This window comes from Mustelus asterias, chromosome 18, assembly GCF_964213995.1.
Source record: "Mustelus asterias chromosome 18, sMusAst1.hap1.1, whole genome shotgun sequence".
Lineage (NCBI taxonomy): Eukaryota > Metazoa > Chordata > Chondrichthyes > Carcharhiniformes > Triakidae > Mustelus > Mustelus asterias.
Genome location: NC_135818.1, coordinates 48,686,951 through 48,759,039, shown reverse-complemented (window position 1 = coordinate 48,759,039; position 72,089 = coordinate 48,686,951). Strand labels below are relative to the sequence as shown.

Below are 72,089 nucleotides of genomic sequence, written 5' to 3'. Positions count from 1 at the left end.
ATCTCAAAGGGACAAAAGCGTTTCCACACAGGGCAGATTAAAGAGCCTAATTGTATTCGATTATGTACCATTCCATAAAGTAGTATGGTCCACAGGATAATAAAGATATTTACTGGATTTAACAAAATTGTGAGAAACTATATAATTAGAAGTGAGAAGGAGTCTACGGAAAGAATCCAGACTGATGATTAGAGCCGGCACAAAGAGAATTTGTTTTCCTGAATGCAAGCTAACAATGACCCAACAATTAGGTTGATCTTTTTCACTGTTTGATCAGACCAACAAAGTCTTAACATAGCTTAACTTATGGAAATGATCCTTTTTCCTCCATATGCCGTCGAAATGTTCCACGAGTCATAGTCATGGCGATATACAGCACGGAAACAGGCCCTTAGGCCCAACTCATCCATGCCGACAAGGTTTCCTAAACTGAACTAGTCCCATTTGCCTGTGTTTGGCCCATATCCCTCCAAACCTTTCCCATCCATTGTACCTGTCCAAAAGTATTTTAAGTGTTGTAATTGTGCCCACTTCTACCATCTCCTCTAGCATCTCATTCCATACACGCACCACCCTCTGTGTGAAAAAGCTACCTCTCAAGCCCCAGTTAAATCTTTCCCTCTCACTTCAAACTTATTCCCACTAGTTTTGGACTCCCCTACCCTGGGGAAAAGACCTTGGCTATTCACTTATCCTTGCCCCTCATGATCTTATAAACCTCCATAACGTCACCCCTCATCCTCATACACTCCAGGGGAAAAAACCCCCCGACCTATCCAGTCTCTCCTTATAATTCAAACCTTCCAGTCTCAGTAACAACCTTGTAAATCTTTTTTGCACCCTTTCCGGTTTCATCACATCCTTCCTAGAGCAGAGCAACCGGAATTATAAATCAAAAGAGAAAATGCTGGAAAATCCCAGCAGGTCTGGCAGCATCTGTAAGAATGTCAGCTCTTTTCTCTACTTACAGATGTTGCTGAGGTTTTCCAGCATTTTCTCTTTTGGTTTCAGATTCCAGCATCCACAGTAATTTGCTTTTAACCAGAATTATATGCAGTACTCCAAAGGTGGCCTTACCAGTGTCTTGTACTCAATGCTCTGACCAATGAAGGCAAGTGTGCCAAACACCTTCTTCACCACCCTGTCAACCTGTGATGCCACTTTCAAGGAAGTGCAACCTGCAACCCTAAGTCTCACTGTTCACCAACGCCTCCCAGGGCCCTACCATTAATTGTGTAAGACCTACCCTGGTTTGTCTTACCAAAATGTCACAGGGCTGTCCTTCCAAAATGAAAGCACCATGGCAAAACTTTGTGTCAATGATCATATATTAACATGTCAGCGTGTGTGTGGACACCATCCAGAACAAAGCAGTCCACTTGACTGGCATCTAATCCACCATATTAGACATTCCACCACCATGCCTTCAGTGTGTCTCTTTTACAAAATAAATAGTAGCAACTTGCCAAAGCTCATTTCAGTAGCACTTTCCAAACACATGATCTCGAGTCTAGAAAAACAATGACAGCAGGCATACGGGGACATTGCTACCCGCAAATTCCTTTCCAAGTCACACATTATCCTGATTTGGAATCTATAACCATTCCTTCACCCTGATCTTTCCTTCCTAACACCCCCCCACCCCACCCCCCTTCTTTACAGCACCGTGGGGTGTAACTACACCTCATGGAATGCAAGGGCTCAAGAAGGTGTCTCACCGCTTTCTCAAAGGTCATTAGGATTGGATAATCATTGCTGGCATTGACAGAAATGTCCACAGGCCGTGAATGAATCAAAAATATATTAAATAGCAGAAAATTGGCCGATCCTTTCTGCTGTAGAAATAAGCACAGAAAGAGCTGGAAATGCTCAACAGGTCAGGCATCATCTGTGGAAAGGGAAACAAAGTTAATGGGTGGAATTTTACCAGTTCGCCTCGCCCATTGATGGGCAGAGCGAGCCAGTAAAATCGCGTGATAGCCAGGAAGTCAGAATCATGCCCAATTTCTCGGCTCTCGCGATCTTACAAGAGCCAGATTTCCAGCATGGTCAGATAAAAATGAGTGAGAGGCGAAATAAATTATGTTAATTTATTGTAATGTTAATTCAAATGTCTTTAGCGAGCCTGGTGCTGAATCGTCCATACTCACTGCCTTTATGGCCTCACCGGGAGAGGTTCTCTCCGGCGAGGAAAAACATCTGCCCCCCATGAACATGGAGCAGTCATGTTGGCCTTGCCAGTAGAACTGCAGCTGACTGAAGACTCCAAGGAAGGCCCCTTCAGCAGTACCAGCCTGGTAGTGCCAGCCTGGCACCTTGACACTGCCAGCCTGGCACCTTCGTAATGCCCACTGGGTACTTATGCACTGGGTACTGCATGGGGTGGGGCCTATGGGGCGGGGCCTGAAGAGGCGGCCTGATCGGGGAGGGAGGGAGGCCCACTGCGCACTCTGTGTGTGGTCCAATCGGGGGGAGGGGGGACCCACTGCCTCCCTGCAGGCAATCGGTAGGGTGGTAGGGAGGGGGTCCCACTCTGCATCGCAATAATTGGGGGCGGGGGGGAGGCGGGATCAGTTTAGGCAGTGGGAGTGCGGCAGGGGCTGCATTTCAGGCAGTGTGGGACTTGTGATCAGCCGTGGGCCCCCACAATTGCGGAGGGGGAGAGTTTGTTGAGGTTGCCTGCAGCAGCAGGGGCCTGACAGCTCTCTGTCTGTCAGACCTCTGCTGCTGCTATTGCGCATGTGCAAAATCAGAGGTCTGCACATACGCAATATCTCCCTCTGCAGTTGCCATTGTGCATGTGCAAACACAGAAGTCTGCGCATGCATAATAGCACCTTCTGCAGGTTGGCTGATGAATTAAGCCCAGCCCACTGCCTGAAGCAGCTAGCAACTGTGCAGATGATTTTTCCAAGCGCTATGTACACAAGATTGGGCTTGAAAATCTGCCCAAAAAATGCATCTGCAACTTTGCCATTTTCATGCCAGCTGGACACAATCATTCTCGCAACATTCCGCCCAGTGTTTTAAATAAACAGCCTTTCATCAGAACTGGGACAAGTAAGATATCTAATAAGTTTTAAGCAGGTGAAATGAGGGAGGGTGGAAAAAGAACAAAAGGGAAGATCTGTGATAGAAAAACAGATAGACGAACGGGAGGGGAAGGGTCATAATTTCTGCCCCTGTTTTCAATGGGAAGGAAGGCTGGAGAATGCAACAGGAGTCCCAAAATGGATTTTGTGCCGGTGGGATTTTCCGTTGGTTGTAATGGGGTTCCTGTCATGGAAATTCGGGAATCCCATCAGCATTCACGAAGTGGGCCTCCCTGCTGTATCATCCCCCGACGCAGAGAATTCCCGCTCCACCTGCCTTCCCATCCACTGATGTAACATCACATCGGCGGGGTTTACAACAGGTCTTGATAAATGGGGATCTAGTTAACAGGAACTGCCAAGGGCAGACAGTTAAGTACTGCCCTGACACTGTCCCCAGGCACTATCCTCAGCACTGTCTCTGGCATTTTTCCCTGGCACTGCCAGGGTGGCTTCCATTGGGGAGCCTTGGGATTGTGAAGTTCCCTAGTGTTCATGATGAGGTTCCCTGGTGGGAGGTTCTTTTCCCGGGGGGGGGGGGGGGGGGAGCAGTGTTCTCCTGGTGAGGGGGATCCCATTTCTGTGGGGTGGAGGTCCACTGGCCGGGGGGCGGGGGGGGAAGTGGAATGGGGAAGGTTCCATGTAGATGGTGGGGGGGGGGTTCCTTTTTAAATTTTTTTGGTGGGAGCCGCCCTGATTTGTCAGGTACCGAGGTTGCTGGCGGGGTGGATTCATTCAGAATCTGCCCCACCAGCGTGATGTCATAGGACCCGCCCTTTCTGTTTTTCATGTTTGAAAAGGTGGCGGGAAAACACTACGAGGCGGCTTGCAGGCTGCTCTCTGCCTTTCCCGCCCGAGACAACACAGAAACAAAATCCAAAATCTCTGCCCTAAACATCAAAAGACCAACCAAATCATTACCTTTTCTCCTGTGCATTACTTCACAATAAGCTGCACCCACCATTTGATCTGCCCATGCATCCAAATGCACCTTCCTGAAGTCTTGTCCTCTGTATCTCAGCTCTGTCTCAGTAACCTGTAATGACTCAAGAGAATTGAATCATCTCCCTGAGTATTTCTTATCTCTTTCCACATGGATTCTGTTTTAATGCAACCCCCTAGGACCTCCTTGTGCTGTGATCGAATCCTTCATTAGCACAGCCACTCCCCGCATCTTTTTCCACTTCATTGACATGTTTCCTTTCCCATTGTATATAAACTCTGCTATAGCTAAATTCTCATATCCCTCCTTTATTATTCATGCTTCAAATGCACACATTTTGTTATAAATGCCTAATGTATCTGCATACATTCCACTCAATCCTAAATCCAGTTTTCCTGCCCTTCTGCCACATTATCATACTTTCCCCAACCTTGTGCCATATCGTTTAAATTCCCCCTTGTTGCTCTGTTCATCTTTTTGAAAGGATGTTGATGCCTTTTAAGTTCAAGTGAAGGTCAACCCTTTGTTATAGAAAGAAATCATAGAAATCATAGAAACCCGACAGTACAGAAAGAGGCCATTCGGCCCATCGAGTCTGCACTGACTACAATCCCACCCAGGCCCTACCCCCATATCCCTACATATTTATCCACTAATTCCACTAACCTACACATCTCAGGACACTAAGGGCAATTTTTTTTTAGCATGGCCAATCAACCTAACCCGCACATCTTTGAACTGTGGGAGGAAACCGGAGCACCCGGAGGAAACCCATGCAGACACGAGGAGAATGTGCAAACTCCACACAGACAGTGACCCAAGCCGGGAATCGAACCCAGGTCCCTGGAGCTGTGAAGCAGCAGTGCTAACCACTGTGCTACCGTGCCACCCCCTTATGGTTTTCCCTCACTCTGAAACTCACTCCAAAAATGGGACCTCTTCCTTTATGTACAAGCCCCACAGATAAAGACATAAAATGGATGCAGTGCATTTGAGGAGCAACATCCGGCACCCTAAGGATATCTATAAGATATCTGATCCAATGTTGCTGTCAGCCATCTTCAGGTGTTCCTGAAGTACAAAGTAAATGAGCAGGCTAATACAATCTGATAATCTCAATAGGTGAGTGGACCAAAATTAATTAAAAGGGACAAAATGTACCAGCAGTTCATGCAAACAGTGTAAATGAGGCCAGAGGTCCAAGTAAGGGCCAACCTCAGTTGGGACCTGTAATTAGTCTTTGAGGTAGAAGGCCCTTCACCAAAAATCCCTTTATTTACAATTCCAACAGCAGTACACAGAGTGCTATCAGTCAGCAGGCTACCTTCAGGAGTGCCAGAGGAACTGACACTCCCAGTTAAGTACAAGGAAAAGACTCCCTGATTGGCCCATCAACTGACTCCTTAATCAGGGAGTTCATATTCCAAAAGGCCAACCTCAATGGCCTGATTGAAGTCATTACAGGACCCACCCACAGCTTATGCCTGTAAATGAGCCGAAAGTAATCCCCATGTCACTATTGGACAATTCCACTGACTAAGATGTTCCCTGCATGGTCAGTCCATCTTCTGCACTGCAAAGGATCACCCACCTTTCTCTGCACTATCCTTGATTTGATTTGATTTGATTTGACTTATTATTGTCGCATGTATTAACATACAGAGAAAAGTATTGTTACTTGCGCACTATACAGACAAAGCATACCATTCATAGAGAAGGAAAGGAGAGAGTGTAGAATGTAATGTTACAGTCATAGCTAGGGTGTAGACAAAGATCAACATAATGCAACTTAATGCAACTTAATCCTGAACTATCCAGCCCAACTCATGAATGACCACATTCTGAAGAGTATAATCCAGACTCTTCTTTGATGTTGTGACAAATTATCTCCAAACACAGAAATCCCCTGCTGCAAAGATTCAACTTTCTTCCACTTCATACAAAGCGACTATTTCTCAATGCACAAAGGATCTACGATCGTTTTCTCATCTTGCCCACTTCCGGTGCAAATCTTGCTGGGGTTCCTGGGTTTCTTGGGCAGTAGCATGGCCTGCAAGTTGGGTAAGACCTTGCCCTGGGCTATGGTGACCCCCCCCCACCCCCCCCACCCCCCCAACCCCCCTACCCCCCCCAACCCCCCCCCCCCCACCCACCCCCCACTGAGAGAGAATTTAGCATGGCCAATACACCTAACCAGCACGTCTTTCAGACTGTGGGTGGAAACCAGAGCAGCCCCATGCAGACACAGGGAGAATGTGCAGACTCCGCACAGACAGTGACCCAAGCTGGGAATTGGACCCAGGTCCCTAGCGCTGTGAGGCAGCAGAGCTAACCAGTGTGCTGCCCTAACTCAAACAAATAAGCAGCTGCTGTATTGAGCAACGAACATGAAGTAAATTAAAATAATTTTAAAATTAATATGCTTACATTTCAATTACTTCCAGTGAGACTAAACTCCATAATCTTCTCATATGAATTAATATTTTTTAAGATGAAGTCAGGGTTACCCTATCTCTTTATAAACTCAGAAATGCTTTTAAATTGCAAAGAAATAATATCGCAGGAAATGTTTCTGGACTGATTGCTTTTAAAGACATTTAGAGACACTAAAAAATGTTTTAAAATAATGATGATTTTAGTAAGACAATTAGAACAGTTCTCATACTTGTTGTTAGGATGGTCTGAAATAAAACAGAATTAGATAAGTTTTAGAAATATTTCCCTTCACACAAAAGTTTTATTTGTACAAAATCTGAATGTTGTCAGGACATACCTTGAAGAAATAGAAGCTTCCCATTGGATATCACTTGCATCTGCTTAACAACCACTTCATGTACACTGACTCCAGGTATCTATGACAACAGGCTGCATCTTGTAGACTTGGATCCAAATCTGTGCCTGCAGTATTTTTATTTTCTTAGTTCACTGAAGCATTCAAAAGTCTGTTTTATTTGACTTTCAATTGCACACTTTCTCTTACCTTGTCTCAAGTGCAAAGAAATGGTTAATTATTCTACAGTTACATCTCCATTACTGAACAGAACATTTCATTGTTTAGCAATCAAATAAAAGTTTTCACAGTAAGTTTGTTGTTATGTTTGTTGAAATATAATTTTCTAATCAGTTATCGGTTATTCAGGAACTACTGATTGGCACAATGGTTAGCACTGCTGCCTCACAGTGCCAGAGACCCCAGGTTCAAATCCAATCTTGGGTGACCGGCTGTGTGGAGTTTGCCCATTCTCCTCGTATCTGCGTGGGTTTTCTCCGGGTGCTCCAGTTTCCTCCCACAGATGTGTGGGTTAGGTGGATTGGCCATGCTAAATTGACCCTTAATGTCAGGGGGATAAGCAGGGTAATTTCATAGTGTTATGGGGATTGGGCCTGGGTGGAATTGTTGTCAGTGCAGGCTCAATGGGCTGAATGGCCTCCTTCTACACTGTACGGATTCTGTGGTCACTCATATTTCCAGTGGTTAACTACAAGAAGCTGGCAGGAACTTAATTTTAATAATGTTCCAGTGACGTTACTTTGGTATCCTTATAGTTTCTGTGCATTACATTGAGTCATCTGTCTGTTCTTATAAAATAGGCACTTAAGGTTGTTTTGCACTCAGTTGTGTAACAAAGTTCAGTTTTGAAAGCTGATTTCAGTTTTTTTCAGGCTTTACTATTTCTTGGTTTCCTTTTTGATTTTCTTTGCTGCTGTGGTTGGTTTTCAGAAGCCACTGTGGCGATTGTTGCACTGCGGCCATTTGTTTTGCCACAGTTGCAATCGCACCATAATGAATTTCTCCTTTTCAAACCTGAGTTTTTCTGCTTTTTACAAAAGGAAACAATGGAGGGTCGCCAGACAGGCCAGGCTACACCGGAAGAGATCAACACCCAAGTGTCTTTACCCCAGACTGGAAACATAGCACTGGGTATACATGCCTCAATTAGTCAGAGCAGTAGTGCCAATGGAAGCTTTGACTCACAGGGAAGGGATGACTGTGCTTCCCTTTGCTCTGGCTAGACCTGAAGTAGTCTCTATAAGCACATAAATAAAAGGGTAAAAGGAGGAGTCAGGCCAATTAGGGACCTAAAAGGGAATTTATACATGGAGGCTGGGGGCATAGTTGAGGAATTAAATGAATACTTTGCATCCGTCTTTACCAAGGAGGCAGATGCTACGCAGGACATAGTGACAGTCAAAGAAACTCTGTCCCTAGAAGGGTAAAACATTGATAAGGAGGAAATATTGAATAGACTTTCTGTGCTGAAAGTTGACAAGGCATTGGGACCAGATGAGACACATCTGAGGATACTGAAGGAAGTGAGAGTGGAAATTGCAGAGGCACTGGCCATAATCTTTCAGTCTCTCTAGAATCAGGGGAGATGCCAGAGGACTGGAGAATTGCAAATATTACACCCTTGTTCAAAAAATGATTATACCGATAAGCTCAGCAATTACAGACCAGTCGGTTTAACTTCGGTAGTGGGCAAGTTTCTACAAACATTTATTTGAGATAGAATTAGTAGTCACATGGAAAAATGTGGGTTGATTAGGATGATCCAGCATGGATTTCTAAAGGGGAGGTCATGTTTAACTCACTTGCTGGAGTTTTTTGAGGAGGTAACAGAAAGGGTCAATGAGAGTAATGCTGTTGATGTGGTGAACATGAACTTTCAAAGGCATTCAATACAACAGACTTGTGAATAAAGTTATAGCTCATGGAATACAGGGACAGTAGCAACATGGATACAAAATTGGCTGAATGATAGGAAGCAAAGGATAATGGTCAATGATTTTTTTCAGGTTGGAGGAAGGTTTATGGTGGTGTTCCCCAAGGATTGGTATTAGGACCCTTGCTTTTTCTAATATATATTAATGATCTAGATTTTAGTGTGCAGGGGACAATTTTAAAGTTTGTGAATGGTCCAAAACCTGAGATATTGTAAACTGTGAAGAGGACAGCGTAGAGCTTCAAAAGGACATAGACAAGTTGGAAGAAAGGGCATTGAAGTTCAATGCAGAGAAGTTTATGATGAAGCGTTTTGGGAAGAAGAACATGGACAGACAACATTTAAAAATTATAAAGTGGAACAGGAGCTGAGAGACTTGGGTGTATCTGTGCATAGATCATTAAAGGTAGCAGGACAGGTGGAGAGATCAGTTAATAAAGCATATAGTATGCATTCTTAATAGGAGCATAGAGTACAATAGCAAGGAGATTATGTGTAGAACTTATACAAGACACTCGTTAGACCTCAGCTGGAATATTGTGTATAGTTCTGGACTCCACACTAAGAAGAATATGAATGCATTGGAGAGAGTGCAGAAGACGTTTACAAGAATGGTTTCAGGGATGAGAAATTTCAGTAATGAGGATAGATTTGAACGGTTGGAACTGCTCTCCTTGGAGAGTGGAAAGCTTAGAGGAGATTTTATAGAGATGAACAAAATCATGAGGAAGCTGGACAGAGTAGATGAGGAGAAATGGTCCCTGCTCATAAAAGGATCAAGAATGAGAGGACACAGATTTAAGGTGATTTGCAAAAGAAACAAATGTGGTTTGAGAAAAAACGTTTTCACACAAGTGGTTCGGGTCCGGAATGCACTGTCTGGAAGTGTGGGGGAGGCAAATTCAATTGAGCATTCAAGAGAGCTTTAGATTTTTACCTGAATAGAAATAATGTGCAGGGGGACAGGGAAAAGGCACTAGGCCATAATGTTCATTTGGAGGGCCAGTTCAGACACGATGGGCCAAAGGGCCTCCTTCTGCAACATAATTATTCTGTGATTCTGTGCAGCTAATAGGCCATGAATTGCTAATGGCTGTCAAGTCAAAATCACTCTTTAACTATCGGCGGAATTTTACCGGCACGTCTGCCTGGGTTTTGTACAATCCCGTCCGAGGCCAATGGAGAATGCCGTTCTCCGAGCCGAGCCTGCCCCCAGAATTAGGGTGATAAAAGAGAATAACAACAATATAATCCAATTATCTGTCAACATACATGCAAAGCAAGTAATGGGTACGTTGCTTGTTCAAGGAAACGATTTTCCCCTACCCCATGGACAGTTAACAGCAGCATGAGAGAGCTCTGAAATTTTATAGAACGGCAGAGTTCCCAATGTCTTTTGTCATGCTCCATGTCACAATGTGACTACATTTATGAATAGGAAAGGATTTCATTCTCCCATTGTTCAGCTTATTTGCAATCATCTACAGCATCATAATTCTCCACTTCCTTCCTCAATGCATTTCTAACTCTGCGCATCTATCTGTCTATACATGTGCAGAGATCTCTCCCGGGAAGAACAGTTAATGTCCCAGTTACACTGGAGCAAAAACAGTGTAAACAGGATTCTACCCAGCTGGGACCTAATACACCAAAAATATAGCCCAAGAGATATCTTAGGCTGATTTGGAAATTGAAATATCCACTGAATTAACCTCCCTTTCCCACCATTGGCAAGCAGGCATGGTACCTTTTTTCCTATACTACTCTCCCCCTCCTTCTGCTCCCTTGATAATCTCGCCGAGATTCAAAGCTCATTGCAAGGTTAATTATTACCATAAGGTTTTCAAACTTATTTAATGATTATGTATCCTGCAACTTGATCTCATTTCAATAAGTAAAAAACTAAGTAGCAAACCTACCAGATAAAGTAAAGTTTATTTATTAATCACAAGTAGCTTATATTAACACTGCAATGAAGTTACTGTGAAATTTCCCAAGTTGCCACACTCCGGCACCTGTACGGGTACACTGAGGGAGAATTTAGCATGGGCAATCCACCTAACCAGCACGTCATTCGGACTGTGGGAGGAAACCAGAGCACCCAGAGGAAACCCACGCAGACATGGGGAGAATGTGTAGACTTCACACAGACAGTGACCAAGCCGGTAATTGGACCCAGGTCCCTGGTGCTGTGAGGCAGCAGTGCTAACCATTGTGCCACTGTGCCGCCTGGATATGGATCCGTGTACCTCATGGTAGGAGTGTGTGTCCACTGGATTGAAAACTTGATTAGAAGATCAATCTCCAATTGCATACTAGATGGGCATGGAATTCAGTAACATATAGCACCGCTAGCACCCATTTCCATTTGCCAGGGGCAGGGTGCGCTGCAGGCCACTTCCTATATGGTTGACGCAGTCTACTCAATGGATTTGAGCACATGTGCCTGAGATTTGGCACTATCCTGACATCATACAGTCCGACTGGCTGATGTAAGACCAGGATCCCAAATTTGAGTAACAAATGCGTCGGCCTTATCTATGTTGTTCACTTATGACAAAATGAGAATGAAGCTGCAAGGTGGGCCATGCATTATTCAAAGGGCCAGGGACACTGATTTCAGAAGAGGTCATTTTTTTTATTTTTTCTGTAGGAAAGTGCCTGAAAGTACTCTGGACTGTTTTTGGAGATGTTTTGGTGTGTTCCTATATCTGCCAGAGTGTGTTGCTGCATCTCCCAGGAGCTGGCATAGGATACCTGTCCACACAAAGATAGCAGGAGATATGGGGTTAGCAGTGCCCATGTCTCTTGTCGGCAGGATAACAGAGAGATGGAGCAGAAGAGTAGGCAAGCTCCAACATCTCAGTTTACATGCCAGTCTTGTGAACGGCCCCACCATGCTTCTTCAGTTGGGTTCAGTGGGTTTTCAAATTGGAGGCCTGTGGCCAGCGGTGTGCCTCAGGGATCAGTGCTGGGTCCACTATTATTTGACATTTATATTAATGATTTGGATGGGATTATAGGAGGCATGGTTAGTAAGTTTGCAGATGATACCAAGATTGTGGCATAGTGGACAGTGAAGAAGGTTATCTCCAATTGCAACGGGAACTTGATCAATTGGGCCAGTGGGCTGACGAATGGCAGATGGAGTTTAATTTAGACAAATGCGAGGTGATGCATTTTGGTAGATTGAACCAGGGCAGGACTTACTCAGTTAATGGTAGAGCGTTGGGGAGAGTTACAGAACAAAGAGATCTAGGGGTACATGTTCATAACTCCTTGAAAGTGAAGTCACAGGTGGACAGAGTGGTGAAGAAGGCATTTGGCATGCTTGGTTTCATCGGTCAGAACATTGAATACAGGAGTTGGGATGTCTTGTTGAAGTTGTACAAGACATTGGTAAGGCCACACTTGGAATACTGTGTGCAATTCTGGTCACCCTATTATAGAAAGGATATTATTAAACTAGAAAGAGTGCAGAAAAGATTTACTAGGATGCTACCGGGACTTGATGGATTGAGTTATAAGGAGAGGCTGGATAGACTGGGACTTTTTTCTCTGGAGCGTAGGAGGCTGAGGGGTGATCTTATAGAGGTCTATAAGATAATGAGGGGCACAGATCAGCTAGACAGTCAATATCTTTTCCCAAAGGTAGGGGAGTCTAAAACTAGAGGGCATAGGTTTAAGGTGAGAGGGGAGAGATACAAAAGTGTCCAGAGGGGCAATTTTTTGGTGAGTGTCTGGAACAAACTGCCAGAGGCAGTAGTAGAGGCGGGTACAATTTTGTCCTTTAAAAAGCATTTAGATAGTTATATGGGTACGATGGGTATAGAGGGATATGGGCCAAATGCGGGCAATTGGGATTAGCTTAGGGGTTTTAAGAAAAAGGGTGACATGGACAAGTTGGGCCAAACTTTGGGCTATAAACCTCTATGACTCTATGACTCTGTGGCAGAACTTATCTATGATCTCATCCTCCAGTGAGCTAGCAAACAAACCATCCTTTGTCCTTGACTGGCTGCACCCCATTTATGGCCTCGTACCTATGTGCTCATCCCAGTTCTGTACCAATATCTGAGGTATGTGCAGTGTCAGTATCTAAGCTCTGAGCGTCAAATCAAGTGAGCAGGCCTCTTTATTAGTGCTGTGCTGTTGCTGTTTTTTGTCTTCCTGTAACTCCTGCAACTGGGCAGATGGTAGTTCCAGAGTATCTGAAAGCAGGAACTCAGAAGAGGAAGGTTTGTGTAAGGGAAGGGGGATTCGGGAATGGGCAGCAAGAGATCTAAGGTCAGACTATTTGTGACTAGCTCGTGGTGTAATATAGCAGGACAAGGGTGAGCTGGGAGTTAAGAAGGGACATAGCTGAATAGCTGAAGATATGCAGAAGCAGTGAGAGATGGTAATGCGGCTAACAGTGTTGGTATATGTGTGAGGGTAAGGCAGAGTGTATGACACCAGAATGCCAGGGAGCACTGCTGGGTAAGTTATGGGGATTTGATGCATTGAGAAGTATGAGAAGCTGGTGGTGTGGCAGGTATGAGATGTCATGTGAAGAAGCATTCACTGATATTGACCTGAGGTCATTAGGTTTCTCATGGCACTGCTTAGATCCACTGGTCCAGACTCTGGGAGTTGACCTCTTTGTCTATCTGCTCCTTTCCTTCTGAGGGTCTCCAGATCCCTTGTGTGGGCTTGGCAATAATTTATACTGTAGCGATCTTCATGTGCAGTTTCCCTTTAAGAAGCATCCAGCTTTTAAAATGAGCCAGCTAATTGTATCACATCATCTTCAAACAATGCTGCCAAGTCCTCCTGCCAAGTGCAGGCCTCATTGGTAGCATTAAGGAGTAAAGTGCAGCATTGGAGGCACACCAGCTCGTCACACAATCATTCAGATTGGATGAGAACACAAGGTTCATGTGTTGTCCACCTGGATCCGAATGGGCATGAACAGGCCATGACTCATAATCCCCAGAAATCAAGGCTATCCAATTTCTAGCTACAAGTATATAAAAATAAAATGGTCAGCAATCTTCCATTAATTATGTGTAGAGTAATCCACTTTTGTAATACCTATTTTTATTGTTTCTCAGATTTAATATCCACTAAGAATTGATTAGATGAAATGGATTTCATAGATGCATATAGAACATGTCTGAACACAAAAGGGCATATTCGAATGAGCACAAATCAAGAGAGAAGCTACTTGTTTTGCAATGGTTCATTGTTTCCTTCCTAATTATGCTTACTCTGGAAATGTATACATAGTTTCCTTACCTTGGCTCATGGATGTTTATAGAGTGCAATAGAGTGATGGTGTGTCATTTTTGAAAGTGTTACGACCCAGGCCAGAAACAAGTGTTTTATGAAGATAGCCTGGGCCCAAGTTTGACATTTGATTTTGGCACAGGTGAGCATAAGGTGCATCACACTAGGTATGATTCAAGTGACCTACTAGGAAGCTTTTATCAAACAGAGTTTATTTAAGAACACAATTAAAATATAATAAAAAGATTTAGCATAACTTTTATCAATTAAAGACACAGTATAAACCTTCACAGCTATCTATCTATGCTGTTCCCAGTTGAACACCATCCCAGAGACATAAAACCCTCTTCAGACTTGGCATATAAAAAACAAGGATACTCATGTGATGCTGGATTTTCAGCTTTGAATTGGTCCTTTGAATGTTGGATTAAATCTCTGAGGTTTCCCAGTCCTGGAACTTTCCAAAGAGCCTGTGGTGAGACAGAGACAGGGACACTGCCTTCTTCCACCAGCTTCTCATAGCAACTAAACCAAAACTAAAAATTTGAATGTTTCTGTGGAAAAATACTGTCCCCAGGCATCACCTGATCTGTCAATCATCCCCAAATCAAGCTCCATTCAGCAATCCCCAAAGAATCAAAAACCCCTAGAATACTGCATTAATCCAGATTAAAATCAGCATGATGTCCATTATATTGCTTCAGTAACAATAAGAGGACACCAGTTACAGACATCTCAGCACCAATAAAATCTTGCAAAGGAACATGTTTAAAATACATTTCTTAAAGGCACAATATTGTCACAAAAGCTAATTCTGTAACTACCTCCATAGGTGTTTAACCTGATTTTTCCCTTTAACTCTGAGCTTGAATCAACAACCTCTAAGGCATGCCTACATTTTACAGAATAAAATATCTTTAACGATGATAATCCATAATGTATATTATTAATTAAAGCTGATATGATAAATGCAGCTCCTTCAAATGTGAATTAGGTGGAAATTATAACATGTGGCAATAATATATAGTTAAACAATTTTAATGCATGTGCTTTGAAGACCCACATTAATGTAGCAATTCAAAGTTGAATTAATCACAGTACAATGACACAATTTCACAGGTTCCTAACGTAATATTTGTCTATGAGGACTGGGACAAATGTGCTGCGAGGCTGTCTATGTTGATGGGAACAACGATGCCACACATCAAACACCTTCACACTGCACAAGTACAACTTTGTACCAACCCTAAACTTGGATGCCATCACCCTTTTACTGTCCTATGTTTCCCATCCCCTGAAAAAGTGGTTCAGGATGACAGCCAAGTCCACAAAAGGACAGAGTGCCTAAAGCTCCTGTGTTCAATATATCAGGTAGTAGCCATTTCGAGAAATGGGCTACTACAGATTTTCAATGATGTCCGAAGGACACCTCTACCAGTTTAACAGCATTGAGAACTGGCAACATTCAATACACTCAGCATCATTCTCTGGGCAAGCCCAACTCATCTGAATGATGTGTATGTGTGTGCAGGCACAGAGAATCATAAAATCATACAGTGCAGAAGGAGGCCATTTGGCCAATCGAGTCTGCACCGACCACAATTCCACCCGGCCCTATCCGTATAACCCCATACGTTTTACTCTAGCTAGTCCTCCTGCTACTAAGGGGCAATTTAGCATGGACTGTGGAGGAAACTGAAGCACCCAGAGGAAACCCATGCAGACACGGGGAGAACGTGAAAACTCCACACAGACAGTGACCCAAGCCGGGTCACTGTCCATGGCGCTGTGAGGCAGCAGTGCCAACCACTGTGCCACCGTGCCGCCCCACACATTAGAATCTACATTTCAAACTCAATGAGGATCAAGAAAAATGGTGACATTTCGCTTACATTTAGAAGTAAAAAATGATGTTTACAAAGTTTTTTGTGCTAACAACCTACTTCCTAATGCTTCTCTTGCATTAGTCCTATTAAACTAAAGCTGAGTTCAGGCAGCAGTTGTGCTGCAGATTGTGTATCAATCAATGATGTGACAATACAACTGGCCCATCAAAACTGCTATGAAGATTTCCCAGTTCAATTACAATGATAGGACATTGTGCCGCTGTATTAGTGTTATTGCATATACGGAGTAAGCACACACAAGGCATTTACTTTTGAAATGAAAATACAACTCGGAATGTAATGCCACTTTTACTTTTAAAACTGTGTTGTATTAAAAGTCTAAATTTGGAAATATACCATAATATTATAACTCCCAGCATGCCTACAAGAGTATATGCCTAACATGCTGAAGTTGGGCAGGTTTTCTTATTAATCTCCAGTTACTCGACTATGCACCTACCTTGCATTAAGTTGATCTTTCTCTACACCCTAGCTATGACTGTAACACTACATTCTGCACTCTCTCCTTTCCTTCTCTATGTACGGTATGCTTTGTCTGTATAACATACAAGAAACAATACTTTTCACTGTATACTAATACATGTGACAATAATCAAATCAACTTCCAGCCTTTAGCTACAGTGACAAGGACCCAATTTTGTGTTAAAAACCAAGTATTGTCATTTAGATTATAGAAAAGAACAAATTAACTCAACTAAAGCCATTATTTGGTATCTAATATCTGTGAGAAGTGTCATTGTTTTAAAGAATGTTTTATCTCATAAGTTGATTAACAATACTCTTTGATAGTAAGTACTGGTGCAGATACAATTCACCAAATTGGGTTATAAACTTCTTTAGACAATTTGGCTAAAATATAAACATTGGACACTTTCCTCCTGGCAAAGGTAATTTTTTTAATTCACTCTCTCTTGTAATATTTCAGCTAATGAGAAAAGATGATACTGTAGTGAATCTAATATCAATTAGGTTTTCTTACATTAATCTGCTTTCACTGCAAGAATCTAGAGTTTTAGGAAGATTGAGGGGTAAAATTGAAAAACCACCCAGAACCCTTGCCTCTTTCTTCAGTTGCAAGCAATAGTCAAATTGTATACCACCTACTTATTTACATGATGGCTGCATGCAGTACTAAGCGTACTGTTGAGTGGTTGCATGCCTCAGCTTGGCACCCAGGTTTGTGCCAGCATAACTGTCGTGTCTGTTTTCTTCTTCAGAGTGAACTTGAATACGACTGGCTCGAAGTAAATACTCCTTTATTTAAGTGTCTTTTATAAGCATTTTACAGAAAGCGAAATAAGGATTACTTAAGAGAGCGAGAAAGAGAGTGAGAGAGAGCAGCCAAAAGCCAGAGCTGGATTAAACAACTAAAAACATAGTCTGGATCGAACTAACTAAACATCGATCTGTGTCTACAACATAACGGAATAGTTATCTTATGCTATTAAAAATATGGGTACAGGCAGTCTCCAGCTGCATCAACTGTGGCCATGAGAGCTTATGTTTACCTTACATTATACTCTCAGATAATGTAGCCAAGTTCCCAGGCTGGACCCAGAATTCGAAGCTGATGTGGCCAAATTAGCTTAACTTAAAGTATAGCACAATTAGTTACATTAGGCAGAAATACCCTAAAATGAAGCCTTTTAACTGGGCAAACCATACAGAGGATCCCACAGTAACACCACATTAAGCTAACCTGTACTACTTAAAGAGGAGTTGCAACCTGGTTGGAGAAGGTGCTGCAAGTGGTTTAGGGAGAGTATGACTTGGAAGAATAGTGACTAATGGCGCAACAAGGCAGAAAACTGCTCCAGAATTCACAGACACAACACTACGTGCCTTGGTGCAGATGGTAAACAGGGGAAAGGGGATCACAAGGCCTCCCAGGCAAATAAGGCAAGGGGAACAGCTATCCATCGCCGTCAATTAAGCAGCGTAACCCAAGAACTGGATGCAATGCTGCAAAAAGTTTCATGACCTCCCACAAGCAGTCAAGATTAGTGAATTCATCTTTAAATATCATAATCTACCAACTGCACCATTAGCCCCAGGTATTGCTTAATGGACCACAGCCCCTCATTCAGCCATCAACAAATACTATCAATCAGATTTTTAATTCACATTCAAAGCATCATCTAACTCTTTCACACTAAGCACTGTTGCAAGCCTCACAGACATATCTCCTAACTTGCACACCCTGCCAGCTATTTAACCACATCATCCAAACACATTTCGCCATAGTCCCTGACAGACTTCCTTCACTCATACAAGACAAGATAGCAAATACTGGCTACCACCAGCTCCAAACAGGTGAAGGATAGACATGGATGCAAGTTGTTACCTCCATGGAGGCGACCTTGTTCATCATCATTGGAGGGGCCATGGCTGGAACTGTGGCCAGTGGCAGGTTTGAAATCATGGAAGATAATGATATTTAATCCTCCTTCTCACATCCACCTTTCCTCTCATTGCTCTATCTCTTCTGATTCACAAGTTGAGATGAATTAAGGACTTAAGACTTATTTTCCCAACACTCCCTTCCCTCAACACAACACTGCCCCTGTGAATTTCGCCTCTCAAATACCCAAGGACTGTAAGCTGACCAGACAGTGTTACAGCAACAACATGTGGAAGGGAAGACGAGGCTAATGATGAAGATACACTCTCACTTACTCTGCGACTTGCAGCTACAATCTCAGATCCTGGCACATAATTTAAAACAGGCTTGTTGAACAGGCACCGGAAACCAACTGGCCACATCTGTCTGTCCACCTGGGAGCTGGGCCCAGAGCTGGAGCAGGGCCAGGGCCTGGAGCTGGAGTGAGGCCAGGGTCCGGGAGGTGGACTCACCAGACGCTGGAGATACATAGGAGGGGCCTGCCAGAATGAGTGTGTGAATGAGAGTGTGAAAGTGTGAAAGAGAGAGGGTGAGTGTGTGCCTGTGCATTTGTGAGTGTATATGAAAGAAAGAATGATTGTGTGTATGTATGTGTGTGTGTGAGAGAGAGAGAGAGTCTGTGGAAAGAATTTTCCCATCTCGCCAGCCACGGGAATCATAGTGGGTGGGACTCAGATCATGCAAAGGTCTGTTGACCTCGGGCGAAACATTCCAACTTTTGGGTGAGTGCGGCTGGAAAATACCTCCCAGAGAGTGTGAGTCTGGATCACTGGTGACCTAGTGGTATTATTGCTGAACTATTAATCCAGAAACTCAGCAAATGTTCTGGGGCCAAAAGAGAAAATGCTGGAAAATCTCGGTAGGTCTGGCCGCATCTATAAGGAGAAAAAAGAGCTGACATTTTGAGTCCAGATGTCCCTTGTCAAAGCTGAATGTTCTGGGGACCCGGTTTCAAATCCCGCCACGGCAGATGGTGGAATTTGAATTCAATTAAAAATATCTGGAAGTAAGAATCTACTGATGACCATGAAACCATTGTCGATTGTCTGAGAAACCCATCTGGTTCGCTAATGTCCTTTAGGGAAGGAAATCTGTCGTCCTTACCTGGTCTGGCTTACATGTGACAGTAAAAGGTCTCACAACACCAGGTTAAAGTCCAACAGGACCCTGTTGGACTTTAACCTGGTGTTGTGAGGCTTTTTACTGTGCTTCGCCCAGTCCAATGCTGGCATCTCCACATCATGGCTATATGTGACTCCAGAGCCACAGTAGTGTGGTTGACTCTCAACTGCCTCCTGAACAAGGGAAACTAGAAACCAGCAATAAAGGCTGGCCAGTGAGCAGCACCCATGTCCCATGAATGAATAAAAAATATACTCCCAGCCTCAGGGTTCTCATTCATCCTTTCCACCAAATAACAACATACACTCTCACAATGGGAGACACTAATTAAGTGTCCCGAGATGGGGAGTGAGCCAGACACACTCACTGTCACCCTCTTGCACTCTAATGGTTAGCTTTATTTATCACTCATTTTTAAAAAATTATCAATTTATTGCTTTGATTCTTTTTGGTTGGTTGGCAAGTTATTTCTTTTCATATCTCAGTATTTTGTTTTTTGAAAACCATGTTTTATGTTGTGCCAAACCTTTTCATTCCAAAATGTGTTCTTTGGCCCCTTCAGTGAGAAATAAATATTGATAGGTGTCCCCCTCCCCCTCCACTGCAAGGTGGAAAGGTTGGACAAGCCTGCTTTAGAGGATAGCTTTGAGGCAGTTGCATCCACATGTGGTGAGACAATGAATACAGGTGACCTGCAACTAAGTCAGGACGAAGGGTAGCCAAAGTACCAGCTCACCAAAGGGAGAGGTTACATATGAGTCCTGCTGCAGAGGACTCAGATGAGAATTTCAATATTGTGGCATACAAACAAAAAGCTGATGGATATGCACACAGAAATGTTTGGTGCATTGCCACAAAGCCAATAGTCACTGTCAAAAAGTATGAAGGGATATGGCACCAATCTTGTGCAGGCTTTTGCGCAGAGGTTGGAGCCCATCCTCTCCAGTGTGGAAGCTTTGTTTTTATTAATTTGTGGGTCATGGGCGTCGCTGGCTGGCCAGCATTTATTGCCCATCCGTAGTTGCCCTTGAGAAGGTGGTGGTGAGCTGCCTTCTTGAAATGCTGATACAACTGAATGGCTTGCTAGGCCATTTCACAGGGCAGTTGAGAGTCAACCACATTGCTGTGGCTCTGGAGTCACACGTAGGCCAGACAAGGTAAGGATGGCGGATTTGCTTCCCTAAAGGACAACCAGCTGGGTTTTTCCAACAATCGACAATGGTTTCATGGTCATCAGTAGATTCTTAATTCCAGGTATTTTAATTGAATTCAAATTCCACCATTGAACCGGGTCCCCAGAAATTAGCTGATTTTCTGGATTAATAGTCTAGCGATAATACCATCATCGCCTCCCCTTGATGGCAACACCATGGGAACAATTGTGGACCCAGCCATGATGCAGCATCAGATGATTAATGTTTTAGCTTCCATTGCAACAAAAACAGCGGCACAGTCTTGGACTATTGTAGAGCCTGAATCTACTGTCCTCTCTCAGAATAACAGCATTCATCATCCCATCACTGTCACTTTGCTGGTCAGATAATCAGCCAGACTCTCTTCACACATACCAAGACAGTGCAGTCCAAAACTGGGACTTTTAGGGCTAAAGCTGTATGAGAGTGTTCTGCAAGAGAAAGCCCCACTAAAAGTTAACAGCTTTCTACCAGCCACGTTGCAGTCACTGGGGTAGCACTATGTGGGAGCACCAGGACAGCAAAAGCCCAGATGACAAGTGCTAAGGCAATGCACAAGGGTGATTCATTGATTTTTGTTTGAAATATTGGACGACTTCCTTAATAAAGGTTGTTTGAAATGGGTGTTTTTGGATTCCTTTTATTTCTGAATTGTGGCCAAGAGAGCACTTTGATAACTAATAATGGAGGGGTGGAGGGGTGAAAAGGTGTGAGACAATTGGTGAGGAGGAAATTGGGGCTTCAAAGGTATTACTGTGAAATGAGCCAATCATGGACAACCCAATCAGAAAGGGATGAAAGTTCATCCAGACTCAAAACATTGGCTCTATTCTCTCTCCACAGATACTACTAGACCTGCTGAGATTTTCCAGCATTTTCTCTTTTTGCTTCAGATTCCAGCATCCGCAACAATTTGCGCTTATTATAGAAAAAGAATATTTTGGTCATTTCCTCCCTTCCTCCTCCTTTTTCCCAGTTGCTCGCCATATACCTGATGGTGCAGTGCCCTTGTTGTGGTTGGGCAGGGTGCAGTGAACCATTGTAAGCTGTGACTTGCTGTGGACAGTACTTTGGGCCTCCTCCAATATGGTCCTGGCAGCATAAACAATGTGGAAACACCCCAGTGGTTTGCTCAATGACATTTTGTGTGGCAGCATGGCTTCCTTTACATGAATGCTGCTCATGGGTTGTGCACTGGAGCCAGGGCGTCTGCAGAAAGCCCTTGAAACCTATTCACCATCATCTGGTCTTTTATGATGACTCCAATAATGATAATAAAAGGAATGATACATGTAAGGGGATTTTTTCAGGGCGCCCTACTGGGAGGGTTTTGTATTCAACCGATCTCAGCTAATACATGGACTTGTGAAAAACAATATGCAGTTAAAGATGTTTTTTATTTGACCAACACGTATTGGGAGAGAAATCATCAGAGGATTCCAACTTCCCCCTGATGTTACATCACATGAGCACAACAGATATACGTTTCCGAAGATTCGATCTTCCCACCCAACCTGTTATCCAAGCTGGACGGTCCAATTACATTACATTACTTTGGCCAATAGCATTCTACCTTCCAGCAGAATTAGGAATTCATTGGTCAACTGAACCCAGAGGTTCTTCCCTCTTTTGCCTAGTAACATTACCTATGCAAATCCGTTAGGTTCAAGGGTCACCCCTAACACCTGCAGCCCTGGGAACGAGAAGGGAGTCATCTTTCTTGCCTGTTTTCTGCCTCCTCTGTCAGTGGAGGCTGAATACGTTGATTCATTGCAGCTAGAAACTAAAACCTTCTATTCATTTTCAAAAGCCTTGGTAGCTTGTACCTGCCTGGCCTGCCCCTGATAATAGGGTATATGTTCTATGCTTCATTGCTCCAAAAGAATGCGGTCTGTCTAATTAAGCTTATTTCTCATTATGCCAAGGGGTAAATTGCTTGTTGATCCTAGCTCATAAGAAAATACAAAAATACAGTTTAAATTTATAATACTTGTTCAAAAATAATTATATATGTGCTCATACAGGCAGTACCTTTGTATAGTACATAAGTGAGGTACATTGTGATACCATTGATATACATAAGGCAAACTGTGGTTCCTATTTTAAACTAATCTACTTTGTTTCAATTGTCCTCAAAAAGCAGGCGTTTCTGTATGCCCTGCTATAACACAGAATAAAAGCATCAGGAATGTTGTTGCAGTGACCTACATGATGTTCAGAGTATGGTCACACAACAACTGCACATTGAGGATGATCCAACACCCACAAAGCAAAATGCGTGCCGTCAATGGCACCCTAAGCCTTGTGTGTTATCATGGCAAAGTCACCTGTGCACTGATTTTTCTCCATTAAGAGAGAAGGAAATGCATTCCGCATGCAGTCATCTCTCTTACAGAGCACTGGATGACCAATTACAAGATGTCGAAGATGCCCTCTGAAGATATGCCTGATTCTAAGAGGTTCATGGCGATGGGTTCCTTCGGGGCCTTTGGCAATGGCATTCTTACTCTCCTGTGAGGTTGCAGATGGTAGATTTCAGTGGAACATTTCCTTTGTGAAATCTAGGCATCTAATGCACTGTTCCTGGCTCAGCTTGCAGGAGACCTTCCAAACTCGTGACCTCTACTAGATCAAAGGATAAGGACAGCAGATGCATAGGAACATCATCACCTGCAAGTTCCCCTCCAAACCACTCACAATTCTGACTCGGAACTATCACTGTCACTGGGTCAAAAATTCTGAAACTCCCTAATAGCATAATGGGGGTGCCCACATGGACTGCAGTGATTGAAGAAGGCGACTCACCATCACCTTCTCAAGGGACATTGGTGATGAGCAATAAAAATGCTGGCCTAGCCAGCGACACCCCACATCCTGTGAAAGAATGAGGAAAGGGGAATTTCTCCCTGGACACCCTGCCTGGACATTGACCTCCTTGTGAGAGGCATGTTCACCTTCAATGAGCACCTTGTTCTCCTGAGTCACCTCCTTACCCTGGCTGTCATGCTGCAGGCTGAGGGGAAGAGAAACCATCACACCCATAACTGGGAGCAGAGGTCTGAGCCGAGACCTTGAAATGAGAATCAAGGCCTTCACCACATGTCATCACATTCACTCAAGACTTAATCAACTTTAAATACTGTGGCAGCACAAATTACCAAATACTTCTGCCAACTCAGCAATAGCAGTAGAAAACTGATTTATTTATTAGCTATAATATTTAAACTATTAAAGATTGTAAGACCTAAATTTAGGTCTTGCTTACAGTTTTGACATGAGGATAAAGTGCATTTTCTGATTTAATTAATACGTTAATCTGACAACAGTCCTTCAATGTTCTCAACTCTTAACTATTTCCCTATTTATGGATTTGAGCTGAAAGCATTGAGGCATAAATATTAATTTAGAAGTTTACTTGTATATCACCTTCTGAAATGATAAAAGCGCCAATTAGGTTAACTGATGGGCCATTGAAACTCTGTACTTTATCTTAACTCCTTCGCGATAAATATTTAACTCCATACTCTGGAGGTGCAGTTCATCATGAAAAGAGTTAGCATTTTTTGCAGAACACAAATACAGGTTAGAAATATAAAAATCGTACATCATTTTCCAATCTGTGTGGGATTATTAAGCGAATGAAAGGTACAAATAGGACAAGTGTTGGGGAAGGGGTGGTATACACGCTGGAGAGTTGTAGTTGTGTTATATGTTGCCGACATGACGGCCTATGCAGGTAGTTCATTCCTTTAAAGAAATCAAGCAACGATTAACCTCAGCTCATGGGTACGAGTCCTGTTCGTTCGCAAATATCGCCTAAGGAATTAATGCAAAAAGCAATAAGGCAGGTTACGCTGGGTTTGGGGGAGCGCCTGGTCTCTAATCCTATAGTTCCACCTAATTAATTTCTCTTCTATGGAGCGGCATTTCATGATTGTATCTTGTTTGGAGGAGATTAAGAATCGCACACTTCATTAGCAAGGTGTAAATGATCGGAGCCCCTCTCCATCCACCTGCCTAATTGGGTTAATGAAGCGTCTCTGCGGAATATGCTGGAGAAATAAACCTCCCAGTCCTCCCAGATTACTCTTCTGAAACATCCAATCCCACAACTGCACAAATACGACATACCACCCGCTAGAGATCGCAGGATTGCTTTTTTAAAAACTTGATGTAAGGAAATTAAGCTGATGTTTACTAAATTACTTCGAGCCGCGTAATGAGCACCTTGTACTGGCTGCAAAGAGTCATTTAATTCACATTTCTTGCTAGGTTCATCAATAAATAATTGGAATTAAATGATTTGTTCATTAGCTCGTGACTGTAATTGATGAAAAGTGCTACAGCTGAATAAGGGTCTCCATTTGTCGTGTGCTAAAATGTCGCAATAATAAACGAAAATCACCAGGAAAATGATGTTGAACTCAAGGAAATACCGGAGTCCAGCGTATTCAAACTGGGTTGAAATGAATTCGTGATTTAAATTTTTTTTAAAAACTTAACTAACATCGTGACTGAATACTTCTGATCAGTTGCAATGTTAGCAAAACATCGATTTTACTCCGAATTATCGGCTAAATAAAGAATCCCAAAAGGAATATATTAAATCGAACAATATCAATAATAGGATGGTTAAAACAATATAAATAAACATTCCTGTGTTTGTGTGTGGGACACTACAATCAGTACAAACACTAATGTCAAGCAATCCATTTAATGACTATCTGTTTGTTATCCAATGCATAGCCCCCTCTCTCTACCACCCCCCCCCCCCCCCCCGCATTTCTATTTTATTAACTAGAGCTTAATAGCGTGACTCTCAAAACATTTCTAGAGAGAAGAAAACAAACTGCATTTTCCACTTTCGATGTTTATTTAGGAAACGGGACACTCACTGATACAAATAACAAGTAAAAACCCCAAGCTCGATTAAGAACGCTGGATTTAAATTGCGATAAGCTGATGATCAAGCAGCGGCTTTTTGACCTAGTTTTTAACCGCTCCCACTTTCTGGGCGCTCGGAAAATATTTTTTTAACCGTACACCCATTAGAAGCTTGTAATCCGCCATCAAAGTATGTCATGTCGATTTGCATCGACAAATATGTTTTGTTTCACTAGGAGCTCGCAGAATGAAAATCCTAGGAAGCGGCTTGTGTCAATTTCGGGGCGTGTGCGTTATTCTTCCAAGATCTGATCATCCAAGGGAGTTGTTTCTCTCACGCATTCAGCGAAGCACCATCGTGTTAAGGAACGAACATTAATAGTCCAGAAAGTCAACTGTTCTGTCCTATTTGCTACCATGTTTAAGTCTAAAGTTTAAAGTTTATTTATTAGTGTCACAAGTAGGCTTACATTAACACTGCAATGAAGTTACTGTGAAAATCCCCTAGTCGCCACACTCCAACGCCTGTTCGGGTACACTGAGGGAGAATTTAGCATTGCCAATGCACCTCACCAGCACGGCTTTTGGACTGTGGGAGGAAATCGGAGCACCCGGAGGAGGATGTGTTATAAATAGGGACATTTCTCTGTTAGGATTGATGAGACAGGGGGAATTCGGTGTAACAAGTTAATTGTTATTTTGTGTTGGGGGGGAGGGGGTGTTGTATAATTAGTGATCCATCTGCAGAAAGGTAATCTTCAGCAGAAAGTTACATAACATTAGCAATGCCCAACATGATGTGACAACCAATAGGTCTGAGGTCTCTGCGCCCAAAAATCTCCTGATGCTGCATCTGGAAGGAGACCCGATATCGTTTTATTACCGTTTGGAGAGATACAGTTCGCGGTTCGAGTTGGAATATATATTTACTGGAAATGCTAAAATACTGCTGAGTTTATTATAATCGATTGTGGTGTTAGTTAAATCGTTCGAAGTAAGATACAAATCGGAGTTATTTTAATAAGATTATAATTCCCCATCTCACACCAACAAAACTGTTCAGTTTGCCTGCTAATACCATTTTTAAAGATACAGGTTAAAGGTGTGTTGCACATCAGTCACGACCTGTGAGGACATTAAAAGAACGACTGTGTTTAACCTGAGTACAAGAGCGCTCATTGCCTATCAATTCCCTTTGTGCCGCAAATTCGACTGAGGGTCCTTATTTCCTGGACTCAGAAACTAAATTTATCTCCCCCTTGTTCAGAATATAAATTCATTGCGGAATACTGAGCTGCTGCGCAATTTAGTCGTTAATATTTTGAAGCAACTGACAGTGAAAACGATTCTTTAATATATTTGGAAATCAATTTCCAATTGTGTGACTTGGATGAAATACAACTAAATGTGGAATTTACACTGGATTTTAAAAAAAATAGAAACACAGTGCAAGACTACATATCTGACTCGAACCGGCTGCACACATTCCCTGAACTAAATCAATGCGGCAAAGATCTACTCCAGCAAATAGAAAGTGGAGTGAGAGTTTGTAATCGGGAAACAGGGGCCCGAATGGAAGCTGCAATGGATCACATTGGAAGTGTCTCTAAAAGTGTGCCCAATGACAATTGTTCGATAAGCTACGAATTTAGTGTGCGTTAATACGTAGAAAAATAAAGAGCGCTGGGATTTGAACAATCCCTAAAAAATCCTAAACCCCCAAAACGAATAAAGAAACTTGCTTGGCTAGAATGATGTTATATATCAACTCTGGGTTAATATTTTGGACTAATGGATTCAGCCAGGGCAAGAATGTGCGATTAGTCTTGAGCGAGATTACAGCTGAGGATGTGGAACATTTAAAACGCCTAAATGTTATGCGTCTGATACACAACTTGTAAAAGTATAAACACTGCAGTAAGAACTGCAGTAAACGGCTCTTGCCCGTGTTATTAATCTGTTAATGGGCAACAACTCAAGTCGCTGTTTTTCAGTTTTAGAAATGAACCCGATTGGAATGTTTATATTTTGAAAGGAACGGTGTTTAACAAATTCACTCACCGTTATTTAAAATATTACTGAATGGAAAACAATAATAAGTGTTATTGGTTGACTGTATGTTGTTTAAGAGTCTGGGAGTTTTTTTTAGTGGATGTCACTTTGTAATCAACCTTCACGTGGTTCTCCCAGATTGGTTTATTTTTTATTCTTCTGGTTATGGCTCATTTCTGTGGTAAATAATTATTCTCCAACGGTTGGGTTGTAATTTCATAAATGTGTTGGGAGCTGACTGCCAGTTGTGGCGAATTGGTACAGTCAGCAGCAGGCGCTGTCCCTTGAACAGCATTGTGTCGGTGCCTGTGATGTGAAGCGCCCTCAGATGCAGCCACTCTCCTCCTTCGTTGCACCGAGGTGCTCCTGAGAGTTGCACCGGGATCCCCAATAAGGTCCATGGTCCTTTTCTTTTACTTGCGTTTTTTTTATGGGGGGGGGGTCGTTTTTCGATTATATGCTAAAAAATATTCAAGTTATGTTCAGATGTAAATCAAATGATTAAAATAACTCAGAGTGAGGCTGCTTCGCAAACATAAATGAAACAGTGTTTGATTTTAGTAAATGTTCAGAATGTAATTAAACATCCTTATAAAGTTCGCATTTAACACATTTTAACTGTTCATGACATTTAGACAGGGTTTGAAGTATGTCGGTATGTTGTGTGTGTGTGTGACATTTACAATAGGGGCTGCTCTATACTGTGCCTCACTACATCCAGATATGCCCGTTTAAATTATTAGCTTTGTGCACACATTCCAACGCTTTCGTACTAAATGTGAAAAAGTCAGATGAAGGAGGGAGTAATTCGACCGCAGTGTTGGCTGGTGAAGTGTCTACTTTAAAATGTCTTCAGTTTGCGAGATGCATTATAACATGCATTATAACAAAACGGGTGAATGAGAAGGAATATTCGAAGTCCCCATTATACTGTACCAGCTGGTGAAATCAAGCGCGATTTTAACTCTCAACCGCACGTTTTGGACTACTGCAACGGTTTGATTCTGTGTTGCTATCGATTTGCGTTTCTTGATGTTTAAAGTCCGCAAACAGCTTGCCCGCTTAACTTTCGCCCTCTATAATTTCCACTGATAATTTGCCTGAAACCATACTAATGTCCGAATCTTTACGTCTCTGCAAATGTATCTGCAAATCCACTCGCGCCTGACTCTCCGCTTCCACTGCTGGTTTGCTTTTTGGATGAGTTGAACGATTGGGAGGAGCGAACTCACCTTTAACATTCTCATCCTGATTCTGCCCTTGCCGCTGATATTGGTGGGACTGGACTTGTTGTTTGATCTCCTGGTCGAACAACAACAATGACACCTAGGCACAAGTGGATAGATTATCGAACAGTAGCGCTGTCCTCAAAATAAACATGACCTGAATAATCGCTGGGATATAACACTAGCTTAAATTACATTAACAGGCTGCACACTGTCTGTCTTGCCTGTTATTTCAAGATAACTCAGTGGCACTGCAACATTGTAGGACATGTGAACAATTCCGCTGTCAGACCACCTTCAATTCAACAATAAATGTTAACCTTTCCAGTATTGAATAGGTTACAATCAATGTATTATTGTAGATCAGATGGAGATTCAAGACTTCATAATATATGGTTTCTTGGAATGGTCGGAATATCCGTAGCAATAATAGGAATTTAATTAGGCTTTAGTTCATCGGTACATCACAGTCACAGGATAGAGAATTTGGACTAAGCGGCCTTAAGTTTTACCTTGTCTGCTGTTTTTGTTTTTTTAGACTGTTATCACTTTGCATGATGCTGCCTGGGATCACTGACATCTCCTGCCGGATTCCTTTCTAATAGATCACATCTCTTGTATGGGACCATGTTAACTTTAGTTCCGCTGATATGGCAGGTTATTCACTCGACTTAATAACATACCAGCTCTCGCCGAATTACTTTCACTGTCGTTACTGAATCATGTTCGGAAAGATTGATCACATGCCACCTAAAGACTGAGAAGCTTTGACAATTCATGTCAAGATTGGGGAAATAAGGGAATTGTTATTGCAAATTCTCATTCTAAATTCGCCACCTCCACAAACGGACAGAGCGATGTTTTCTCCTGACTCCCGCTTTCCAAAATAGTTCTCTGCATTACATTGAAACTTAGTTCAACATTAATACCGAAGCATGCTAAAGAATGAACTTGCATCCAGAATATGGGCTACTCGGTATGGATTCAACGGTTTGATTCGGATAAAGAGAAATATGAATTATAACTAGAGGGGGAGGGAAGTGGTTAAATATCACGGTCTCACTTGGGAAAATGTTAACTGTCTTATTCTCGGTGGTACCTGTGTAAGTAATCACATGTGTGAAATAGGAAATCATCTTCGTCCGGGAAGGAGAGCAAGAAGGAGAAATAGAAGGAGTACTGGGAGGTTAAGAAAGAGAGAAATGTGAAGTATCAAATGTTGTGGTCTTTGATCAGCAGCGTGTGGAGTTTCACACCTGCATCAGTTCCTAAAATACCCTGTGCAATGAAGAATTCCGTTCGAGTTAAGACACCTTATACTCACTAACCCGTCATCGAAAAATATATTAGCATCATTATGTACACCCTTCCAAAAATAGCCAATATTGTAGAATGATGTTTAAAATTGATTAGCATAATAAAATGTAAAATAATATTTAAAATAATTAGCATAATAAAATGTAGAATAAAGTTTAAAATTGATTAACATAATAAAATGTAAAATAATGTTTAATATTGTTCAGGAGAAGATAGGCTGGTTTCCACTATCTTGCTTTACTGAATATATATTAGTTTACAAGTTACAAGGGTCTGTTGTCTGTTCTTATGTTCAGAATCGGGGAAATGCGAATTCCGATGAGTTAACTATTTATCTCAATATTAGTTTTGCAAAAGTTATCCCAACGTGGTCAGTTCCGCACTGAGGTCGTCCCTGATAGGAAGGGCAGGTAAGATTAAAGAGAAAAGACTTGGCTACTTCGGAATTCCAGATTCAAACAGGGGTCTTGAGACGTTGTAAGGCGCTATATAAATGCAAGTTGTGGTTGTATCGATCCGAGCAGTCAGCTGCAGATGTCAATCAAGAAAGGGAAGCGGAAATGGCACTCAGCTGAAAGGGGCACGGTAAAGTATTTGAAACCCACACATAAACAGCCATGCACAAAGGCCAGACTTATATATCCGCGAGTCCCTTACTGCTCTTTACCGACTGAAACACATGCAATTGTCCAAACACAAGGCAACACACGGAATGCGTGTTGGGGTATGGGGGGGGGGGGGGGGGGGGGAGACTGTCTACAAAGGTGGTTCGAATTTCAGATTTTCTGTGGCAGAGGTTACTGAAGTTGAGTCCATGTTGTTTTTTTGTAGGAAAATAAACAGTGGCATGAAATAGAGTCGCGTTTTGGAGAGCAGGGTTCGATGAAATGGCCCAAAAGAGAGATAAAAAAGGCAGAGTTGATGGGCCGAAGGGTCTGTTTCTGTGCTGCAATGACACCAAGCCCAAAACCCTTTGGGGAATATATATATATATATATATAAATCGGCAGCAAAGACGAGTAGAGGCTGTGTCTGGGATTAGGGCTGCTGCAATTCTTATCGTTGTAGTTGGTTTGACACATTCTACTGTTTAAAGGGTTTAATTAGAAGTAGCGTTCGGTAGGTGGGCCCACAGCATGCAGGGATTAGATGCTGAATGATATGAATCACAAATTAGCATCTCGCAATTAGTTTTAAGAAACTTCCCACTAATTGTCCACCTTTGCTTAGTCTGGGTGTCAGTTTCAAGTATTCCACTTGCAAAGTTCAACTTGGAATTGCAATTGCGAGTGTGGCAATGCCTAATTCATAAATTAGTTCGGAAAAATAGTTCTAAAGAGAAGGGGTGGGGGAATATTTATTTACTGTAGTTGTATGAAAACAGTGCTTAACGTGTTTTTGTTGTCTCTTGCTCCTGGTGTTCACTCTTCGTGTTAGTAAATTGCAATTAATCAGTCGGCTTTCTATCTGATCAGTGAGAAATGAGGACGCGTCGATAGATCGAGTTTGTGGTAATAGCGTCGGGAGTTTGAGCGCAGCAAATTATGCGTTATTTCTCGGCGGAACTGAATTCGTTCAGGAACAGCGGAGTTTGCCGAGAAAGTTGTTATTGGATGAATGAATGCTGTGAGCCCGTTCCGTTTGCTTTGAATGTTATCGGTGGGATGTGTGACAGACGAAAACGGTCATTACCCTTCATATCCGAAATGTACAGGCCCAAAGGGTTGTTTGGTGCATTGGAGCAGTGCCGTGTTCAGAAACTGAAAGGCTACGCCTTTGCTTTGCTATGGAGTGTGATGCACTTGGAGCAGAGTGAGCCGGCGTCCCGGTATAAACAATATCATTTCAAACAGAGGAGAAGAACACATTACTGTGTGTGTGTGGGGGGTTGCGGGGGGGGGGGGGGGGGGTGGTGACGCTGGTGGTTGCATCTCGTTCCCTTTCAATATATTTACCATCTCTTCAATTCGTCCTGGTTTTGGGAACTCTTGCACCAATCGATGCGTTCCTGCACTTGGAAGTGGGATTCTGAGATTGACTTTGGCCATGAGATTAGCTCATTAGGGAATGGAATAAAAACGGGCGGAGTTGGTGACCGGGCCCTTCTGGGTGTCATTTTCAAGCGCCCATGGAGAAGGACAGCGCATGTTTCCGATTGTTTTCGCAACAGACCCTGCGTTTTTTTTTTGCCCCAACCAATGTTCACATTCAGACACTTGATATGTTATGTCACTATCATGCAATTCAAGTTAAATTTTAAAGTCTGTGTAATAGGTGTTAGGAAATATAATACGCAGGGTCACACCAAATCCGCTTTAACCAGCCACTAAATGAGGAGGCTAACAGAATGATGGGTGGGACGAGGGTGGGTAGCTACTATTAAGCAGTTCAGCAGCAAAAGTGATATTTATTATAAAGAAATGATCGAAATTTCACAAGACCTTTTTATCTATCATAAAATAAGCACTGTACATAACCGAATATTTATATGAATTAGTTGGACAATAAATATCTGAAATGGACAAAAATTCACGTGTAAAAAGCACAATTTATGAATCATTTTATATCTTACCTACATTTACATTGAAAACACTTACAATAGCTAATAAAAAGGAAAGTAGGTGGTAGAGACGGGAATCCAGATCATGGCCCGTCGTTTTTACACTAAGAAGAAATACAAAAGTATCCTGTACATAAAAAAATCGATAAAATTTCAGAACCTTCAAGGAAAATAGACAAGTAAAGCGCCTAGCGTTTGTTTAGCTTCAGAAGTTGCAGGTTGGAGTATGTATATATTATATAATATATATGTATACACACACTCTAATTCAGGCATCGTTTGTGCATCAGTTGCTACAAGAATCTGTTTTCCTCACATTTCAATACTTAGAAACGTAACAGCTTATATCTGTGCCTCTAAAATGAAAAAAAAACAAAAATAAAATGAAAATAGACGTGGTACAGTGCAAATTTTCGCCACTCTAACAGATTGGCTGCAAGCTAAAAAGCACATTCTCACCCTCATGTTTTCTGATGGGGGGATGGGGAGTAGAGGAGGGAGTGGGATTACCTGAACTGACATTATTTGGTAAACTAATGGACCCTAATGGCGGACTTGACGCTGTGTAGTTTTGGATATACTCACTAAGTGCCACCGAGCTGCGTGATTTCCATTTTATTGAATATTGTTTCATATCTAGCAGTGGAAGACAAACCAACATTGCGCTGGAATGTCTTTAGATGCGTCTGTCGGACTCGAGTATGGTTAATGTTTATGCATATATAATATCACTCTATTAAACAAAAGAACCAACTTCTGAGCACCCTGACCCTCAGGTCAGAAGCGGCCATATTATTTAAGCTATTGGTTTCCCAATGACACAGAGTTGAAGCGCCCATCTGAAGTTTGCAGCCAGAGTCACGGGAGTTGCACAGTTCACTTGGTGTTTGAAGGCGCTCTCGTTTCAAACAGTGAGTAGGTACGTATTCCATCAGAATTTGGCTCCATGATACAACGCAGAACCAGCCCCACCCTCCTCCCCCCACCCCCGCCCTTCCCCATCGCTCCAGTTCAACAGCGACAAGCGGTTCACACACTTGCATACAGTACAGCAGGTCATACTTGCTTTGAGTCTAGCACAAAGAAAAACACAGGTGTACCACTGATATAAGACACACATTGATTGTCTCTCAGGACTACATATGGAACCCTTATAAACATTTTTTTTAAATAAAGTAGTGCATCTGTGACAACCAATCGCACAATTCACACAGCCCTGATGGTCCATTTATTAAAAAGGCCAACCGAATAATGGTTACATTTGGAATGATCACAAGAATTGTCCTGTCCATTCCAAAGGTTGAACCAGAGGGTTGGCCACAGGAACAGGAATGATGACAAGTTCTGTGCTCTCCATTCCAAAGGTTTTGACATTGGAATGATGTGTCCCATTTCAAAGACAAGTCCCAGCACTTCACAAAACCTGGAACTTCCACGAAGATGTTTGATCTTTGTAATCCAAGCAGTCAGCGTTGAAGTTGAGTTTCCATGAAGCGGTTTGGTCTTTATAATCCAAGCAATCGGTGGAGTTAAACCCTAATCCGCCGGTCGGATAGCCCTGGGCAGAGAGGGAGGCCGGAGACTGGTTGAGGTGGCCTGCGGTCACCGCGTTACTGCCCATGGGACTGAGCGCCGTCCCCGGGCCGGGCAGCTGGTGATGCATGGGGGACAGGTACGAGCCACAGTCCATCCCCCCGAAGTAGGACGTGGATCCGGCGTATCCCTGCGTGTAACCCGAGGCCTGGGTGTAGTTCATGGGGTAGGAACGTTGCATGCACGACGAGGACGTGGAGAGGCAGTCGGGGGCGATCGGCGAGATGGACGCGGGGCTCCAGATGGACACCGGGGCGCTGCTGCTCGATATGACCGTCGCCGAGCTGCTGGAGGGCGGCGTGAACTGACCACTCGCCCCGCTCTCCGAGCTCGGCTCCCGGGCTGGCGAGCTCTTCTTCTTGGCTGGTCGGACTTTGTGCTGCCCTCCATTCTGCTGCTGTTGCTGCTGTTGGCGGCACTTTGCCCGACGGTTTTTGAACCAAACCTTCAGAAATAAGAGAATTAGTTAAAAACTGTAACAATGTGCAATCTAACCTGAAACCAACACAAAAAAGTAACAATAAACTGTCCAATCTGAAATCGCACTCGAACTGTAATAAACTGTCTAACCTGAAATCACATACAAAAATATAACAATAAACTATCTAACCTGAAACTGACACAAAAACTGTAACAATAAACTATCTAACCTGAAATCACACCCAAAAACAGTAATAAATTGTCTAACCTGAAATCAACACAATCGTAATAAACTATATAGCCAGAAAACAACACAAGAAAACTGTAATAAATTGTCTAACTTGAAAACAACGTAAAATGAATGATGTTTTAAAAGTATCTGCACTTTCTAGATTTGGTTCAACAAAACTATTAAATAATTAAATATTTGTTTTGTACAGCATTGGAATTACTGGCTCCATTCTGTTTGATAAACAGATCTTCAGGCTAATGTTTTTATACAGAACATCTGCGCAAGGAAAATCTACAAGGAAGTGTTTCGTGCTTATGTTTAATCCGCTTTCTGACGCAAAGGCGCTCGAGTAACATCTTGGATTTGACAAGTTGAAATCTTGCTCCCCCCATAACCTTAATGAGTTTAGGGCTCAGGGGGGGGAAATGCTTTGACCGTGGTCAGAGCGACCCTCTCTCTTAAGCACCGTCTCTCTCCCCATTTTCACCTCCCTCTCTCCCCAGCGAGCGGGATTCGTGCCTGTACATGGAAACGAATGTGGTTGCCGTCTGCTGCTCGCTCACCTGGACTCGGGATTCGGGCAGGTTAATTTTCAGAGCCACTTCTTCCCTCATGAAGATATCGGGATAGCGGGTCTTTGCGAAAAGCGCCTCCAGGACATCAAGCTGCGCTCGGGTGAATGTGGTTCTCTCTCGCCGCTGCTTCCGCGGTGTAGCTTTAAACAAGAGGGAGAAAAAAAAAACAAGAGGACGGGAAGTCCGATCAACAAATGGGAATTTCAGTGTAAAGGCAAGGAAAGATACAAACTCCCAGTCCAGGGTGTAACAGCTCAGATTCCCATCCACAGTCAAAAACTCAACAGCTTCTCAGTTCACTGCCAGTTAAGAGTGAAGGCTTAGCTCAAAGTCGCCGTTAGCAGGCGGGAAAGTTTCACACTGGGCCGCCACCCAAACACTTCCCGTGCGGCGATGGGGAGTGAGATCATTTGTGTTTGCCCAGGACTCTACTGCTAACTCTCACTTGAGTTTTCCCCAAGAATTGGCCCAGTTTCTGTTCACACTGAACGTCAAGATCCTGAAGCCGGCTTTGAAAGTAGGGGGGGGGGGGGGGGGGGGGGGGAGGGAAAAGCAGCAAATACTCACAGGGATAGCCGACCGAAGGGTGCAGCAGATCCATGCCCGATGTAGTGAGGCTCAGCCCATTCACTGTGTATGGAGGTTGCTTGAGATACGACATCATGCTAAAGTTCGTTTGGGGAGCAAATTCGCGATAAGCCAAGGGGGGCGGAGGGGAATCCGGAGTCCGTCTCCTTGGGTCCTCGAAAGGGCTGGGAGAGAGGCCTGGCTTTAAACCTATTCAGGGTAAAAAGAGACTGGTGAGAGGAGAGAGCCGGAGAAGCTGTTGTATCGCTGATCACTGGAAACTATCTGATCCCTCAATAGATCTCAGCCTGTCTCTTTAAAACATCCGGGGACCCCCAACTGCCTTTTGGACCAGGGGGATGTTGACCAGATAACTATGTCCCGAAAACGTGCTACACCCATTCTTAAAGCACGCCTTCCACAACACACACACATACAAACAAACAAATGCTTCAAATGCACACATCGCATTGTTAGCATTGCAATTTGCATAGATCCCATGCGTTAGCGCCAATCTGTTATCACGCTAATTGGCTCAAAACAAAACTTGATTGGGACCATTTGCAGAGACAATGGGTTGCTGTTCCCCCCCCCCCCCTTCCCCCCACCTGGGGGAACGGGCAAACTATTGATAACAAAGAACTTATATAGAGAAAAACAAAGGCAGAATGTTAAAAAAAAGAGGTTCCTGTGTACCATTTGCAACCGGACATCAGTGAAGTTCTTAGATTCGTTTCGGGTGTTTCACAAAGGGAGAAGGAGGCTGTTTTTAAACTAAGAATGCACCTGTTAGAATTGAAAGGCAATATTTCATACGCGTATTTTCAGCGATTTGGGTGTCTGAGTTTTTTCAGAGTACAGAAATATCTATCTCTCTCTCTCTCTGCCTTTTGACTCGACGTGTGTCCAAAGTGAACGAGACAAAGCAAATGAGTCATTAATTCTCAATCAGAATAATCGCCGGAAAACAAAAACCATTCGCACCAAATTGTATTCCACCTGATGTTTCAAAAAAAAATCCAACATTATTTACCGAGCAGCTCAGTGACCAGACTGGATCTGTAGGAGGCAGCCAGGCTCCCTTGTTGATTGTACAACTTTAGACTTTGCATTTTGGTCTGTGATTGCACAGCCGCGGAAATCGCACATTATCACCTGAACACATTCCCCAGAAATACTCGATAAATTCCCTCCGTCGCAAACAATGCTGGGGAGATTTCATTCGACTTTGAAAGAAAGTGACGGGGGACTCACTGGGTTCTTTCCATTTGACTTTACAAGGCTATGATTAACAAGGGTGAGAACACCTTCAAAATGGCGGAGGTGGGGGTGGGGGGCCTGGAATGACAAACTTTGATTTAAAACACTAGGTTTATTTTAAAAAAACTTGACCTGCTACATATCCCAAGAAAGACTTAAAATATCTCTTTTCCCAGATGAACCCTCCCCCCCGCACCGTGAAGCAACCAGTGTTGCTGCTATCCCCCAAGGCTGACGCCTCGGCAACATCACTCCCGCAACCAAGACTTTAGTTAATGCTTCCCCATTCATTCGACTACAGTCCCACCGCTCCCAATTCAACAAGAAAACCCCCACGCAGGAAGAAGCTTGGTCAATGTCGAGTGCAAACTCTTACCCAAAAGCTGTGGATTCGAACAATCAGCCGAACAAAAATGAACTTGCAAGCTGCAGCCGATCCCACCGCCCCTACCGGCAAGGCTGAAGCCACCCGAGCAATTGCTTCTCTTAGCGGCTGATAGGAAAGTGCAGCCTGTTATATAGAGAGCGGCCCGGGTCTGTCGGCTTCCCAGCACAATCTGTCACTTTTACAAAGAATCCTATCTACCAGTTGCTCGGCATTCGGTCGATCGTAATTACCCCGCCGAGCATGCGGCCGAGAATTAATTATAATCAATGTTTTCTTGATAAATTAACGAGATAATCCGGGTGGCACACGATCCTTAATTACAGGACGCTGCAAAAAAAAAGTGGGATGGCGCAGAACGCTTTCTCTCCCCCCACCACCCCCCCCCCCCCATCCCTGCTTTGCATTTGTTCTGATTAATTTCTGCTTGATGGAAATGAAACAAAGCTATAGAGTCGAACTGTGTTTATTAAAAAAAAACACATCATTAACCTCTGATAGAGCCCGGCCCTGCAACTTTGAGACTCGTGGGACTTCTCACAATGAGCAGATACTTTCATATTGGTATAAAGTGTAAGAGCTGCCCCCTTCCCAGAATTTAAAACGCGGCATGTTAGAAGGATGGCCGGTAAGTTATTTATTTAACATTTGTATTGTTATTTAACATATCGCCCCCCCCCCCTCTTTGTGTACAGAAAATAGTTAATTGTTTTGGATGGCGATTGTCAAAGTTCTTTAAAATGAGCGTTCAATTTGCACTGTACATGTCTGCAAGTTGGGAAACTAGTGCAGGACATGCAGTTTGATACGAGTTTCACTTTACACCCGGACAGAACAAGCTGCTGAGGTGTGAGTGTCTCTTAAATCACAGTCACCCGCGCCTATTTACACTTTCATCTGCAAATGGAAGCCGGTACTCATTTTAGACGCTTATAGCGACAGACTTTCCCGCTTGAGAACCATGTTATCTGGCGTTGGAGGTAAGGAATAAGAGGTTTAAATAGTGCTATTACAATCGACGGATAAAGAGGCATGACTGATCCAAACGTTTGGACTTTAACAGGAAACTAGATCATACTAAAAAGAATAGGCGAGAACAATTATCTCGCGTGAGATTGAGTAAATGTTAATTGGGGAAAAAGATGGCCTTGAAGTTCAAACATTTAATGTGATATTCGTATGTAAATGAAACGCCAGACTAACAGCTCAACTGGCTGTTTCGTGTTTCAACTTTACAAGCTAAAGCTCTATTTTTGGTTTCAAAGCCTTCTTTATAATTGGGTAAAATATCGCGTACTATTATTTTTAAACTCGCTCTATCCAGAATCCGCAAGAGTTTTCGTCGCAAGTATTTGCTTGTAAAAGTCCAAGTACAATTGGGGAAAAAAACACGAAGGACCAGCTGAATTAAACTTTTGTTCCAGCGTTCAAATACTTGCAAGGGTGCAGATTGCTAATTCCCATTTGCTAATTCTATTTTGCAAAATTATTGAACTCTTATTAGTTTTTGTTTCGGCTGGAAAGTTTGTTAGAGGCTCTAATCGCAAGGTTATTTCTTTATATCTTTCCTGTCTTAAATGGGGAGACATTTTTTTTAATAAAGCGCTTCGGAGTAAACATATCCCGAGTGTTAGCTGGAATTTGAGCGGCAAAAGAGAGGTTTTGTTCGGTGAAGTTTCTTGTATTCTATTGATCCCGACCCTCCGCTGTTCGCCAATACTTGGCAGGCGATCGATTTCATTCCAGTTTATTTGTACCTGATAAATCGCTGACAATAAACATCTGCAGCCCAGCACTTCCCAAATGAGGAGGTGATTGTAGGGGCAGATCAAGGAAATCAAGAGGAGAAAGAAATCGAGATATATCCACGCCTCCTCAATTATCCCCATGTTTGAACATTCATGGGGATGGGGGCAGAATTTACAGAGATTCAGCCACAAACCCAATACGCACACACACACAGAAAACCCTCAATTCACACACGACTGGGATGAAACTAACAATTGCAACACATTTATATTTCGCGTAAACCACCAGAAATGCAAAACACAACGGGCGAGATTTTTAAAAACCTAAACTTGCATATCTTAAGCTGCCATTGCTCTCGCATCCAACCCTTCAGAACTCAGTGTATTTAAAATAAAAACACACATACACAAGGACCAAGACTGCAAACTCGTCACAAGCCAGTCACTCACCAACAGTAATCGAAAACTGTTTTAATATCAAACGGGTTTCACCCCAGGGTAGATGTGCTCACAGCTTTTGAATATTCTACAAAACGATCTTGCGCACAATTCGCAATCAAATCCACATTTCGATATTAAAATATGCACTCTCCATCAACAAGGTTAGATTTCAATTTTTTTTTACAATCACCTGTTTTGCTGTGCTCAGATCGAAGTGAATCACTGCACAAGTCAGGCTTCCACGTTCCTGGCGGCCTTTGTCCCTGAAAATAAACATAAAAGAAATAGGTTAGAAGTCTTGAGATGATCGAATCGGAAAATCTGCTCCCGCAAAAAAATTGCTCCGACGTTAGCGAATAAGACGGAAGCATTGGGGTATTGAGAAGAAGGAGGAATAAACCTATTGAAGGCAGGTATGTGTTGCTTGGGAGTGGGGAAATGGTTGAGATTGCTGAGTTGTGCTGGTCTCTCTCTCTCTCTCCCTTTCCTCTGAGACTTGCGGAGGAAGCGCCTCTCTGGTAACTTTTTGACGCAAACTCCGCAGCCAATAGCAAGGGGAGAATGATTGACATATCTCAGCAGAACCAGGGGGGAGAGAGAGAGAAGCCCAGCTCCAAAATGAGAAGACAGGCAGAAGTAACCCAGAGCAAAATTTAAAAAAAAAAACAAGCAATGGTAGTGAAAATCCAATATTACCGAACAGGAGCGAGATAACAGAGAGGGCAATAAAGCACACACACTGGAAGTATTCGCATTTCGACAGCCAGAATAACACAGCTTGGATCTTGTTTGTCTCCCTTGTGAGGGACCTTGAATTGGATTCAATTGGATTTTAAATTTGGTTTTTGGAGCAAGCAAGGAATGAATTTGTGTTTACCCAGTCCACTCTGAGCATTGGCTTTGTAACTTTAAGTATGGAGCTAAAAAATAAAATTTTAGAAAACACAGAAGGCCGCTAAAATAGCCTAGGATTAAAATAAAGATCATTAAATCAGGACACATTACAGGACAATTCGGGACTATGTTAAGAAGGCAGGCGGACAAGCAAGAATAATTCTGAAGGTTATAGAAAAGACATAGAATCACACCTATCGAGAGAGGGGAGGGAAGGGGGAGAGAGGAAGAATAATTATGAAGGTATTAAACAGAGGAAGCAATCAGGTTAGTGATTTTTGAGTTGAGCAGGTATCTCGATAAGAATAACCCGGAGTTGCATGAACGACAAGAGTGAGGAAGCGTCAAGTCGAAGAATTTAGCAGAGCTGGGACGGGAAAAAAATCAAATCCGACTCCAAGTATCATCAGGGCAAGAGAAGCATCAGTGGTGAAGCAAAGTGTGACGAATTCCTAGATATACAGGGAACTGTGCAGCACAAGGTAAGAAAACACAATTTAATACCAATAACACAGACAGGGCAGCTCCAAGGACAACAAGTACCAGAGTAAACTCACACACAACAGTGGTCATTATTAAAGGAAAGTTCCATTGCAGTGAATCAGGTTGGGAGGTAGTTATAGATAAAGAGATGGATGGACGGATAGATAAATAAAGGGCTGAAACAACTCCGCTCCAATTAAATGAGTTTTATCAGTACAATTAACCTGTGCCCCTGTGATACAACTTTTGTGCTTTGAAGTAGAAATAACCTTTCTAGGGAAAAAAAACGAATAGCTAGGCCTAGCACACGTGCAGAATAAAGACACTTCAAAATCAGACCGAGAATACATTAGCGGCACTAGAAAGGAGAATAGCAGCACTCTGGGTCGATTAACTCAGGGACAGAGCATTTTCATGTCGCTGTCTTGTTACTGCCTATCTGGAGCGGCTGGCGGCATTTAATTCCACCTCACTCGCAGTGCCCACGTTTGATAAATGGCTTTGGCCAAGGTTTCCAAATATTTTTGACAAAGCCTCATCTGGACTCGAAACGTCAGCTCTTTTCTCTCCTTACAGATGCTGCCAGACCGGCTGAGATTTTCCAGCATTTTCTCTTTTGGTATCAGATTCCAGCATCGGCAGTAATTTGCTTTTTTCCCAAATATTGCCTGATATAAAACAACATTTATCCGCACATTGAAAAGCTCGCTAGTGGCAAATGAGATGAATTATTGAAGAAGGAAGACAGGTAACTGAATATTGTCACTGTGAATACAAGATAAACTTTTTTTGCGCGGGGGGGGTGTTGCGGAAATAGCGCAATTGGAGCACAAGGCGAGAAATCCGCATAAGGAAATATCCGAAAGAGGAATATGGATCACCCCAACAGAGAGATTAATGTGTAGGGAAGGGGTGAAAAGGTTTGTCTGGATTGAGACTCGTCCTTCCCAAATCTCTGAAAATCCCACTTGTACAAATAGTGTTCCCAATTTGTGCTCAGTGCAGTTTCCAAATGTTATGTATAATCCCAAGGCCCATCATGTACAACAATAATCCAGCTACAAGTACACACTTAAAGGCATCGTAGAAACAGGTCTGATCAACTTTCTTCACCCAATATACGGAATTCTTGGAGATTCCCGCAGGTTATCAACTGCTGAAACCACCGCTCTACAACTCCCAGGGCCAACAGATGTGTTAAAATGGGAGCATCTCCGTTAACAATTCCGGATATTATGGTAGGAACAACTCAAAGGAATAACAAATGGATTGAAATGGACACATTGCCAAGTTAAGAGGAATGGATTTGGAGGGAAACAAGAATGTAAAAAAAAAATGGCATTAATTCAACTCAGCGCCAAGGGATGTGTGAGCGCTCCCCCTCCTCTCCCAGCCTGCATCTTCACAGAGTTTCTCTGGTTATGCTCCTGTGTTGATGAAATTGTGAAATTCTGAAGAAATTGAAAGAGCAGCATCGTCTATGTTTTTTAAAAACCAACTCGAAGAGCACAACAGCGCCACACTGGTCAAACCCACTTTCCAGTGTCCGAGCCAAGCGCTAACGGAACGGAACGAAACTTCCTCCAGCCACAATTAGAAACTTGCTGGAGCCAGGCTACAGGAGAGATTTACTGTTTCATCGCCAGGCCAAAGTAAATGAAACATTGGTGCCCCATTCCTGACAAGCACCGTAGCACACCCGAGCAGAAATCACACGCCAGCGACATACACCGAACAATTGTACATTGGCAGTCAGAAAGCAGGATATTGGAAATGGTGAAATACTTAACATGATGACAGAAGTCAAGGTGCTTCTCTCCGGATCGCTGACGTATACTGTTAAAAACTGGAAAATGATTTGTTCTAGTGGTGTATTCCATTAATTTCTGCATTGACTGACCGTGGTTGTATATTACAAACACCGTTTTGAACTGTAAAGGGACATGTCAGCACGGTCTATATGGAAATTCTGTGTAGTGTCCATATGGATTGTTATCGTCTAATATCGAATTTTAACATGTATTTAGCGTATTTCTTTGCCCAAGCCATTTTGTTGGACATGCAATCCATTTCCCAATTCTAACAACAGCTACAAAGTGACTGGTAGTCGTCCCTGGAATGGTCATTTGCTTGTGTTGTGTGATGTACATACCATAGACACGTATAATCATGCCGTGAGGGATAAAACAACATGTCACATCGAGGGGCTTCGTTAGAGACTAGAATAGTTGGATCTCCTCGTACCTTTAAGAATCCCTGCATGATAAGTCACCTCCTACTCCACACTATTTGGGACGCGCCGGATCACATTGGCATTCTTTACGCCTCCAGCTGACTTATTTATTTTCAACAACATATAATCGTTTTGCCGCCACATGAAAGGTACCGCAGGAAAGCTTTACTTTGAAACGCATTATCTCTTTAATTTCGATGGAAATTATCGAGATCGAGAACCAAACCTTGAATCCTTCTAAAGTTTGGGAGTTGTGGGAATGTTTCCTCCGATCTGGAATTGGTTGAGATCCGAGCACATTATTTGTCTAAAATGGTAACCGAATCTTCTCAAACCGACTGGGTCTTTTTCTTCCCTTTTACCTTAGAGGTCTTTTTTAAAAAAAAAGTAATTTAAAGCACTAACAGCTAGGCGAGGAAAGAAAGAGGCTAAATAGAAAAAAGTGCGGATTCTGCATATCTGTAGCAGCATAGTCAATTTAAATGTATAAATGATAAATTATAACAGAAAGGTGAAGGATTATCTTAAGGATTAATGGTCAGGTTAAATGAAAACACTCCTGTGGCACCTATTAGAGCACTGACCATGTTTGAACACGACTTTGAGTCGGTGGGTTGCTCAAAAGATTGTATCTTCTAAAAAAAATGAATTTTAGCTTCCGGGGTGTTTTAAAATTATTATGAATGAGTGATAGAGAATGTTCAATGTTGGTTACATAACTGCCGGTGCTTTACTTAGAACATGGATCTGATTGACTACTTATGTTAATGTTCTAGGTGTCAGCAAACTCTTAGTGGGTTAGGAAAGTGTGCGTTAAAGCAAAACTGGGAAAGACATCTGAGCCTGGGTATTATGGGGCTAAAACTTAAACTCTTCCTCACATAATAATGTTAAATGACTACATATTAAAAACTTTGCAAATTACGGGACACACATACATACCTCTTGCAATATGTAATATCTACCAGGGAATACTTGACCATACCGAACTTGTATATTAATACTGCATTGGCGGCTGATCTTACACCTGCATGTGCAGATGGATCATCTGAGTAATTTTGTACAGAGCAATGTTAAAAAAATAGCAACTAGCTGACAAATATGGTTGAGAAGGTGTTTTACCCGGTGCCTTAAACCCAGTCAATTGCAGTTCAGCTGGTGAGTTACACTCACGGCTGTTAATCTTCTGCCTCGCGTTATATAAAATTGGTAGTTCAGTTTCTGTTGAAATCCGACCACATTTGTCCAGCATCTTTACATCGGGAAGTCAAGATGTTACTCTTTAGAGAGACCGCACTCCCTGAACAGAAGTGGGAGGAGTCGAATATAATCAAAGAAAATCAGGATAGTTTTATGTCTAAATCGGTTATCACCACTGAGGCGCCCAAAATAAAACACTCAAGGAAGGTAAAGTCATCGAACATTGTTCGATCAGAAGCACCAAAATCGATGACGCCAGCATCATTTTCCAAGTAGTCATTCAAGACGTTTTTAAGTTGATTAGTGCAAGCATCTGACACGGTTTAATTAGCAGGGAAATCTTAAAATAAACTCCCACCTCACCTGCAGTGAAAAGAAGCGTCTTGAACTGTGAGATTCATTCCTCAAATTTCACAGGAATATTTCGAGACAGAGAAGGAAAAACAGAATCGTCAAGGCAAAAAAATAACAAAAGAAAAGAAAAGAGAATAAGTGAGGGGGGGTTTCACGGAGTTGCGCTGTCTTACTACAGAAAACGGGGGAGGGAGGTAGGGGCGCGGGAGCATCAGCTGCCAGGATTCATTTTTCATTGCTTTTCACTGGGATAAAGTTGTGTTATGAACAGCGCGGCGCTGCAATCAGCCTCTGACTCAGCGCTGGAGCAGATGCCTCTTTTCCAAATTATACAATTTAATCCCCTCACAGCAGCGAGCTGCCAACACAAAAAAAGGACGAAACACGGGCTCAGTGGAAAAATAGCGATCTAAACCAAATCCAAGTATGTGTGTGTGTGAGAGAGAGAGAGAGAGAGAGGGTGAGAGGCACTTTATGCCCGCGCCTACTTCATACCAGTACTTTCTGCAGCCTTCTCACCTTTTTTCCAATTTCCTTCTCGTGCTTTGTCAGTTCCCCATTTCCAGGACTCTTGCTTGCACTGCACTGCATTTCTTCTTCTTCTCCTCCTCAATTAGTTAACTCCTTCGACGCCGAGGTGCCGATTTCCAAAGACCTGCCCCAGTCGATGGTTAGACCTGAATTCGATTGGTGGGTGATCTCGGTGAAGTTTAGGAGATTTGTAAATGGGGGGGGGGGGGGGGGGGGCATCAGTAAATCATATTGTGGCATTGGATTATTCTGATTAATAACACATGGATGGAATCACTGCTAAATAAAATCAGGGTGCACCTTACTAATCGAAATCAAAATACAGTGAATGCTGGATATGGGAAAGAAAATAGGAAATGTTGAGAGCAACATTTAACAGCAAATGACCTTTCAAAAGGTTAACTACGTTTCTCCCTCCAAAGATGCTGCCTGACCTGTTGTGTATTTCCAGCCTTTTTTTCTGTTTTATTTCAGCTTACTGAACATTGTTTCATATTCCCACATGTGCACGAAACATATACACTTTTAGTGAGCCAAACTTTTATATATATAAAAAAATAAGGATCAACAAGGGAAAGGGACTGTTGGCTTAGTTACTTCCAATAAGCAATGCAGCATTTGAATTAGAATGGATCTATTCTTATGATCAATGACACCTGGTCCAGAAAGAGTTTATAACACCTGGATGCCACTCCCGCACCCTCCACCCCCCAAGCTGTTTGTTGGTTGCTGTTTGTGCTATCAACACCCCCCCCCCCACACACACACACACACACCACCCCCACACATGTATTTAAACATTCCAGAGATCCAGGGAGCGGCACACGCCATAGGCTGCAGTTTTACTCCTGAAGATGGGGGAATGATTGTAACTCACTTTCTGTGCGAGGAATATTGTCTACTGGACTCAGGAAGGCTTCCAGTTGAAAATCTACTGTAGCAATGCGACAAAAGATGATTACATAGTTTATCCAAACGCACACACAAAATTACTGCTGAGACGGTGGGTGCCCACCAAACGCGAGAAGGCTTTAGCTCCAATATGCTGGTTTAACATATTAAGTGCTTGCGGAATCAGATTTTAGAAAACAAATCCACTGGCAGACATTACATGACCATGGGGAGTGGCAGATAAATAGGAGAGTACCTAACACACACACACAGGTACCGGCTGATTCTCAGAATGATTGTTTTTGGAAAGATGAACGAAATAGAAAGAGTGTCTGATCGATTTCATTACGATGAGTAAACTTGGATTGCGACTGTTTTCAAACAACAACAAAAACACCTTATCTGCCTTGTTTGCTTTAACCTTTTGAAAAAAGGAGAGAATTTAATTCAGAATATGACACAGAGAAAGCGTCCTCACTGCACTGAGCTTCTGACTCCCGGCTAGAATCTAAATCGGTCCGGTTCTGTTAAAAAGTTGGGGATGAAAGTGACACAACCGATAGGACGAAACACTGGCAACGGGGAACTCGACACAGTAAGATGTGTTCAATTTAAAGCTCACACTAATATTTGCAACTGTTTGTGCAGTTTGTTACAGTTTGAAACGTAGGCAGAAGAGAGAAACAGCAATGGGAGCTGGAGGTGCCGGCACAGACAGTTACTGATCAAGTCCTAGATTTTCTATTCAGTTTCAGTGTGCCTGAAATGTTCTCTGTCACTGCAAACGTTTGTTATCCATACCCTCGCCTCATTTCCACCCCCCCCCCCCTCCGCCCCCCCCCCCCCCCCCCCGCCAAAGGTCGCTTCATTGTAACAGCTAGGGATCACAGCTTCAGGTAAAGTTATCTTCCTGGCCATTATCTTGCATCAACAATTAACATTGTAAGTAACCTATCAGTGATGCAAAAGGAACATAACGCGAATCAGATCTTTTTAACATAACACCGGCACCAAGCACGTTGGTCAATACATAACAAAACGTTTGAGACGTCCTTTTAGTTGTCTGTGGCTGGGAATTTGCTACCCTATCTGCCAACAGGAATAGTTTGGAATATCAATGGCTCTTATAGCATATAAAAAATCCAGAAACACAATAGACTCGAAAACCTCTTTCATTAGTTGCCATATATTACCATTACCCTTAGAGGCAATCAAATTACCGTGCAACTAAAGCAAAGTTTATTAACAATTGCGGTGGTCAGGGGTGATGATTATATTACCAAATGCATCTTTCGAATCAGACCAGCAACGTCGAACTTTATTTGGTTAAGACTGGTAACTCCTCCTCCCCAGGGTATCAGATTACCTTTATTATTAAAGCACTGTAAACTCAAGCCAGCTATTATTATATCTGACTGTTTAGAAACGAGGACTTTGGCACAATTCACGTTTCCAATCTTCAGAGTTACAACATGGTGTTACTCCATTGATATGAGCAAAATCTAACTACTTAGCTGTGTTCACACATCAAGATCACTCTCAATCGACTTTGTCAACCTTCATTTCAGACGAAGCTCAACATTTATCACACAAGCTGAAAAAACAAGCGAATCAGCTATCCTCCACGGGTCCTTTATAATGAGGCAAATTGATGCTTAGTTTAATATTTCTTTTTTTGTTCAATTAAAATAAACCCAAAACTAAGTAACGAATGCGACGATTTCAATGCATTCGAATGGCGAATGTGGAGTTTATAATCAATAAAAATTTTTTTAGAAATCGAATCTTAACTGCCATGATTGTAAACTTGTGGGAGGAACGTAACTTTTCCGGGACAGAATCCAGGTACAGGAATCCTGTTCAACTGTAAGAGAAAACTTATCAAAAACAGACCTTCTAACTTAGAACATCTTGTGCAAAAAAAAAACCTCTCTCTGGTGTGATTTACCACAAAAATACATTCTCAATCTAACATTTCCAGGTGGTTCGTTTGTGATACAGCCTTTTAAAATCCTTCACAAGGTGTACAGATTTACCTAATCAAGTTTATGCAATATTTAATTCTAGGCCTTTACTGGCGTTATAACTATTTACAAATCGTAATATCACTTTCCTCCGGCACCTCTTCAAAAAACCTACAAGCTTATGTTTACACTTCTTAAAAACAGTCTTTTCAATTTATTAATGACTACCCTGAATTGACTTTTATAATCACTGTATTATTGCCTACGTGAAACAGGTGGAGGGAAAATTGCCAACCTCCGTTCCCCACTCAAAATAATCACAAGCACTTAAATAAACTATCGCAAAACATCCATCCAGGGCATTGCTCTGTATTCATTTTTAGAAATGAGAAGTACATGTCATTTTATCAGATTAAAGACTTACAGTTTAGTCGTAGCCATTAAAAATGACCAAACATCCGAGTGTTGTAATGCTTCTTTTAAAATTGTTATTAAGTTTCGGCGCAGAGACACCTGTGAAACATACAACTTATTGCAAAAATTTCTGAAGAATGTCATTGTAAACATTCAATTTTCCTAAACCCATTTTAAAGCTGAATTTTCTCCACAATTTTACTGCTCTCGTCCGGACTTAAATATTGCAGGAAAACCCTGACAATACTGTACACATATTCATTCTTATTCCAAATGAAAACTGTAGACCACAGAGGAAAGTTGGAAACATCCATTGCACATATTTTGATAGGGATTTCTCACTATTTGATTTGTACATTGATATTATTATTGGCTGAACGGGAAAAAAACTACTTTAAATCAAGCTAAAACGAAGTGTCAGTTTTAATGTCTCAACAAATAAAGACATTTCGTGTAACATGTTACCAAAATTACCGTGGCGTGTACGCGTTTGTATGTGTATGGAAATATAATCGTAAATAAAATCACGTCCCAGTTTATGGCATCAAACTAGCTTTGACTCCTACTGTCAATGCAACCACTGAACGCTCCTTGCTTGTTGGTAAATAAAAACGTGTAAATAACAAAACCGCACCTATGTAAAACACAGGGAAAGGGGAGCCAGAATTTCACTTTAATCTTTTGCAGATGTCAATTTTCATTTGGACCTGGCCCGATAGTAAAGTTTATGAGTTACTGGGACAATGTAATGACATGCTGCCAAACTGGAGTGTTAATTGCTGTTAAGTGTATCGACAATAAGCATTAGAACACCATTGTTTTAATGCGTGCTTTCTAATGCACTGAAGGGATTGATTGGTGTGGTATTTCAGTAGGTGGGGTAATGCAGAGGTTCCCCTACATTTTGCTTCTGTCTCCTCCTCCCACTGCACAAGAAGCTCAGTAAGGGTCGCGGTGGGGTGGGGGTGGGGGGAGGGGGATACACAGCACATATAACTTGAGAACTTCCCCTCCTTCTAACAAACAGCATTTCGGAGACAAGAACCAGTAAATATGAATTCCCAAATCCCAGTAGGAAAGATTGTGCTTCTCTTTTGTCTTAACGTTAATCTTTAAAAAAAAATCCCTTCATTCACAAATGTTGAATACCAAACAGCATCCTGGTGTCATTTATGTAGCATGTAGGAACAAGGGTTTCTGTTGTAGAGCGAGGTCAGACATGTCCCGGCACTAGAAATGGGTAATCTAGGCATTTGAGGGACACAAATTATGTGTCCGCCCGCTCTTTCCAGCCAAAACTCGCCCGCAACCTGGGAGTCAACCACCCCGCAACCATACACAGCCACCCCCCCCCCCCCCCTAAGCCAGCCACCATCCTGATTTGGGAATATATCGCCGTTCCGTCGCTGTCACTGGGTGAAAATCCTGGAACTCCCTCCCTAACAGCACTGTGGGTGTACCTACAGCGCGTGGATTGCAGCGGTTCAAGAAGGCAGCACACTCACCAACTTCTCAGGAGCAATTAGGAATGGGCAATGAATGCTGGCTTAGCCAGCGAAGCTCTCATCCCTTGAATGAATATCACACAACTATCACACAAATATTCCTCCCACAGGCTTGTGAACCTCTGATTTAAAAGTTTACCACATACTCTAAAAAGTTAATAACTAGATTTGACACTACTTCTTGACATATAACCTATTTCTTAATATATTACTATTTCATTACATTACTATTTCATGAGATTAAGTTGTATTTTGTGTTCGGATCTTTTTCGGATCAGGAGGATTGCCATGCAAGATGTTGCCTCATATTACCATATACGAGAACATTTATTACAAATTCTACATGCAACCCATTAATGCGACAGGTTTCTTCCAAGAAATAGAAGATTATTTGCCCCTCCACAATGTTTATTATGCAAAGTTTTATGAATTGGATAGCTAGAAGATCATTAATTAACTAGTAAACTACACCCTCTTGCACGCTAACCCATGCATCTTCAAAGCCTTTTTCAAAAGTTGTGTGACTTTGGCTCCTCAAATGTACCAAGACTATCTGAAGACATTTCACTGTTTTTAATGCAATTTAATCCGTGGCATTACACTAGCATTGACTTCTAAAGCCAGAGCAAAATTGAACATTCATTGCTTGTTGGTGGTTTATTTTTGCTCTACATTGGGGAGGAAATGTATGTTTTATTTGTCACATTTTAAAGCCTTTTCAAGTACCAGAAAATCAAAATTGAACATATCATCAATATTTCAAACTTATTTGAGAAAATATAACACGAAGCGGACATGTCATTCATGTTATTTCATAAAGGCATCTCATTCTTTAAAAAAATACAAAATAATAAAATATTCAATTCAAAGATACCATTTAACAGCTATTATAGGCACAAAATGTTAAGATTACAAGAAAAGCCAGCACGTTGAACCTGAATGTAATTTACAACAAAAACTTGCATTTGTATAGCACGCGTAACATAATAATATTGCCCCATGGTTCTTCACAGGAGCATTATAAAGCAAAATATGATACAACACCACAGGAAATATTAGGTCAGGTGACCGCAAGCTTGATGAAAGAGGTAGATTTTATGGAACATCTTAAAGGAGGAAAATGAAATAAAGAAGCAGAGAGGTTTAGGGAGTGAATTTCAGAGCTCAAGATCTCTGCCATGAATGGTGAAGTGACTAAAATTGCAACTCCAACCATATGGTGTAAAAATGTGAAAACAACAACAATTTCAGTTATAGTAATCCACTGACTATATCTATATATACATATATATGTATATTCTGTAGCACACAACCCCATTTCTTCTGATAGGGCTACCCATATTTCTGTAATTAAACTTTTGCGAGGTGGATACCAGTGAGCCTCAAGAAATGCATTCCATGGTTTGTTCTAAACTAGCTCCCAATCAGTCTGCTTATCTGTAATCTTGCCAATTAAATGCAGAGGGAATCAATATGTTTATCTGTTTACTCCCCAAAAGAGTTTCTATCAGGTATTAAAATTGAATTCAATGCAGCAGAAGGAAATGCATCTTTGTCAATTTCAAGTCTTCTGTGGCTTGCAAAGTATGGAATTCACACAATCTGCAAACCATAAATTGTAAAAGGAGCAAAACAAAAAACCTTATAGATACAACGTGAATGTGAGTTGAAAAGTACATTTGCATCTAATTAAAATGTGCAAATGGTTTTAGACAATAAAAACTGGAATGCTATTTTCTGTCTGTCATTTATGATATGCAAAAATCATTTTCTAGAACCCATTGTTTTCTGAATATTAAATTTACTTTGTACAGAATCTTGTTTTAGTTTAATGCAAATTACATACTACTAATTATCAAGTTACGAGACTAATGTCATAACACAATTCTACAATTAAGCTAGTTTAGGCATACAGAGTATGTTAATATGAAGCAACATAAAGGATGTTTCAAAATTACATGCATGCTGCAATTTTCAGGAGGAGATTAATGTATTAATATTCTAACATTTGAATAAATTGAGTCATTTATTTTACATCATACATGACAATATAGTTTAAGCAGCGGAATATAATCAACAGTTTTCAAAGACAATCGTGAGATGCTAAAATGTTTTCATTGGTGCTTTTTGAAGGGCCTAAGAAAAACTATTTTCATCACCTTCCATTTGATCTTGTTTCTGCAAATTCCACTCTCCACATTTAACACTATTATTTTTGATAGATTTTTACATTTTGGAAAAATATATTTTGTCTTGTTCACATATATAAGATGCCTCATTCTTCTATCTCATCAAACTGGAATTCTGAACCTGCCAGTTTGACTTTTTCAGATTCATAAATCCTTTGTGCTAACCCTGTTACTGCACCTGCAGTATCTTTGTTTTTCTAAAATATTTCATTATATTACAAATAATCATGGTTTAATTTTATTACAAATATTATACGTTCAACAAAATATTTAACTTTAAAGATTAATACGATATTCCTGAGTAAACATCACCAGTTAGCATCTTTATTTGAACATTGGAAGCTTTACATGTGAGTTGTTTTTACTGAATGGTGCTTTATTTAAGAGCCACATTGTCTCTTGAACTGTCTTTGCTTTGTGTCCATCTTTTATTATGTATCAGATACAATCATATGTGCCAATCATAATACTGACTCTTCATGAGTTGCAGATTTGTAACCTCATAATTCCTTTCTCGTTACAGTTCTTAACTGCATTACTGGCTTTAACATTTCAGTAAATCAGTATTTCTCAATGAGAACATGCTTTGCGTTCCAGTAAGAAAATTAAATAATTAAAAGTCTAGAAATGAGTGTTGGTGACATAAAGAGACAAATGTATTCCTTGCTAATTTTAAATTGGATAATGCCCCTATTGAAATAGTAGATGAAGGAATATCATATAAATGTTTCAAGCGTTTGCCCACTAAAAATGCTTACAGCAGTTTTTGGATTATTTATTTCCTGAGTCACAGTCAGGCAGGTCCTTGCTCCATCGGTGAGATTGAGGTCCTGAATAGATGACACAGGCGACCACAATGTGTAATGAAGTTTAACTTCTTTCATTTTTCTCCTCTCAAATAAAAAATACAAAAAGAAAATAAGGAAGGTGTAATAAAGACACAAATCTAACTGTAATGGAGGGGTAAGGAATGTACTTTTAAACAAACTTGGGATTTTAAAAAACTTTGATTTTCAAAGTACAAGACATTCGGTTAAAACAGTATTATGACTAAGATTCATCTATGATAACTTTTCCTATAAAGATCAGTCACAGATTAGTTGTTTGCTGTTCATAGCTATAATTTATTACAATTTTCTTCAGCAACAACCATAATAATATCTAATCAATATATAAGTATTTTTATTTACTCACGACCTCAAATTGCTCATGCACTGCTGATTGTCACAAGTTGCACCAGTTTGAAGGTAATTACATACAGTGCCTGAACTCTTCTCAATCACACATTGATCCCTTTGTCAATTATAATTAAAGATCATTCTGTTGTATTGCTTCTATTTAGTTCATGGATATAGATTCCTCTCATTGTATTTGTACACAAGCATTCTATGGATTTGAACAAATAAAGCCAATCTGAGACCATGACCGACTTATAAACATTTTATTGAAACAAAGAATATTGGAATTTCTGGGAAGAATCTTCAGGAATGGATAGTTTAGGAATAATCTCTGAATGTTTAGCTTTCTCATGGTGATCATCATCACACCCTGATATGGGGTTCAATCTTGGGTTATTTCACGATCTTTCCTCGTTGCTTTTCTATTATCCTAGCTACAGAACAGTCCTATAAGTACAAATTATTCCAATGCATTCAATTACATTCACAAATAGCTTCTACAATAATCTTTTCCACAGATAGCTCTGGTTTGATAATATTCACAGATTGATCATCATCACAGAAAGGGCCCATATACTCATTGTCACATATTGACCCCATTTACTCTTTATCACATTTAATTCTAGCTGCACATTGCCACACTTTGGCCCTATATATTTATGGTCACATGACGAATTAAATACAAGGGACACAAACCCCTTCTTTTAAAAGTTGACCAAATGGCCCCGATTAGATTATTATCACATATTATTCTTGAAAGAATGATAACTGAAGATTGGTCCTGTGTTCTTCAGAACTGATTAACTCTTAAATTATTCTTAAATCAATTATATGTGAATGTGTCTGATAAAGACACAATTATAAATTGTTTGCATCCTTCATAGCTAGGAAACTGATATTTGTTTATAGTCAGGCATAGCCCACAGTTGCAAATTGAACTGTAATCACATGTTGCTCCTATACTGTTCATGCACAAGACAGTGCCATATTATTTCTCTACTGTTTGATATCACAGATTTGCTCCTGTATTATTGTCGCAGATAGCTGCTGCATCTTTTGACACAGTCTATTTTATTCTCATAAATAGTTCTTCTGGGCAGAATTTTACAGGTGGCTGGGTTTCCCGCCTCAGTACCCAAACAGTCAGCAAGGAATGCTCCCCTGCCGACTGCCTGTAGCAATTTAACGCTCCAAGGCGCGTTACTTGGCAGCAGGCAGGATTTACGCTCCCACCTATCCAGAACTAGGGAGGAGGTTCGACCTCAAGAGGGCTGCTGACTAATCTGATTGGCCCGCAGCTCTGTATTCCTAGCAGTGCCACCAGGAGCACTGGCCACTGCTGGTACTGCAAGCAGTCCCATAGTCTGTGTGCTGGGGTCCACAGTATCTGGTAGGCGTGGAGTCCTGTGGAGGTAAAAGGAGGGAGGACCGGGGTGATGGAGATAGGGTAGGCTATTGGTGGGAGGAAGCACCTGGGATGGGGAGACCTTGGGCCTGTGGACTGATCTAGAAAGAGAGCCAATGATGCAATTGCCTCCACCTATTCCCATTTGAAGCCAGACTATAGGTGATCTGACGGTTATTCCACCCCACTGCCCCCCCTCCCCCCTCCCCCCCACCACCCCCACACTCCCAGCCTGCTCTCTGAACACCTCCCACTGTCCAAAATATTGCAGTTGGCACAGGAGCAGCCCTTCAGAGTGGGCAGGCAGTACTGTGCATTGCCTGTCCGATGATACAACTGTGAACGATTCAGGATGGGTGGCGTAGAGGTCCCCGGAGAATTTTCCATCCCTCCCACTTCCTACGTAACCATAAACCCTTCACTATATTAATCATAGACACACACTGTTAGTTATCAATTTCCCTGCGCTCACAAATTGTGCCTTAGGCATTCAGTATGATAATCTTATCCAATTTATTGTCACAGATCAATTCTAAACTGTTCATATAAATCAAACCTACATTGTTCACATTTGGAGGATACTATAATAATGACCATCATAATAGATTGACCCCACAATGTGCAAAGTTAGGGATTGGTATAAAACTGTTCACAGTCACAGATTCAGTTCATAACCTGACACTGGGTGGGATCTTCTGGCCACGCTCGCCCCGAAATCGGAAAATCCCACCTGAAGTCAACACACCTTTCCATGGTCCGCCCCTCACCCACTACGATTCCAGTGGCAGGCGGAATGGGAAAATTCGCTCCACTGACACTATGCAGTTCATAATTACAGATTATGAACAGTTTAGGATCAATCTATGACTATGAACAGTTTAAAAGCTGCACTGAGCACTGTATAATATGTGCATGATGTCTTCGATCACTAGCGCAGGTAACTGTGCAGAGTAAAGAGAAGCAACCTGTACTGGACACACCTCCTTAATAAAGCTCCTTTAGTTTGTCAGCCGCAATGCCTCCTAGCATCAATCCTGTGGACACAACACAGACACTGGTGATGAGGAAGTCAAACAGCACTTGCTAACCATCTGGGGCGGGGGGGGGGAGGAAAAAAATTGTTGGGAAAGTCGAGAAAAAGGACGTTGAAGAAAAGCTCTCCATGTGCTCCAGATAGATTGGGCTTAGAAGCAAAAAATAGAGCCAGGGATGTTTAAAAATAAAGCAGGCTGAAGCTCAGGTTGTACCTTGTTTTAAAAGTGAAAAGCAAGGTAGCTGCTGAAAACACTTTGCACACGGAGGTCCTTCCATTAGAAACAAAATGGCAGGAGATTTAAGCACGATGGGACTCTTCGATAAAAATGTGGAGCGATGGAGCTCCTATGCTGAGCGGTTTAGAGTCATCAAGTCATAGAGGTTTACAGCATGGAAACAGGCCCTTCGGCCCAACTTGTTCATGCCGCCCAGTTTTACCATTAAGCTAGTCCTAATTGCCTGCGTTGGTCCATATCCCTCTATCCCCATCTTATCCATGTAACTGTCTCAATGCTTTTTAAAAGAGAAAATTGTACCTGCCTCTACTACTGCCTCTGGCACCTCGTTCCAGACACTCACCACCCTCTGAGTGAAAAGAATTGTCCATCTGGACCATTTTGTATCTCTCCCCTCTCACCTTAAACCTATGCTCTTTAGTTTTAGACTCCCTTACCTTTGAGAAAAAAAATGTTGACTTTCTACCTTACCTGTGCCCCTCATTATTTATCGACCTCTATTAGATCACTCCTAAGCCTTCTACGCTCCAGGGAAAAAAGTCCCAGCCTATCCAGCCTCTCCTTGTAACTCAAACCATCAAGTCCTGGTAGCATCCTGGTAAATCTTTTCTGCACTCTTTCTAGTTTAATAATATCCTTTCTATAATAGGGTGACCAGAACTGAGGACTTATTCATGTCTTGTACAATTTCAACAAGACGTCCCAACTCCTGTAGTCAATGTTCTGACCGATGAAACCAAGCATGCCAAATTATTTCATTACCACCCTGTCCATCTGTGACTCTACTTTCAAGGAGCTATGAACCTGTACTCCAAGATCTCTTTGTTCTCTAACTCTACCATTAACTGAGCAGGTCCTGCCCCAATTCAATCGACCAAAATGCATCACTTCACATTTATCTAAATTAAACTCCATCTGCCATTCATTGGCCCACTGGCCCAATTGATCAAGATCTCATTGCAATCCGAGATAACCTTCTTCACTGTCCACTATGCCACCAATCTTGGTGTCATCTGCAAACTTACTAACCATACCCCATAAATTCTCATCCAAATCATTAATATAAATAACAAATAACAGTGGACCCAGCACCGATCCCTGAGGCACACCGCTGGTCACAGGCCTCCTGTTTGAAAAACAACACTCTACAACAACTCTCTGTCATAAGCAAATTTTGTATCCAATTGGCTACCTCACCCTGGATCCCGTGAGATTTAATCTTATGCAACAACCTACCATGCCGTACCTTGTCAAATGCCTTGCTAAAATGCATGTAGACAATGTCGACTGCACTGCCCTCATTACCTTCTTGGTAACTCCTTCAAAAAACTCAATCAAATTCGTGAGACATGATTTTCCACTCACAAAGCCACGCTGACTGTCGCTAATCAGTCCTTGCCTCTCTAAATGCCTGTAAATCCCGTCTCTCAGAATACCTTCTAAAAACTTACCCACTACAGACGTTAGGCTCACCGGTCTGTAGTTACCAGGCTTTTCCCTGCAGCTCTTCTTAAACAAAGGCACAACATTTGCTACCCTCCAATCTTCAAGCACCTCACCTGTGACTGTTGATGATTCAAATATCTTTGCTCGGGGACCCGTAATTTCCTCCCTAGCCTCCCACAACGTCCTGGGATACATTTCATCAGGTCTGGGGGATTCATCTACCTTGATGCGCTTTACGATTTCCAGCACCTCCTTCTCTGTAATATGTACACTTCTGAAATATTTCTTTCCCCATGTTCCTTAACATCCATGTCTTTCTCAGCAGTAAATACCGATGAGAAATATTAATTTAGGATCTCACCCATCTCTTGTGGATCCACACATAGATAACCTTGTTGGTCCTTAAGAGGCCCTCCTCTCTCCCTAGTTACTCTTTTGTCCTTTATGTATTTGTAGAAGCTCTTTGGATTCTCCTTTGCCTTATCTGTCAAAGCAATCTCATGCCCCCCTTTTTGCCCTCCTGATTTCTCTGTCAATTCTACTCCAACAACCTCTATACTCTTCAAGTGATCCACTTGATCCCAGCTGCCTATGCATGTTATATGCCTCCTGCTTTTTGACCAGGGCCTCAATATTCTGAGTCATTCAGGGTTCCCTACTTCTACCAACCTTACCCTTCACTCTAAAAGGTATGTGCTTATCCTGAACACTGGTTAACACATTTTTGAAAGCCTCCCACTTACCAGATGTCCCTTTGCCTGCCAGCGGACTCCTCCAATCAACATTTGAAAGTTCCTGTCTAATACCATCAAAATTGGCCTTACCCTTATGAACATGGTGAGAAAAGATTTGACTAAATTGGGCCAGAGATAGCTGAGTAAACTAGGCTGAAGGCAGCTTGATGACTAATGCATAATCAGGTCTTACAAATATTCTCAAGCTGCATGGCCGCATGCTTGATGGAGAACTAGGAAGTATGAAAGATATCACAGTTAAATTGAAGATTAAAGCAGAGAGCCAAGTGAAATGCTTGAAGGCAAGGTTAGCACCCTATGTTATCAGGCTGAGAGAAGAGGTACCATCAAGTATCAACAATCAAGTCTTCATTGAAATGCAGATGGGGGTTTCTCGATTACCACTACCAAGTTGTTCATCAGCAAGGAGTTTGAGTGGAAGCATCTTCTACTTTGAAAAGGTTGACAGTACAACTGTCACTCAGGACAAGTAAGGAAGTACACCTGGAGTGATCCAATACACTCAGAGGTAATGGATATGAGGTGAGGAGGCAAGACCTCAGGACCAAAACCTGTCTTAAAATTGTACTCCACTAGATGATTGGAGTCAGGGTGCTTACTTTGGGGGATCAGAGCAATCATTCTGCCACTATTGAGAAGACAATTGTTGAATAAATTACATGAGGGCCATTGTAGAATTGAGAGAATGAAAGAGTAGTGAGGAGCTATTTCTGGTGGCCGCTATTGGACGCTGAAATAGAAGAGCAGGCTGGGATCTGTTCTTCATGCACAAAGGTGCAAAACCTGCCACCATTATCACCACTGCATCCTTGGGAATGGCTGGAAGAGGCTTGGTAATGGGTGCATGTTGACTACGCAGGACATTGTGAAGGTCATACATTCCTAGTCACTGTCGATGCCCAAAGTGGTCAGAAGTCACCATAAGGAAGTGAACAGAATCAGAAAAGACGATTGAGAGGTTAAAAGAACTCTATACTAGATTTGGATTTCTTGAGCAATTGGAATGTGATAATAGACCACAGTTCGTCGCTCAAGACTTTGAAAGATTCTTGCAAGAGAACAGTCTAAAACATATTGAGCGGGAGTTTACGGTCTCGCTTGAGTGAGATCGTAAAGTCCCATCCGAGGCCAACGGAGATTTCCATTCTGGGAACCTCGGCTGCCCCAATTCCGGGTAGGGTTTTGGCCCTTAGGTCTTCGCCATACCACCCTGCTATGAATGGACGAGCAGAAAGTTTCATGCAAACAATGAAGCACACTTGAAATGCAACCAGGAAACATTTGTTGACCAAATGTCTAAATCAATTCTAACTCATGTATTGGAATACTGCTCATTCAACAACAAACATTTCTCCAGCAATACTGATGGTGAAACAACAATACATTCAGCATTCAACCTTTAGAAATCTCCAAAGCCAAAACAAATCATCCAAACGAAACAACAAGGTCGGATCGAGTGGCGGGAAAACAAAGCTAGAATTGTGTCTTCCGCCGTGGATAAGAAGTTCTTGCTCGGAACTACTCTACAGGAGGGAAATGAGTTCCTGCTACGATCATCGCACAGACTTGACCTGTCTCGTATACCGTCCTGACGAGGATGATGTCTTTGGAAGAGGCATATGGACCAGCTGTTGGACTAATCCATCAGAGATAGAAGCTGCAGTGAATCCGGATTCAGCTGTACCTGGTTCTGACCTGAAACTTCCTGAAACCCTGGCACAGACAGAACCGATTGAAGCAAACAACACTTCAATTTCAGATCAAGCACAGAGTCAACTTTAAGTTACAATGTCCACAGTCAAAACAACCACTCATGATGTTCGTGCCAAGTCCAAGACGCCTGAGGTTACAAATAATGCCAATAAGCAGTTGGCTGAGTTTCGCCGGCAACCATGCAGAGAACAACCAACTCCAAACCATCAGGCTGATTTATTACTGCAGTTTGATCATTGTTCATGTTACACTTGCTTAAATTTGTTCAGGAATTCGACATAGATTGGAAATTTTATAATTTTAGACTGATTTCAGAGAACCTGCACTGAGCACAGATGTCACCAGCAGTGACGTCACCGATCACGAGCGGGTAACTGCAGACGAAAGAAGCAGCCGGGACTGAACACACCTCCTTAAAAAAGCTCCTTTGGCTTATCAGCCTCAGTGCCTCCGAGCATCAATACGATGGACACAATAGTCACACATTGAACACAAACTGTTCATAGAGACAGATTGATTCTAAATTGTTCATAGACACAGATTGATCCGAAACTGTTCATAGACACAGATTGATCCTAAACTGTTCATAGACACAGATTGATCCTAAACTGGTTATAAAGAAGAGATTGATCCTAAATTGTTCATAGACACAGATTGATCCGAAACTGTTCATAGACACAGATTGATCCTAAACTGTTTATAGACACAGATTGACCCTAAACTGTTTATAGACACAGAGTGATCCGAAACTGTTCAGAGAGACAGATTGATCCTAAAATGTTTATAGACACAGATTGATCCTAAACTGTTCATAGAGACAGATTGATCCTAAACTGTTTATAGACACAGATTGATCCTAAACTGTTCATAGAAACAGATTGATCCGACACTGTTTATAGGCACATATTGATCCTAAACAGTTTATAGACACAGATTGATCCTAAACTGTTTGTAGACACAGATTGATCCTAATATGTTTATAGACACAGATTGTTCCAAAACTGTTCATAGACACAGATTGATCCTAAACTGTTTATAGACAAATATTGATCCTAAACTGTTCATAGACACAGATTGATACTAAACTGCTCATAGAGACAGATTGATCCTAAACTGTTTATAGAGAGAGATTGATCCTAAACTGTTTATAGAGAGAGATTGATCCTAAATTGTTCATAGACACAGATTGATCCTAAACTGTTCATAGACACAGATTGATCCTAAACTGTTCATAGAGACAGATTGATCCTAAACTGTTTATAGAGAGAGATTGATCCTAAACTGTTTATAGACAAAGATTGATCCTAAACTGTTCATAGACACAGATTGATCCTAAACTGTTCATAGACACAGATTGATCCTAAACTGTTTATAGAGAGAGATTGATCCTAAGCTGTTTATAGACACAGATTGATCCGAAACTGTTTATAGACACAGATTGATCCTAAACTGTTCATAGGCACAGATTGATCCGAAACTCTTTATAGACACAGATTGATCCCAAACTGTTTAGAGACACAGTTTGATCCTGAACTGTTCATAGACACTGATTGATCCTAAAATGTTCATAGACACAGATTGATACTAAACTGTTCAGAGAGACAGACTGATCCTAAACTGTTCATTGACACAGACTGATCCTAAACTGTTCATAGACACAGATTGATCCTAAACTGTTGATAGACACAGATTGATCCTAAACTGTTCATAGAGACAGATTGATCCTAAACTGTTTATAGACACAGATTGATCCGAAACTGTTCAGAGAGACAGATTGATCCTAAACTGTTCATAGACACAGATTGATCCTAAACTGTTCATAGACACAGATTGATCCTAAACTGTTCATAGAGACAGATTGATCCTAAAATGTTTATAGACACAGATTGATCCTAAACAGTTCATAGAGACAGATTGATCCTAAACTGTTTATAGACACAGATTGATCCTAAATTGTTCATAGAAACAGATTGATCCGACACTGTTTATAGGCACATATTGATCCTAAACTGTTTATAGACACAGATTGATCCTAAACTGTTTGTAGACACAGATTGATCCTAATATGTTTATAGACACAGATTGTTCCGAAACTGTTCATAGACACAGATTGATCCTAAACTGTTTATAGACAAATATTGATCCTAAACTGTTCATAGACACAGATTGATACTAAACTGCTCATAGAGACAGATTGATCCTAAACTGTTTATAGAGAGAGATTGATCCTAAACTGTTTATAGAGAGAGATTGATCCTAAACTGTTTATAGACAAAGATTGATCCTAAACTGTTCATAGACACAGATTGATCCTAAACTGTTTATAGAGAGAGATTGATCCTCAACTGTTTATAGACACAGATTGATCCGAAACTGTTTATAGACACAGATTGATCCTAAACTGTTCATAGGCACAGATTGATCCGAAACTCTTTATAGACACAGATTGATCCTGAACTGTTCATAGACACAGATTGATCCTAAACTGTTCATAGACACAGATTGACCCTAAACTATTTATAGACACAGATTGATCCTAAACTGTTTATAGACACAGATTGATCCTAAACTGTTCAGAGACACAGATTGATCCTAAACTGTTTATAGACACAGATTGATCGTAAACTGTTCATAGACACAGATTGATCCTAAACTGTTCATAGACACAGATTGATCCTAAACTGTTCATAAAGAAGAGATTGATCCTAAATTCTTCATAGACACAGATTGACCCTAAACTGTTTATAGACACAGATTGATCCTAAACTGTTTATACACACAGATTGATCCTAAACTGTTCATAAAGAAGAGATTGATCCTAAATTGTTCATAGACACATATTGATCCTAAACTGTTTATAGACACAGATTGATCCTAAATTGTTCATAGACACAGATTGACCCTAAACTGTTCACAGACGCAGATTGATCCTAAACTGTTCACAGACGCAGATTGATCCTAAACTGTTCATAGACACAGATTGATCCTAAACTGTTCATAAAGACAGATTGATCCTAAACTGTTCATAGACACAGATTGGTCCTAAACTGTTCACAGACGCAGATTGATCCTAAACTGTTCATAGACACAGATTGAACCTAATCTGTTTATAGACACAGATTGATCCTAAACTGTTCAGAGACACAGATTGATCCTAAACTGTTCATAGAGACAGACTGAACTTAAACTGTTCATTAAGACAGATTGAACCTAAACTGTTTCTAGACACAGATTGATCCTAAACTGTTCATAGAGACAGATTGATCCTACACTGTTCATGGACACAGACTGATCCTAAACTGTTCATAGACACAGATTGATCCTAAACTGTTCATAAAGACAGATTGATCCAAAACTGTTTATAGAGACAGATTGATCCTAAACTGTTCATAGACACAGATTGATACTAAACTGTTCAGAGACACAGATTGATCCGAAACTGTTTATAGAGAGAGATTGATCCTCAACTGTTTATAGACACAGATTGATCCGAAACTGTTTATAGACACAGATTGATCCTAAACTGTTCATAGGCACAGATTGATCCGAAACTCTTTATAGACACAGATTGATCCTGAACTGTTCATAGACACAGATTGATCCTAAACTGTTCATAGACACAGATTGACCCTAAACTATTTATAGACACAGATTGATCCTAAACTGTTAATAGACACAGATTGATCCTAAACTGTTCAGAGACACAGATTGATCCTAAACTGTTTATAGACACAGATTGATCGTAAACTGTTCATAGACACAGATTGATCCTAAACTGTTCATAGACACAGATTGATCCTAAACTGTTCATAAAGAAGAGATTGATCCTAAATTGTTCATAGACACAGATTGATCCTAACCTGTTCATAAAGAAGAGATTGATCCTAAATTCTTCATAGACACAGATTGACCCTAAACTGTTTATAGACACAGATTGATCCTAAACTGTTTATACACACAGATTGATCCTAAACTGTTCATAAAGAAGAGATTGATCCTAAATTGTTCATAGACACATATTGATCCTAAACTGTTTATAGACACAGATTGATCCTAAATTGTTCATAGACACAGATTGACCCTAAACTGTTCACAGACGCAGATTGATCCTAAACTGTTCACAGACGCAGATTGATCCTAAACTGTTCATAGACACAGATTGATCCTAAACTGTTCATAAAGACAGATTGATCCTAAACTGTTCATAGACACAGATTGGTCCTAAACTGTTCACAGACGCAGATTGATCCTAAACTGTTCATAGACACAGATTGAACCTAATCTGTTTATAGACACAGATTGATCCTAAACTGTTCAGAGACACAGATTGATCCTAAACTGTTCATAGAGACAGACTGAACTTAAACTGTTCATTAAGACAGATTGAACCTAAACTGTTTCTAGACACAGATTGATCCTAAACTGTTCATAGAGACAGATTGATCCTACACTGTTCATGGACACAGACTGATCCTAAACTGTTCATAGACACAGATTGATCCTAAACTGTTCATAAAGACAGATTGATCCAAAACTGTTTATAGACAGATTGATCCTAAACTGTTCATAGACACAGATTGATACTAAACTGTTCAGAGACACAGATTGATCCTAAACTGTTTATAGAGACAGATTGATCCTAAACTGTTTATAGACACAGATTGATCCTAAACTGTTTCTAGACACAGATTGATCCTAAACTGTTCATAGACACAGATTGATACTAAACTGTTTCTAGACACAGATTGATCCTAAACTGTTCATAGACACAGATTGATCCGAAACTGTTCATAGACACAGATTGATCCTAAACTGTTTATAGAGACAGATTGATCCTAAACTGGTCATAGACACAGATTGATCCGAAACTGTTCATAGACACAGATTGATCCTAAACTGTTCATAGGCACAGATTGATCCGAAACTGTTCATAGGCACAGATTGATCCTAAACTGTTCATAGACACAGATTGATCCTAAACTGTTTATAGACACAGATTGATCCGAAACTGTTCAGAGAGACAGATTGATCCTAAAATGTTCATAGACACAGATTGATCCTAAACTGTTCATAGACACAGATTGACCCTAAATTATTTATAGACACAGATTGATCCTAAACTGTTTATAGACACAGATTGATCCTAAACTGTTCAGAGACACAGATTGATCCTAAACTGTTTATAGACACAGATTGATCGTAAACTGTTCATAGACACAGATTGATCCTAAACTGTTCATAGACACAGATTGATCCTAAACTGTTCATAGACACAGATTGATCCTAAACTGTTCATAAAGAAGAGATTGATCCTAAATTGTTCATAGACACAGATTGATCCTAAACTGTTCATAAAGAAGAGATTGATCCTAAATTCTTCATAGACACAGATTGACCCTAAACTGTTTATAGACACAGATTGATCCTAAACTGTTTATACACACAGATTGATCCTAAACTGTTCATAAAGAAGAGATTGATCCTAAATTGTTCATAGACACATATTGATCCTAAACTGTTTATAGACACAGATTGATCCTAAATTGTTCATAGACACAGATTGACCCTAAACTGTTCACAGACGCCGATTGATCCTAAACTGTTCACAGACGCAGATTGATCCTAAACTGTTCATAGACACAGATTGATCCTAAACTGTTCATAAAGACAGATTGATCCTAAACTGTTCATAGACACAGATTGGTCCTAAACTGTTCACAGACGCAGATTGATCCTAAACTGTTCATAGACACAGATTGAACCTAATCTGTTTATAGACACAGATTGATCCTAAACTGTTCAGAGACACAGATTGATCCTAAACTGTTCATAGAGACAGACTGAACTTAAACTGTTCATTAAGACAGATTGAACCGAAACTGTTTCTAGACACAGATTGATCCTAAACTGTTCATAGAGACAGATTGATCCTACACTGTTCATGGACACAGACTGATCCTAAACTGTTCATAGACACAGATTGATCCTAAACTGTTCATAAAGACAGATTGATCCAAAACTGTTTATAGAGACAGATTGATCCTAAACTGTTCATAGACACAGATTGATACTAAACTGTTCAGAGACACAGATTGATCCGAAACTGTTCATAGACACAGATTGATTCTAAACTGTTTATAGAGACAGATTGATCCTAAACTGTTTATAGACACAGATTGATACTAAACTGTTTCTAGACACAGATTGATCCTAAACTGTTCATATTCACAGATTGATACTAAACTGTTTCTAGACACAGATTGATCCTAAACTGTTCATAGACACAGATTGATCCGAAACTGTTCATAGACACAGATTGATCCTAAACTGTTTATAGAGACAGATTGATCCTAAACTGGTCATAGACACAGATTGATCCGAAACTGTTCATAGACACAGATTGATCCTAAACTGTTCATAGGCACAGATTGATCCGAAACTGTTCATAGGCACAGATTGATCCTAAACTGTTCATAGACACAGATTGATCCTGAACTGTTTATAGACACAGATTGATCCGAAACTGTTCAGAGAGACAGATTGATCCTAAAATGTTCATAGACACAGATTGATCCTAAAATGTTCATAGACACAGATTGATCCTAAACTGTTCATAGACACAGATTGATCCTAAACTGTTCAGAGAGACAGATTGATCCGAAACTGTTCGTAGACACAGATTGATCCTAAAATGTTCATACACACAGATTGATCCTAAACTGTTCATAGACACAAATTGATCCTAAAATGTTCATAGACACAGATTGATCCTAAACTGTTCATAGACACAGATTGATCCTAAACTGTTCAGAGAGACAGATTGATCCGAAACTGTTCGTAGACACAGATTGATCCTAAAATGTTCATAGACACAGATTGATCCTAAACTGTTCATAGACACAGATTGATCCTAAAATGTTCATAGACACGGATTGATCCTAAACTGTTCACAGACGCACATTGATCCTAAACTGTTCACAGACGCAGATTGATCCTAAACTGTTTATAGAGAGAGATTGACCCAAAACTGTTCATAGAGGCAGACTGAACCTAAACTGTTCATTAAGACAGATTGAACCTAAACTGTTTCTAGACACAGATTGATCCTAAACTGTTGATAGAGACAGATTGATCCTAAACTGTTCATAGACACAGATTGATCCTAAACTGTTCATAGACACAGATTGACCCTAAACTGTTTATAGACACAGATTGACCTTAAACTGTTTATAGACACAGATTGATCCTAAACTGTTCATAGACACAGATTGACCTTAAACTGTTTATAGACACAGATTGATCCTAAACTGTTCATAGACACAGATTGATCCTAAAATGTTCATAGACACAGATTGATCCTAAACTGTTCATAGACACAGATTGATCCTAAACTGTTCATAGACACAGATTGACCCTAAACTGTTCATAAAGAAGAGATTGATTCGAAATTGTTCATACACAAATATTGATCCTGAACTGTTCATAGACACAGATTGATCCTAAACTGTTCATAGAGACAGATTGATCGTAAACTGTTTATAGACACAGATTGATCCTAAACTGTTCAGAGACAGATTGATCCTAAACTGTTCATAGACACAGATTGATCCTAAACTGTTCATAGACACAGATTGATCCTAAACTGTTCATAGACATAGACTGATCCTAAACTGTTCATAGACACAGATTGATCCTAAACTGTTGATAGACACAGATTGATCCTAAACTGTTCATAGAGACAGATTGATCCTAAACTGTTTATAGACACAGATTGATCCTAAACTGTTTATAGGCACAGATTGATCCTAAACTGTTCATAGACACAGATTGATCCTAAACTGTTTATAGACACAGATTGATCCTAAACTGTTCATAGACACAGATTGATCCAAAACTGTTCATAGACACAGATTGATCCAAAACTGTTCATAGACACAGATTGATCCTAAACTGTTCATAGACAAAGATTGATCCTAAAATGTTCATAGACACAGATTGATCCAAAACTGTTCATAGACACAGATTGATCCTAAACTGTTTATAGACACAGATTGATCCTAAACTGTTCATAGACACAGATTGATCCAAAACTGTTCATAGACACAGATTGATCCTAAACTGTTCATAGACACAGATTGATCCTAAACTGTTTATAGACACAGATTGATCCTAAACTGTTCATAGACACAAATTGATCCAAAACTGTTCATAGACACAGATTGATCCAAAACTGTTCATAGACACAGATTGATCCTAAACTGTTCATAGACAAAGATTGATCCTAAAATGTTCATAGACACAGATTGATCCAAAACTGTTCATAGACACAGTCTGATCCTAAACTGTTCATAGACACAGATTGATCCTAAACTGTTCATTGACATAGATTGATCCTAAACTGTTCATAGACACAGATTGATCCTAAACTGTTCATTGACATAGACTGATCCTAAACTGTTCATAGAGACAGATTGATCCTAAACTGTTTATAGACACAGATTGATCCTAAACTGTTTATAGGGCACAGATTGATCCTAAACTGTTTATAGGCACAGATTGATCCTAAACTGTTTATAGACACAGATTGATCCTAAACTGTTTATAGACACAGATTGATCCTAAACTGTTCATAGAGACAGATTGACCCTAAACTGTTTATAGAGAGAGATTGATCCTAAACTGTTTATAGACACAGATTGATCCTAAACTGTTCATAGGCACAGATTAACCCTAAACTATTTATAGACACAGATTGATCCTAAATTGTTCATAGACACACATTGATCCTAAACTGTTCATAGAGACAGATTGATCCTAAATTCTTCATAGACACGGATTGATCCTAAACTGTTCACAGACGCAGATTGACCCTAAACTGTTTATAGACACAGATTGACCCTACACTGTTCAGAGAGACAGATTGATCCTAAACTGTTCATAGACACACATTTATCCCTAAACTGTTCATAGACACAGATTGATCCTAAGCTGTTCAGAGAGACTGATTGATCCGAAACTGTTCATAGACACAGATTGATCCGAAACTGTTCAGAGAGACAGATTGATCCTAAACTGTTCATAGACACAGATTGTTCCTACACTGTTCATAGACACAGATTGATCCTAAACTGTTCATAGACACAGATTGATCCTAAACTGTTCAGAGGGACAGATTGACACTAAACTGTTCATAGACACAGATTGATCCTAAACTGTTTATAGACACAGATTGATCCTAAACAGTTTATAGAGAGAGATTGACCCAAAACTGTTCATAGCGACAGACTGAACCTAAACTGTTCATTAAGACAGATTGAACCTAAACTGTTTCTAGACACAGATTGATCCTAAACTGTTTATAGAGAGAGATTGATCCTAAACTGTTTATAGACACAGATTGATCCTCAACTGTTCATAGAGACAGATTGATCCTAAACTGTTCATAGACACAGATTGATCCGAAACTGTTCAGAGAGACAGATTGATACTAAACTGTTCATAGACACAGATTGATCCTAAACTGTTCAGAGACAGATTGATCCTAAACTGTTCATAGACACAGATTGATCCTAAACTGTTTATAGGCACAGATTGATCCTAAACTGTTTATAGGCACAGATTGATCCTAAACTGTTTATAAACACAGATTGATCCTAAACTGTTTATAGACACAGATTGACCCAAAACTGTTTATAGACACAGATTGATCCTAAACTGTTTATAGACAAAGATTGATCCTAAACTGTTCATAGAGACAGATTGATCCTAAACTGTTTATAGAGAGAGATTGATCCTAAACTGTTTATAGACACAGATTGATCCTAAACTGTTTATAGAGAGAGATTGACCCAAAACTGTTCATAGAGACAGACTGAACCTAAACTGTTCATTAAGACAGATTGAACCTAAACTGTTGATAGAGACAGATTGATCCTAAACTGTTCATAAAGACAGATTGATCCTAAACTGTTCATAAAGACAGATTGATCCGAAACTGTTCATAGAGACAGATTGATCCTAAACTGTTATAGACACAGATTGATCCTAAACTGTTCATAGACACAGATTGATCCTAAACTGTTCATAGACACAGATTGATCCTAAACTGTTCATAAAGACAGATTGATCCGAAACTGTTCATAGAGACAGATTGATCCTATACTGTTTCTAGACACAGATTGATCCAAAACTGTTCATAGACACAGATTGATCCTAAACTGTTCATTGACACAGATTGATCCTAAACTGTTCATAGAGAGAGATTTACCCTAAACTGTTCAGAGACACAGATTGATCCTAAACTGTTCATAAAGACAGATTGATCCGAAACTGTTCATAGAGACAGATTGATCCTAAACTGTTATAGACACAGATTGATCCTAAACTGTTCATAGACACAGATTGATCCTAAACTGTTCATAGACACAGATTGATCCTAAACTGTTCATAAAGACAGATTGATCCGAAACTGTTCATAGAGACAGATTGATCCTAAACTGTTTCTAGACACAGATTGATCCAAAACTGTTCATTGACACAGATTGAACCTAAACTGTTCATAGACACAGATTGATCCTAAACTGTTCAGAGAGAGAGATTGACCCTACACTGTTCATAGACACAGATTGATCCTAAACTGTTCATAAAGACAGATTGATCCGAAACTGTTCATAGAGACAGATTGATCCTAAACTGTTCTCGACACAGATTGATCCTAAACTGTTCATTGTCACAGATTGATCCTAAACTGTTCATAGACACAGATTGATCCTAAACTGTTCATAAAGACAGATTGATCCGAAACTGTTCATAGAGACAGATTGATCCTAAACTGTTTATAGACACAGATTGATCCTAAACTGTTCATAGACACAGATTGATCCTAAACTGTTCATAGACACAGATTGATCCTAAACTGTTTATAGACACAGATTGACCCTAAACTGTTTATAGACACAGATTGACCCTACACTGTTTATAGACACAGATTGATCCGAAACTATTCATAGAGACAGATTGATCCTAAACTGTTTATAGACACAGATTGATCCTAAACTGTTTATAGACACAGATTGATCCTAAACTGTTTATACACACATATTGACCCTACACTGTTTATAGACACAGATTGATCCGAAACTATTCATAGAGACAGATTGATCCTAAACTGTTTATAGACACAGATTGATCCTCAACTGTTCATAGACACAGATTGATCCTAAACTGTTTATAGACACAGATTGACCCTACACTGTTTATAGACACAGAGTGATCCGACACTGTTCAGACAGACAGATTGATACTAAACTGTTCATAGACACAGATTGATCCGAAACTGTTCATAGTCACAGATTGATCCTAAACTGTTTATAGACAGATTGATCCTAAACTGTTCATAGACACAGATTGATCCTAAACTGTTCACAGAGACAGATTGATCCTAAACTGTTTATAGAGAGAGACTGATCCTAAACTGTTTATAGACACAGATTGATCCTAAACTGTTCATAGAGACAGATTGATCCTAAACTGTTCATAGACACAGATTGGTCCTAAACTGTTCGTAGACACAGATTGATCCGAAACTGTTTATAGACACAGATTGATCCTAAACTGTCCATAGACACAGATTGATCCGAAACTGTTCATAGAGACAGATTGATCCTAAACTGTTTATAGACACAGATTGATCTAAACTGTTTACAGACACAGATTGATCCTAAACTGTTCATAGACACAGATTGATCCTAAACT

The 72,089-nt window shown here is 41.0% G+C and overlaps 1 protein-coding gene across 1 annotated transcript; it reads right to left on the bottom strand.

The window, feature by feature from the left end:
- Positions 1 to 34,102: 34,102 nt before the first annotated feature.
- On the bottom strand, positions 34,103 to 36,172 carry otx2b (orthodenticle homeobox 2b). The gene is made up of 3 exons (XM_078233184.1): positions 36,076 to 36,172; positions 35,497 to 35,648; positions 34,103 to 34,726 (listed from the first exon to the last, which is right to left on the bottom strand). Exons 1-3 carry the CDS (start codon positions 36,170 to 36,172, stop codon positions 34,103 to 34,105), a joined length of 873 nt encoding a protein of 290 aa, XP_078089310.1.
- Positions 36,173 to 72,089: the final 35,917 nt, after the last annotated feature.

Bases quoted from the DNA above. Each gene is read 5' to 3' on its own strand.
- otx2b (XM_078233184.1), bottom strand. From the start codon at position 36,172: ATGATGTCGTATCTCAAGCAACCTCCATACACAGTGAATGGGCTGAGC. The intron at 35,649-36,075 runs GTGAGTATTTGC...TCTTGTTTAAAG, and splicing joins CCCTTCGGTCGGCTATCCCT to CTACACCGCGGAAGCAGCGG. The intron at 34,727-35,496 runs GTGAGCGAGCAG...TTATTTCTGAAG, and splicing joins TGCCCGAATCCCGAGTCCAG to GTTTGGTTCAAAAACCGTCG.